General features: G+C 41.6%; 1 long non-coding RNA gene across 1 annotated transcript; it reads left to right on the forward strand.

The window, feature by feature from the left end:
• Positions 1-9389: 9389 nt before the first annotated feature.
• LOC122239601 lies at positions 9390-46755 on the forward strand. Its single transcript, XR_006218836.1, has 3 exons — positions 9390-9742; positions 42415-42494; positions 46076-46755. It is a non-coding gene; the product is annotated as an uncharacterized LOC122239601 (long non-coding RNA).
• Positions 46756-62978: the final 16223 nt, after the last annotated feature.

The raw sequence follows: 62978 nt of genomic DNA on the forward strand, positions 1-62978 counted from the left end.
AGTCTACATGAGTGACTGTTAATGAAAATTAACATTTATAAAGACAAAAATTAGAGGGAAAAGAGCAAGTTTAAAAGCAGGAGGCCCAGTTTTGTCAGCAAGTTTTGGGTGCCTATGGCATGGACATCTACATGGAGATATGCAATAGAGAGGTCAGGAGACATCTAGTCTACAGATAGAGGTTTACGTGGTAGCTTGTAAATGGGTTCTTGAAACCACAGATGGTAGTGAGATTTCCTGGGAGAAGAATGAAGAGCAGAGGATATGGAAGGCTTCCCGGAGGAACGCTGATGTTTAAGGGGTGGGTGGAAGAAGAGGGTATTAACAAAGAAGACCCAGAAGAAATGGGAGAGAATATCAATGACTTCATATCCTACAGGGAGATCAAGAAGGTTGAAGTTCAAAATGAATTCTTTAGAACTGACATTAGAAAGCCATCAGGACCTTCCTTAGGGATATTTGAATGAAGTGGCCAGAAACTAGTTTGCAATGAAAGAGACAGGAGGCAGTAGAGAAGCTGCTAACAGAAGGGTTCCAAAAAAGCTGGGGATTAAGGGTTGATAATAGATGTTAAGGATGTGATAGTCAGCGGGAGATAGGTGCAAAAGTTTATATAAATAAATTAATAAATAATTAAATGTTTTACACGTTAATATACACTTCAGTATACACTTAAATATAGAAGGGTCATTTAATTTTCAAGCATTATTTCAGGTAAGCGTTGTACGTATTGATTGTGGAGGGTGGAATACGAAATGAGGAATATGTGCTCCCTACCACCAGTTTCCTAGAGGTAAGGAAAAATTGGAAAAAGAAGCCATTTGAAAAATGTTAATCTCAATTCCTTTAAGCTGCTCTTTTTCCATAGGTAGGGTTCTCTTCCTGAAAATGCCCACAACGAACATGCCCAAGTAATTCTAGTCCCACGGCAACTATGGTTGTAGATGGTGCCATCCCTGTCTCTCAAATGTAGAAAGTAAGCCATGGTGGCCATGGCCTGTCCAAGAACTCATAGAAGTTAGTGATATAACTGAAACTCAAAATTCCTTTGTATTATTACTCATATAGTCATGGAGCGAAATTTAAAAGATTTTCTTTTTTTTTAAATGTATATTTATTTTTGAAAGAGCATGAACTGGGGTGGGGCAGAGAGAGGGGGACAGAGGATCTGAAGCGGGCTCTGTGCTGACAGCAGAGAGCCTGATGCGGGGTTTGAACCCATGAACTGCAAGATCATGACCTGAGCCGAGGTTGGATGCTCAGCCGATGGAGCCACCTAGGCGCTCCAAGAATTTCTAATATGTAAGCATCATGCTGATTAACTTAATCCCTATTTAGGTAAAATATAGAGTTTCCAATTTACTATGAAACTTCTCTTAAGATTTGCAAACCGAAGTTTAATACTTTCTGTCACCATCAGTTTTGAATTTTAGGATATTTTCTTCCATGATTTAGGGTTAGAGGGAAAAAATCTATAGGATGACAAAATGGAGTATAGAATTAAATAATGGTACACATTATTAAATAATTTATGTGTGCCTGCCAGTGTGCGACTGGCTTTAAATGTAATATTCACAACAGACTAGCAAAATAGGTGGTATTCTCTTCTATTTTACAGATAGGAAACTTAAAGCACAAATGTAAGTAATTTTTTTTCTTTCTTCTTTTTTTGTTTATTTATTTTTGAGAGAGACAGACCATGAGCGGGGGAGGGGCAGAGAGAGAGGGAGACACAGAAGCTGAAGCAGGTTCCAGGGTCTGAGCTGTCACCACAGAGCCTGATGCGGGGCTCCAACCCATGAATCGTGAGATCATGACCTGAGCCAAAGTTGGACGCTTAACCGAGTCACCCAGGCACCCCAGTAATTTCTTTATGATACCACAGCCATTCCATGGGAGAGCCTGTATTCAAACCCAAGTCTTGTTGAATCCAAAGCAATAGCCTTTAGGAAAGGAGGATTCTAACAAACTGTAATAAATTATAATTTTTTAACACTGAATTCAGTAAGTCATGGTGGCTGTGATCCAATAATCTGTCATCAGTCCAGTTTATCAGGAATACTTGTGTCTGATCCTGGAGACAAAGCAATATTTTGGAGGGACCGAGGCTTATTTGAATGTATGAAGAAGGTGCTTCTGTCCAATGAGTGAGAGAGTTGACAATTAAAAAAAATTTTTTTTAATGTTTTTATTTTATTTTTGAGAGAGAGAGAGAGAGAGAGACAGCATGTGAGTGGGGGAGGGGTAGAGAGAGAGGGAGACAGAATCTGAAGCAGGCTCCGAGCTGTCAGCACAGAGCCTGATGTGGGGCTTGAACTCACAGACTGCGAGATCATGACCTGAGCCGAAGGGACGCCCAACCAACTGCACCACCCAGGCACCCTGAGAATTGGCAATTTTAAATAACTCCTAAACATTCTTCCTTACTAGATGCTAGAACCTGAGGGCATGGCTGATAAGAAAGGCATTGGGAATGGGGTGGGGCACAGATGGTGAGGAGGAAGAGGCCTTCCTCTCTCCTATCCTATGTTAGAAGAGGTGACATCAGGTTAATTTGAACTGTATCTCTCTATGTCCTTAACTAGGGGATGGTTTTCAAGTTACTTTTTTTCAACAGCATCAGGACACGTGACTTCTGAACCCCTTATAGTTGCCTGGATCTTGCTTTTTCTTGGGGAGGAGGAGCCAAATATATTCTGTTTCTGTTGTGCATTTGGCCAGGAATTACGGGCTTGTACAGACATGCCTTTGATGTATTTGTGTTTAATTATTTTAATTTGTCTCTGTCAATCTGGACCTTGTATTAGGTAAATTCATGAATTTATTCGCAAAGAACCCAACATTTGAGGTATATAAATATTTAAAGAATACACGGAAAAACAAGGTGAAGCACAGACTTACTTTCAAAGGTTTGTGTCGGGTAGCAGGGAAATACACATTTTAATGAAATCATCTTTGTAGCAGTGACAAGTTAACTGTTCATTTTTAAGAGGTGGAAGAAAAACCCCTGGATGTTTTCAGTAACTTTCAGAAAATCCATGTAGCATGTGTAAGTTTGATCCACTGTTAATTGGATTATATGATAGGACTGCAACATCAAAAGTGTATAAAAGCTTATAGAAAGACAGTTTGTTTAAAAGATTATGATGTGGTAGTACAGGAAAGCTAGCTTTATAGTATCAGTGGTTTATCCCCCCCACCCCGCCCTCGTACAGAATTAAAATTTGAAGGGGGAGAGGAAGGCAAGGCTGTGTTAAAGCCAGGAGGTTGAATCATCTAAGGAAATGAGTCAGTGGCTATGAACCATAACTTTCCTTTTTCTGAGGCTTTGACTTTGAGGGCTTAACGTTGAATTATTTTAAAAAATCTCCTTGCTTGCTATCAGTAAATTGAAAACAATTTTTTTTTTTTTTTTTTTTTTTTTTAGGAATTTAAAGATAATTAGTATTTGGGATTCATGTTTTTCTTTCAACAAATATTTAGCAGAAACACAGGGATATTAAAACCAGTAGTTATGTTTTAAAAAGCAGTAGTTACATACTTCAGACTAAGTAAATATGTAGTGATTTGGTAATAAGGGATTACGTCAGTATCTTTGTATATATATTTGGCTCTAGGTAACCAATAGTGATTCTTTTTTTTTTTTTTAAGGGTTATTTATTTATTTTGAGAGAGACAGAGACAGCGCAAGTTGTGGGTAGAGAAAGAGGGAGAGAGAGAGAATCCCAAGCAGGCTCCACACTGTCAGCACAGAGTCCGACATGGGGCTCAAACAAACTGTGAGATTATGACCTGAGCCGAAACCAGAGCCAGTTGCTTAACTGACTGAACCACCTGGCTGTCCCCCAGTAGTGATTACAATCAGCTTTTAAAACAAGATTTTTGAGGTTAATAACTGGTAACTCATTTATGGATTTAAGAGGAAAAACCTGGGGTGCTGGTAGCTATTGACAATCATATTTCTATTCAATACACTTGAGTTTTTTCCTAAGCCATGAACTGTTTCTTAGGAACACTGAGCCCGTGGGAACCTTGAGCCCGTAGAAACCTTGAGCCCGTAACTGAAATGAACACATTGCATTATGGCTTATTTTTTTAAGCTTTAAAGATCTGAGCTGTAATCATCAGGTTTGAGAGTAAAGACAGGTAGGTATCTCAGAGTGAACACTAGTGCTATTAAATGAAAAGTTTCAGCTTTTTGTGGTTGCTTATCTTTATGAGTTAAACTTTTTATATGATTGGATTGCATTTCTTATTCTTTTCAATTCATGACTAATACTTAAGATAGTGAATGCATTTCACATAAGAATCTAGTATTTAGAAAACTACTTGAGGAAACTTCTTTTAATATTTTATTTTAATCAATCAATCAGTTAATTAACTTTTGAGAGAGGGAGGTACAAGTGAGCGAGGGGCAGAGAGAGAGAGGGAGAGAGAGAGAATACCATACAGGCTCCACGCTGTCATTGTGGAGCCAGAAGCAGGGCTCGAACCCACCCGATGCAGGGGTCAAACTAAATGAACAGTGACCCGAGTGGAAGTAGGATGCTTAACCAACTGAGCCACCCAGGCACCCTACTTGAGGAATCTTAAGTCCTATTTTTGTCATCTACATAAACGTGAAATATAGAACAAAACATTAAATTTTTATTCCTTTTTTCCCGCAATTAATGTAATAATATGCTAGAGGAGTCTTGGAGAAAATATTTAAATAAATGTTAATAGGTACTCTTCTTTTATTATTTGTTGGATATGTCATTGAATGGAGATTTTAGACTAGCATGACAAAACTAAATTACATCCTGGGCCTAATCTTCCTAATTAGTAAGGTTGGCAGGGCTATTTTTTCTGTATACTTAGACATGTTCATTTTTCTCCATTCATAACTTTGGTGATATCTAGACTTTTCTTTTCTTTTTCTTTCTGCAGATCCCATCCTAATAAAACCTAAATCTGTTGCCTACTGGTACGCCTAATAATTTTTGCCTTGCTGAGCCTCAAATCAGTGAGTTAGGAAACTGTGTGACTTTTGGATTCTGAATTACAATATTAGTAACACTAGAGGACTTAGGATCTGGAAACATCCTGTGTATGATGTTGTGAATGCCATTCATAGCACGGAGGGAAGACTGACGGTAGAGGAGATCCCTCTTTCCTCAAAGTGTCATATAAGACATTTTCTATCTTTTCACAGGTATTTTAGTTCCCTGCCTGACAGTGTTGATTTGGGGAAAGAGCACAGGGCTTTGAGTAAGATAGACTTAGGTTTGCATCCTAGCCCTGCTACTCAATAGCTAAGTGACATTGGAAAGTTTATCTCTTCATCTATCTTTTCTAAAAATGGGAATGGTAATGTTCACCCTGTAGGGTTTTATCACTAAAAGTTGTAACTTAGGAGAAAGTCTCTAGCATAATACCTGGCATGGTAAGCACTCAATAGAAGTTAGTTCTAGTCTCCTTTTCCTGCTCTAGTTTAATAATTTAAAAAATTTAAAGTGGAAGTAAAATCCAAAATTTATGCTAGTATCATTGAAATATTTAAAGATGAAATTATATGACTTGGATTTGCATTCAATTAATCCGGGAGTAGGATTACACATGAAAATCTATACAATTGTTTGAGTTGAGTGAATATGTACATGGGCATTCATTGTATGTTTGAAAGTATCCATAATAAAAAGGTTTTTTTTAATGTTTATTTTGAGAGAGAGAGTGCAAGCAGGGGAGGGGCAGAGAGAGCAGGAGGCAGAATCCAGAGCAGGCTCCAGACTCTGAGCTCTCAGCAAAGCCTCACGCAGGCCTTGAACTCATGAACCGTGAGATCATGCCCTGAGCTGAAGTCAGATGCTTAACCGACTGAGCCACTCAGGAGTCCCCATAATAAAAAGTTTTAAAACTTATACTGTGTGTAAAAAAATATTTAGTGAACAAAGACTTTCTCAAGGTGATGAGGAACGATCTATTTGTTGGTTGTATCTTTTACAAAAATGTTTATTTTTTTGAGAAAGAGGGAGAGAGAAAGATGCAGAGAGAGAGGGAGAGAAAGTATCCCAAGCAGGCTCCACAATGTCAGTGCAGAGCCTGACGCTGGGCTTGATCTCATGAACCTTGAGATCATGACCTGAAAGCCTCAAGAGTTGTACACTTAACGGACTAAGTCACCCAGGCGCCCCTAATTGCGCCTTTTTAAAGATGATGATTGAGAACAGGCATTATTGATTTATGAATGGTGGTAGTTTTTCCCCCTCAACTACACAAAATGAATAGTTCTTTGACTAAGAAGAAAAAATGTCAAGTGGGAAGCCTGAAAAAAATCCTGAAGAAGTCAGTTTAAATGCTTTTGTCTAATTATCTGAGTCACTCCTCAGGGTGGAGGTGCTGTGGCATGGCTCACAGCCAACATAATTTTCAGCTGAAAAAAGAGAGCAGTTAGGCCAAGAAACACAGTAACCAAAATGACTACTATGATACGGGAACCAGCTTTATGTACTGACATTTTCTTTGTTATCTTAGGATAATAATGAAGAGCTACTGGCGTTTCTTCTTCTGAACCATATTAATTTTCGAAGAATGACTGTATACTGAGTTACAAACATTCGAATAAATTCCAGAGAGCAAACAAATGTGGACTACTTACTCATAGGGATATGACTGTTCTATACAGCATTGAAATATAGAAGGAACAAAAGGCTTTCTTGTGTTTAATGATTGATTAAAGGCACATTGCTTACTGCAGAAATCTAAAGGTCTACTTTTTTAAAAATGCCTGCAAATCTTGTTGGAAGAATTCTAGAGACCAATGTATTTGATAACCATTTCTGGAAAATAGAATTGCCATTGACATATCTAAACAATTGGATTCATAATATAGTATATAATTAATGAACTTAATATTTCAATCAGACTTGATGTTCTTGATCATTAATTACTTATTTTTAAAGAAGAAAATTAGAAGTGTCAATTTAGAGAGAACAGGAACTTTCACTTTCCTGACCTCCATTTATAGAGTAATCGTTTCTTTAAAAAAAATTTTTTTTAACGTTTATTCATTTTTGAGAGACAGAGTACAAGTGGGGGAGGGGCAGAGAGAGAGGGAGACACAGAATCTGAAGCAGGCTCCAGGTTTTGAGCTGTCAGCACAGAGCCCAATGCGGGGCTCGAACCCACAGACCATGAGATCATGACCTGAGCTGAAGTCAGCCGCTCAAATGACTGAGCCACCCAGGCACCCCAAGACTAATTGTTTATTTCTTAAAGCTTTCCCCAAGGGTGTTGGTATCCATACCATAACCCGGTGTAGTAAATTAATATTTATATAACTTTTCATTAAAGTCTCAATTCAGAAATTGTAATCATTCAACAATGACACTCACCTGCAGAGTATTACTATGAAAGAGGTATGGGCACCCAAAGTGCCTGTAGGCACCCAAGAGGTTGATTTAATTTTTAATAGGGTTGAGAAGTAGTAAGGGAAGAAGGAAGAGAGGGAAGGAAGAGACCTGGAAGGGAACTAACATTTATTGAAAATTTACTACTGTGGATAGAAAATCCTTTTAGTACGTTATTTATCTTATAAGAACTGCTTGACATTACTTGAAATTAAGAGCAGTTGTTCCAAAGTCAGATGGCCTAGTTCCCCATTCAGATACATAATAGCATATACTACTATGAGACCTTGGCAAAGATTGCATAGGACATAATTATTCTTTTTTTATCTGAAATTTAAATTTAACTGAGTGTCCTTTATTTTATCTGACAACCTTATCACAGGGGATTACATTAGTGAAATCTTAGACATTATCTAGAACAGTGCTGGTGCATGTAAGTGCTCAATAAATGTTAGTCTTTATTTTTGGAATCATCCCATCCTACAAATGATGGAAAACTCAAGTTAAATAATTTTCATTTTTTTCCATAAGTCAAAATAGTTTACCTGGATTCTAATTCTCTGTGGCCACTTTAGAAAACTAGTTTAACAGTTCCTAAAAATGGTAAACATAGAGCTACCCAGTGACCTGGCAACTAATCCAGCCCATGCTCTGGGATCAGATTAAACACTGTTAATATCGAGAGGTGGGGAACACTGGGGGCCATCTTTAAGGATGTCTATCTATCATGGCATGGAATGGATGTCTACCAAATCAGGACAGAAGATACTTCAGTACCCTACTCTGAGGGGTTGCTGATCTTTCTTTTTAGAGGGAAAGCAAAAGGTTAAAATATAAAAATACGAGAATTTAGAAGTCCCTTTTCAGTCCCTTAGGAGAACTAAATGCTTATAGAATAATTTAAACATATTGCAGTTAAAGAACTGAAACTCTCTCTTTAACACAAATTAAGGGTTTAGTAGTTGGCTCTCCTAGATTCTGTGACCTTCAGAGAGAGTAGCTGCTGCAAAAAAACCCATAATGGGCGGAATATATGTGTGTCTACGTATCTTAGCTGGCTTTTTGTTAGATATATGTTTGAACTATCAAGCGAAGGCTAATTTTTGTGCATAGAAGACTCGCATACATTTATTGGCTACTAGAGTATGTTACTGTGTGAAAAATACATAATGTGAGCAGGCCGTGTTTATCAATTTGTAATATCTTCTGCAACAACAAATAAAAAACAAACAAGACAGGCAACGGTAGCCTAAACAAGGAGGGGCTTATTTTCTCACACAGTTTAAGTCCAGCAGTAGGCAGTCCTGGCCTGGCAGAGCCCAGAGAAATAATCGAGGACCCAGGAATCTGTGTTTCACCACTTGTAATCCTTAGTGTGCCAACGTGTTGATTGATGATACCACAATGGCTACTGCAGCTCAAGATATCTGTGCCCATTTTTAAGGCAGGAAGAAAAAGAGAGCAGCACAATTGTCCAGAATTGGGTCACATGGCCTCTCCTGGTTTGAAAGGATGCTCAGAAAAAAGGCACTGACTCTCTCCAGCCTCTCAAGTGGAAGAGGACAAGGATGAAAAGGGTTGAGAATGGGTTTTGAGTTAGCTTTAATAAAGGGAATCATGGTAAAAAAGTTGACAAATACTGCTTTAAATGCTCAACAGGAATTGGATAAGTTTACAGGGGGAAATTAAAAATTAGGGGTACAATAAGAACCAAGAATTGATTGAACACTGTGGGTTAGTTCACAGGACACGGAGCAGCCCAGCCCTATTAGGTGGAGAATAATGTTGAGAAGTGATAGAATTGGGTATGAGGCTGAGATTGGCTGTAATAGTTAATAGGACATCCCTGAATGGTTTTGAGCAGGGGAATAATGTGTGAAGAAGGGGGTGAGAAATATTTGCTAAGATGAATTATAAGAAGGTGAACTGGAAGGTGAGGAAGCTAAGACAGTGCTATAATAACGCAGTTGTGAAATGCCAACTATTAAGACTGAATCACATGTGATTCTAATATTCAACTAATTTTGACCTACAACATCATTAGATTCATTTCATGTTGGAGGGGATGGTAGGATGTCCATATGGAGAAGTCTGGTAAGTAAATGAAGACAGAGGACACAGACTTTCTGAGACTAAAGTATTGAAGAAAATGTGAGTATCTAGATAAAAGTAGGTACTTTCCATTCTATAGTTCCTGGGTGATTTCATTTCCTTTCAACGCTGAAGCTGTCACTTGCTAACGGCTTTAACCCCCATATTTATTTCTAAGCTCCACACTCTTATATTCAACTGCTCACAGGACATCTGCCTTCAGATATTCCAATGGACCCTTCCAACTCATCATGTCAAAATAGGTATCATTTGTCTTCCTTCCCTTTGTTTCATCTCTTTCATATACGGCTCTTATTTTTTGTCTCATTTAATGATATCAACATCCGACTTGCTGACTATGCTAAAAACTTTGAACTTGTCTTAGATTGTTCCTTCTTTTTACTCCCTCCATCCCTTTGCCCATAGACCTGATCATTTCTGCTTCTTGAATCCATTCTTACTTTCCATCTCCCACTGCCATTCTCTTAGTTCAGGCTCCCAAGACTTCTCTTCTGGATTATGAAAACGCCTTTTACTTGCTTAGGTCTTCTCTTAGGGGATCGTCCAAACTGCTACCCAAGGGATCGTTTAATATACAAATACCACCTTGTCTCTTTTTTGCTTAACCCCTTTTAATGGCTTTCAATACACAATGAATAAGGTCTGAATTTATTACCAGGGCCTAGAAGAATCCTCCACAATGCTCACTTTATCTCCAACTTCACTTCCTTACACCCACCCAAGCCCCTCTAAGTTCCTCCATACCAGACTTTTTGTCCTTTTCCATAAGTGCTGTGCTGTGTCGTAATTCCATGCCTTTCCGCTTATTATTCCCTTAGGCTGAAATCGTCATGTCCATCTTTGAACATTTTGGCCATCTTTTACTAATATCTCCTCCTTTGAGACTTCATAGATATCAGTCACACCCTTCTTTTTTCTCCCATTGTAATTTGCACTAACTGCTCATCATATTATATTATTCTTGCTCAAGTGTTTTCCTCTGGCTCATGGACAATGTGGTCTTGGAGTGTCCTGGTATCTTGTACAGTTCCTGGCTCATCGTTGGTGCTCCATCCATATTGGTTCAGTGCACTGACAGAATGTGGATAAGTTGTCCCCAGGAGAAAGACTAGGTCAGGGGAGCAAAGCTGATCCAAAGGGATGCTCGTAATTAGAGGATGGAGAAAAAAACCCAATGGATCAATCAGTGAGATTAGGCAAGAATCATTCACTTAGCATGTTGTAGGACACTGTACTGACTATAAGGAAATATGCTGGTGTGTTAAGCTAATGAGATATTTATTTTGGTTTAGCTTTGTCTCTGGTAACATCCAGTCGTCTAAAGCCAGACCTTTCTCTGTTACTTTGATTTGTAGTTTCTAAACAGCTCTTACAAGTACTGTCATATTTTCGTAAAGGTACTCAATTTGTAGGTTTTTGTAACTGAAATACAGATTTTAAATTGGTGAGGAGAAGTACAGAGGGAAAATGTCTGAATCTAAAATCCCAGAGGTAAGTTCCTTCCTAGACACTTACCAAGTTGACAATGTTCCTTTGTCACATTTGGAAATTATACTTTCTAGGAATGTTATTGCTTGCGCTCACTATTGGTCTCCTGACTATACTCAGCTCCCACAGAGTGAAAGTGAATACGAAACATGATGTTCAATCCCTTCTCACGCTCACCAACCACAGAAGTGATATTATCATATAAAATCTAATTAGAGGCAAAACTAACAACAATTACGCTCTAAATATTAATTTCCAATTGTTTATAACCTAGTGCTTAAACTCCACTGTATATATTTTGTGGTCTATTGATTGTCCCAAATATACATACTATTGCCTACACAGAGTTTTTACATTAGTCTTCCCATTCCACTTGTTATTTAGGGGATCACTATGTTCATCTATTCTGTTCAATGTTTCATTTTTTACTTCCTATTGGCCTTGACTCCTAGGACTCTCTAAACTATTCTTCTTGGGTTTGTGCCATATTATGTTTGATTCTTTCTTTTTTTTCCCCCCAAAGTTTATTTATTTATTTAGTTTGAAAGAGAGAGAGCGTGCACACAGCTGGGGAGGGGTGGGGGGGGGCGTGGAGAAAGAATGCCAAGCAGTGCAGAGCCCGATGTGGGGCTTGAACTCACAAACCATGATCATGATCCGAGCTGAAACCAAGAGTTGGATTCCTAACCAGTTGAGCCAGGCTCCCCTGTTTGATTATTTCTTAATCCAAGTCATAGCCTCACCAAACTCCTTCTCTTTCAATAGCCTATCTTATCACCAACATTGGCTCTTGATCAAGCTCAACCTGCTCATAAGAGATCCTGGCTTATTTAGCTTATTCAAAGTCACCCACTTGAATTTTTTTCTTAATTTTCTTCATTCTTTTAAAGTTTTCCTCTTGGAATTTTACCTTCTGTAGTCTTTCATTAAGGTTTTAAAATTATGAAAGTGAGCCATGTTCTGTATGAAAAATCTGGAAAATGCAAACACAACTGGGAGGGAAGAGGAGAATAGTTTGTAATTCCTCGACCCAACTACTAGCATAGATATGGCTATTCTCTTTCAATTTTCTCTTAGCATGAAAATGTATTTCCCCATGTCATAAACTCTTCAAAGCAATTTGTGATTGTACTAGATGTTCCACTTTCAAGATTACGATGTCATTATTTTCTGTTAGAATATTAACTTAAGAGAAAAAGACCACTGACAATACCAAATTGCTTTCAAAGAGTATTAAACCAATGTATGCCCCGCAGTAGTATGGGAGTGCCAACCTCTCTGCATTTTTTTCCAGTACTGAATATTATTATGCTAATTTGATAGGCATATTTTTCTCTTTAAAGATGATCAAAAGCCCTAAAAAACAACACCAAAGAATTCATAAAGTTCATAGAGTCAGAACTTAGGAGTCAAAGGAAGCTATAGAAGCCGTCTAGTCCAGTGCTGAGGGGTATTGGGTTTGGAGCCAGAGGCAAGCACTACACAGGATTCAAGATTTTCGGCATCTCTTATAATCTCGAAACAAAATCAGCCTTAGCAATTTTTTTTTTTTTTTTTTAAAGATTGAGAAAAGTTACAGTTATGTCAGCTCCTAGAAGACCTGGTACATCAATAATATTGGTGTCAACACACATTTCACCAGCTAGCTGTCCTCTTTCCAGTTATAGGTCCAGTGTATGGACATCTTTGTCCCAGAAAAGGCCAAGTTAAGCCAGGACCATTCCAGTTTGTTTCCCCTCCAAAGTTTTGTTTCAGTTTGGCACATACTGACCACCAAGGTCAGTAAACAGAGAAAGGTCAGTCAGTTGGGATAGTCGAGGTATCCACTGACTGGGTCTGGAAGGCTATGGAGGGTGGAAAAGAGAAACCAGATGAAAATGGTATGAGTAAGGCAGACTCTTTCCTAAATCAAATTAAAACTCCTGTCATGTCTACTTCCAAGAAGAAGAAAAGTAGCTGGTGAAAATCATATGCTAGGTGGACTAGTCAAAGAAGGCACCCTTGAGTGATGGAGAGGTAATGCATAATAAAGAAATGCTTTAAGTTGCAGATATTGCATTGTCTGATTTTAAATTAAAAAAAAAAAACTCACCAACCACAGGTATTTTATTTTTCATAAATAGGCCTTTGTGTTGCTCACTGTAGACTATGCTTTGGATATAGTATCCCAGAAGGAATTTTTTTTCCCTCTCTCTCTCTCTCTTTTGCCCTCCTCTATTGAGTGCCAAAGCAGGCCAGATCCCGCTTATCTAGAGTTTATAATCTAATGAGGAAGACGGTGAATAAGGAAATGAACAAATGGATATTTTGGAAGAGTGAAATGCTTCCACTGAATGGTCACGGGAGTCTTTCAGAGGAGGTACTATTTGAACTGAGACCCAAACATGGACAAGGGACCAGCCTCGGGAAGATCTGGGAACAAAGTGTTTAATGAGAACATGGCAAGAATAAAGATCCTGAGTGGGGAGAAGAGTCAGCATGTCCCCAATATGCAGCTTTGGGTTTGGGTGAGAGATCATTTGTGTTATATTCAGGAAGTATCCATCTATTGATGACGTGAGAGGTTTTTTTTTTTGTTTTTTTTTTTAAATGTTTATTTACTTTGAGAGAGAAAGAGAGCATGAGCAGGGGAGGGGCAGAGAGAAAGGGAGAGAGAATCTCAAGCAGGCTCCCCACAGAGCCTGATGCGGGGCTAGATCCCATGTAACCATGAGATCATGACCTAACCTGAAATGAAGAGTCGGACGTTTAACCAACTGAGGCACCCAGGCACCTCTTAGTGAGAGTTTTTAATCAAAAGGTGATATTGTATTTTTATCAAATCCTTTAATAGCATCTACAGAGATGACTAAATATATGATTTTTCTTTCTAGATCTATTATGGTGAATTACTTTAATAGATTTTCCAACATTAAAGTAAACCACTGTTCCTAGAAGGAAAACTACTTGGTGTATTACTGTTTTAACGTGCTATTGGATTCTGTTTGCTGACAATCAATATAGGCTTTTTGGCATTAATAATCATTAGTGCTATTGGTCTGTAGTTTTATTTTTTGGTGCTGTCTTTACATATTGGTGTCAGCGTTGTAGTCATTGATATTGTTACAAAGTAACACTATTAATAACATTATTATAATTATTAAGTATATTTAATTATAACTATTATAAGTTAACATATGCCTTATGACTCAGTCGGCTAAGCATCTGACTTCCAGTCAGGTTATGATCTCGAGGTTTGTGAGTCTGAGCCTCACATCAGGCTCTGGGCTGACAGCTCAGAGCCTGGAGCCTGCATCGGATTCTGTGTCTCCCTCTCTCTGCCCTTTCCCCACTCACGCACACTCTCTCTTTCTTAAAAACAAATAAAAATTTTAAAAAATTTAATATTTATTTATTTTTGAGAGAGAGAGACAGCGTGTGTGAGTGGGGAAGGGGCAGAGAGAGAGGGAGATGCAGAATCTGAAGTAGGCTTCAGGCTCTGAGCTGTCAGCACAGAGCCCAATACATTAAAAAAATTTTATAAGTTAACATACAAAGCAATACCGTTAATAATATTACAAAGTAAGAATTTATTTTGTAGATTATTAATAATTTCCTTTATTTTCTACACAAAAGAGCAGTTTATTATCTTTTAAATATATTTTTTAATGTTTATTTTTTGAGAGAGACACGAGTTGGGGAGGGGCAGAGAGAGAGGGAGACACAACATCCAAAGCAGGCTCCAGGCTCTGCGCACTGTTAGCACAGAGCCCTACACAGGGCCCGAACCCACAAACTGTGAGATCATGACCTGAGCTGAAGTTGGCTGCTTAACCAACTGAGCCACCCAGGCTCCCCTACGCAAAGGAACAGTTTAAATAACATCGCAAATATCTTGAACAATTTAACATTGTAGTTCTCAACCTCAGCTGCATATTAGAATCACCTGGGGAGCTTAAAATCTACTACTACCTCCCAGAGATGCCAATTTAATTGGTTGGGGGCACAGTCTGGACTCCTAGATGTTTCCAAAGATTCTGAGGTGATTGCAATGTACGGCCAAAGTTGAGAGCCATTGGTTTAGCTGAAGTCTCCGAGTGAAATCATCTGGGTCATGTTCTTTTGGTGTGGGAGAGCTATGGGACCACTTTTTCTCTTTCTTCTCTATAGTTGATCTGCTTAGATTTTGTCTCTTTTGGGGAAGTTTCATTAAATTACACTTCCTTAGATAAATATTTGTATTATTAAGATTTTTCAAATTTCTTTGAAAGATTGATAAAAGTCAACTTTCATGAATGTTTTAATTTTTTCTGTCTGACTAGTTTTCCTTATGTTTCATTTATTACCTGTATTCAGGATTTCTCTTTTTTTCTCCTTGATTTGTTAGATAAGATTTTATTTGCCTTTTTGTTTTTCTCTGTTTTTTAATTAATTAGTCTCTACCTTTATCTTTATTGCTTTATTTTATTTTCCTTAGAAAAGAAACAAACAAGAATAAATAAACCTAACCATTTGAGTTATTAGAACTTAAAGTTTTTTTCTTTCCTGTTTATGTGGACATAAGTATTATCTAAGGCTATGAGATTCTCTGGAACTATTGTTTTAGTTTTACCCCTAAAATCTTGTAGTGCTTCATTGCTGCTATAGTTTAGATATTCTCATCTTTGATCCAAGAGTTTTCTATTAAGGGTAGTTGACTTTGACTGGCTGGCTCAGTCAAAAGCACATGTGACTCTTGATCTTGGGGTCGTTAGTTTGAACCCCACGTTGGGTGTAGAGATTACTTAAAATAAATAAACTTAAAAAAATTACTTTCAATGTTTATTTATTTTTGAGAGGGAGAGAGACAGAGTATGAGCGGGGGAGGGGCAGAGAGACAGGGAGACACAGAATCCGAAGCAGGCTCCAGGCTCTGAGCTGTCAGCACAGACCTTGATGCAGGGCTTGAACTCGCGAATTGTGAGATTATGACCCGAGCTGAAGTCGGACGCTTAACTGACTGAGTCACCAAGGCGCCTCATAAACAAAGTTTAAAAAGAATATTCGATACTATTCTTTTCTGTTCTTTTCTTTCTTTTTTTTTTTGGAAGTGAGTTTTATTCTCTTATCAATAGAAATACTTCTAAATACACCCAAATTCTGTTAGCTGCTGATGCTGTGGAAAAATAAATAAATAAATAAATTCTGTTGCATCAGACACCATTATAAATCTTGCAAGAAATATCAGGATGAATATGGTGTTCTATCATTCCAAACTTTCAGATCTCTCAAAATTATTGAAGAACAGTAGGAATGAAACATCCTACATCTGATAACACAGAAACTTATCAAGAGAATACAAGTTCTGGGGCTCCTGGCAGGCTCAGTTAGTAAAGCATGCGACTCTTGATCTCCGGGCCATGAGTTTGAGCCCCACATCGGGTGTAAAGATTACTTTTACTTTTTTTTTTTTTTTTAAGTTTATTGTCATTGATTTTGAGAAAGAGATAGAGACAGCAGGGGAAGGGCAGAGAGAGAGGGAGGCAGAATCCCAAGCAGGTTCCGTGTTGTCAGCATAGAGCCTGATTTGGGGCTCAAACTCATGAACCCTGAGATCATGACCTGAAGTCAAGAATCGGACACTTAACCTACTGAGCCACCAAGGTGTCCCCAGAGATTACTTTTAAAACAACAACAAAAAAAGAGAATACAAGTTCTTCAAGGCTTTCCATTTTTAAGTGTCCCTTGTGTCAAGAATTGAATTTTACCAGAAAGCATTTATTGGATCACCATAACAGCAATCACCTATTTCAATGTTTATTTATTTTTGAGAGAGAGAGAGACAGAGAGAAAGGGAGACACAGAATCCAAAGCAGGCTCCAGGCTCTGAGTTGCCAGCACAGATCCCAATACAGGGCTCAAACTCACAAACTGTGAGATCATGACCTGAGCTGAAGTTGGCTGCTTAACCAACTGAGCCACCCTGGCAGCCCAGCAATCACCTATTTCAGATAGTTCCTGTGACATGTCCTATTTGTGTGTCTCTCCCTTGGGCACATCCTAGCCAGATTATTGGAACTTTTTTCTAGTTACTTAAATCAAAGATACTAGTTTGATTACAGAGAATTTGTGAATCTTCAAGCAGATAAGGAAACCCAACATTAAACTGCTGTTGAAGAATCTCTTCAAGTAAACATCTGAAGGCTGTAGACATCTCTGCATCTTTGTACCTTTCACTTCAAGAAGTGAAACCTTTCAAGAAGAAATCCTTCCGTGTCCTAGTCCACGTGGAGTTGCTGGAAAGTGAGAGATCGGAGCACAAAGCCACAAAGCTGGAGAGCACCGACATGCATTCGCCCTCCATGCTTCCACAGGAGCAGCCAGGATAGGTGATACTATTCTTTTTTTTTTTTTAAGTCTATTTTGAGAGACAGAGAAAAAGCGTGAGTGGGGGAGGGGCAGAGAGAAAGGGAGAGAGAAAATCCCAAGCAGGCTCCACACTGTCAGCACAGGACAACATGGGGCTTGAACCCATGAACTGTGACATTGTGACCTGAGCTGAAGTTTGAGACTTGACCGACAGCCACCCAGGTGCCCCTAGTTGGTACTATTCTTAATCTTCCATTTCTTTAGATGATGTCTATTAATTCTCTACTAGCAAAAATGATGAGATTAATTTATTTTCTCTTTATCTCCCTTCCCTTTCTTTTATCACCTAATTTTAACTATAGTATCTATTACCTATATCCTATTATTATAAAAAAAGATTGTGTTGTATTTTTTGGTAACTGTTAATTATGCTTATATACTCAATTGATTTCTCGGTGTAAAGAAAACTTTTAGCTCCAGGTATTAAAAAAATAGAGAAATCAGTACTCTTTAACTACTTCCTACCTTTTCCCCATTCCCCTCTCAACTTTCTTATTCAGTTTCCACTTTGTCAGAGTTCACAGCATTAGAACTCGGTTCTGTAACTGCAATTCTCCATTTTGTTTTAGTTCAAGTACAACTATTAAATAGATTCACTGCTCACGGGCAGCTCTTTGCTGTAGGTTTTCCCTTTATGTTTTGGTTGACTGAAATTTGTCCTTTGAGAGTATCTTCAGATGGACCTCATGGGAACAATATTCCCTGAGTGTTTGCATGTTCAAAATTGTTGATAGCCTTTAGAAGTGAATGACAGTTTGGAGTACGTATTTTCTTTCTGGGAAATACTGCTATCCTAACAGTGAATGTCATCATGGGGAAATCTGAGGCTAATCTGATTTTTCACCTTTATAAGTGACTTGATTCTTCCCTCCCCCCCCCTCCTTCCACCTTGGCTAATCAAAGCATCTCTATTTTAAAGTAACCTTTTAGGGGCTCCTGGGTGACTCAGTCGGTTAAGTGTCTGATTACTGATTTCCGCTCAGGTCATGATCTCATGGTTCGTGAGTTCAAGCCCTTCTTTGGGCTCTGTGTTGACAGTGCAGAACCTGATTGGAATTCTCTGTTTCCTTCTCTCTCTGCCTCTCTCTCTAATAAGTAAATAAACATTAAAAAAAAAAAAAGACAAATTAAAAAAAAATGACCTTTTATCTTCAAAGTCCAGTAAATCTTCTACAACCATTCCAAGTCAAGATTTTTGTGGGGTAGGGTGTGCCATTTCAGTCTGTAAATTCAAGTTGCCTTTTATTCCAGGAAAGTTTTTTGTTTTTTTATGTACATGTTTATTCATTTTTTGAGAGAGAGAGAGCATGAGTGGGGGGAGGGACACAGAGAGAGAGGGACAGAGCTTCTGAAGTGGGCTCTATGTTTATAGCAGTGAGCCTGATTCGGGGCTTGAACTCATGAACCGTGAGACCATGACCTGAGCTGAAATCAAGAGTCAGACATTTAACCAACTGAGCCACCCAGGCTCCCCCAAATTTTTCTTTTTGGCCCAGGATTTTGCACGTGAGACATTTTAGCCTTTTCTTCTCCTCAGCCAATGAACAGAAGCAGCTACAGAGCTTTTCAAGGTAGTCTCTTTTTCTCCTCATGAACATATGACTTCCTGTGAATATGGCTTATTTGTGGGATTCCAGTGTAGTCCCACCTTCTCTGCTACTCAAAACCAGGGAAATTCATTCTAGATAGCTAGGGCTGCCAGAATAAAGTACCACAGACTAGGTGGCTTCAAACAGAAATATATTCTCTCACAGCTCTGGAGGCTAGCAGTGCAAACTCAAGGTATTGGTTTCTTTAGAGGCTCTGAGGGAGAATCTGTTCCATGCCTCCATCCTAGCTCCTGGTGTTTCTTGTCTGGTAAATGCATCACTTCAGTCTCTCATCTTCATATGGTGTTCTCCTCTCTGTATCACCCTGTCCAGATTTCTATCTTCTTATAAAAGACTCTAGTCATTTGATTAGGGCCCACCTCAATCCAGGATGACCTCATGTTACGTTGAGTCCATCTGCAAACACTATTTCCAAACAAGGTCACAGTCAGAGGGGTTAGGACTTCAACACGTCTTTCGAGGGGACACAGTTCAACTTATAATACCACCTCATCCTCATTGTTTTACCGACAATGCTTTACAAACAATTCATTTTTCACCTCAGTATATGCATCTCATGAGATGTGGAGCCTTGGGTGCCCTCCCTCAGTTCCCTTCAATGCCTTTGCTTAAACTCCATTGCTTTTGGTATCCCTTCAACCTATTTTGTGGTTAGGAGCCTCACCTCTTCTACATTTTTTATTGACGATGAGATTTTTATTCCTGTCTCTTGTTTCCTTTGTTTTTGTTTGGGCGGTTTCTAAGAGATGAAGGAAATGCCAATTTTATGTGACATCTTCAAACTGGAAAAGCCTTGGGTGTTCCCCATTCTTTAGGGGTCATTGACACATTGAATTGAACAAGAAAGGAATGTACACTATTTTTAATGCTTATTTCATCAAAATAGCCTTCTAATATCCTAGTCTCAGTCTAGCAGGCACCAGTTCTATCTACCAATTCCTCACAGGTAGGAATTCGCAAAATTTACTTATATCAAGACTTAAAAATATTTCATAAGGATCATATTGAGCTGATAACGCAATTGCAATTATTTTTTACTTTTATATAACAGTGTTAACACTTCTTTAATTATATGCTAATTAGAAAGCTAATATTTATTTATTTTTCTCAGCGTATAATGAGTCTGTGTTGTATCTTTAGAGCTATGTAGTGTTGAAAAGTCTTTTTAAGGTCTAAATGATTTTTACTCTAGTTGAGCCTTTCTAAAAATAAACATTTAAGAAACCTAAAACTATTCTGTCAACTTAAGGGATTCATTTCCAGGAATAGCCATTCACTTCTTATATATAGAATACTTTAAAAATTCTTCATCCCCAAATATTCCTGGAATCTGCTGATTTATTGAGATTTATTCTTGTAATACTTTCTACTAAGTCTACTAAATACTTGATTCCATTTAATGCTAATAACAGGCCTGACTTTTCAAGTCTCTCCAAGCTTGTCAATTTTGAATTATTGCCACTTCAGCTTCGTGTGATTCTCCTGAATGGCAGAGTCAGCTAAGTAATGGAGGCACTCAACATACAGAACTGCTCAGAATTACAGAATACAAAGCAGCTCATTTTAACCATTTGTCTGCTCAGGACTAGGAGAGGTATATAATGTAGTTACCCAAGTGATTTTTGCCACAATAGGCAGGAATTTGGGGAAGACGTCTGCTTTTTGAAAAACAACACTCCTGGCCTACCACTAACCTAATCATGTGAGAGCCAATGTAGCACAGTGTTCAAGGATGTAGCGTTGGAGCCCAGCTGCCTGGGTTCAGATCTTGGCTCTAAAAGCTGTGTGAACTTGGACAAGCTTCTTAATCTCTCTGTGCCTCAGTTTCTTCATCCGTAAAAGGAGGGTTGGTGTTGGGTTAAATGGGTTAACATAAGTAAAGCACTTTGAACGGTGCCTGGCCCACCTTGAGCACTGTATGAGCGTTAGCTATCAAGACAAGCATTAGTTACCGTCTTCATTTACTCCCTGGACCTACAGCCAAACCAGGAGAGTAGCAGCCAATGACTAGCTACACCGAGAAGTGTTAGCCTAGTGATTAGGAGGTGCTCAGAAACCACTGATGAAACAAGTCACTGACTGGAGAAGTTTTGGGTGAAGGAAGGACACCAAGCTCGAACCCTTATCTCAATATCTGCCAGACAGGAAGTTGCTTTCAAGAAATAAAGCACCTCAGAGTGCCTGGGTGGCTCAGTCAGTTAAGTGTCGGACTTCAGCTCAGGTCATGATCTCATGGTTTGTGGGCTCGAGCCCCGTGTCGGGCTCTGTGCTTGATACCTCAAAGCCTGGAGCCTGGTTCGGAGTCTGTCTCTCCCTCTCTCTGTCCCTCCCATCTCACACCCTGTCTCTTTCTCAAAAATAATTAAACATTAAAAAAAATTAAAAGAAAGAAAGAAAGCACCTCAAATCTCCAAGAAGACTGTCTGGCCCATGGGTGCTCTGTAGCTCTCAGTGGCATCTGAAGAGTTAATGGCCCTATTTCGGAGTGGGAATATTTAAGCCCCTCATTCCAGCCACAAGGAAGGAAGGGTAAGGTACTGAACACCAAGGAATGAATAGTTCCTAATGGTAAACAGATAGAAATTGTTGGCCCAGAAAATAAGCAACCAGATAAGATGAAAGAGATTAAGTAATAAAATTAAGTTACTCTATCTGCTCTGTTTTGTGAATATTTTAAGTCAGTAAAACCTTTCCCTTTTTATTTCAAGAACTTATGAATTTTTAATAGGTAAAGTTCTGGGCAAGGTGTTTGGCTTCCACTCGCATCTGTGTGGAAAAGGCTGCAGTACGGTGCTCATGACCGTCCATCTCCTCTGTATCCCCAACCCTCTATATCCCCAACAGACCTCAACTCATGGCTCCTCATGTGATATTTCAGTTTTCTTGTGGGATGACAAAGACCTGTAAATCTATGTTGGTGCAGGGGCGCCTGCACGGGTTAAGCATTGGACTACGGGTCAGGTCATGATCTCATGGTTTGTGAGTTCCAGTCCTGAATCAGGTTCTGCACTGACGGTGTGGAACCTGCTTGGGATTCTCTGTCTCTCCCTCTCTCTCTGCCCCTCCCCCCCAATCTCTCTCTCAATATAAATAAATAAACTTAAAAAAAAAAAAGCTATGTTGGTGCAAATAATAGGAGGCCTAGGGATAAGATAGAAAATAAAAGCCCTGTTTAATAGGTCAGGTGGTGCTATGAGAAGCCATGAGAGCTTCCAAACCAGGCTTTAGGATTTACAGGCTGCTGATTTCAGGAAAGTTATTTAATGCCTCCAAATATATATATATATTTAATGTTTAATATTTAAATATATATTAAATATATAATAAATTTAATATATAATAAAATATATTAATATACATTAATTATAATGTAAGTATAAATATTGTAATTATAAATTAATTATACTATACTTAATATATATTAATATATTTATTATATATTAAATTTATTATATATTAAATATATGTGTATATATACATATATATATATTTTTAAGTAAGCTCTACAGCCAATGTGGGGCTTGAACTCACGACCCTGAGATCAAGAGTCACATTCTCTACTGACTGAGCCAGCCAAGTGCCCCTCAAGTTATTTAACCTTTCGAACCATATTTTCCCTATCTGTAAAATGGGGTTAATATTATTTTCTGAGGCTTTGGTAAAGAAGAAAGATAATCTATGTAAAATGAAAGGCACAAAGTAGGCCCTCAACTAATAGAGTGTTTCTCATTAGTAACTGAAGACAGAAGCATCTGACCTGATTATATTTAAGCCATCTTGGTATTTCCTGCCTCCAGCAGTAAGGTGAAAACTAGAAATCAGGATTTTTAAATATATACACACAGAGATCCTATTCAAGATCTCTATGCATTATAGAATAATGGAGAATCTACATTTTTGGAAAATTATTCACTATAGCACACGATTAGAACAACACGGCCACTTGCTCACAATGAAACAAGTGAGTTCTGATGTTAGCTGTGCAGTGGTATAAAGTAAGATTTAGACTCTGAGGGCGGAAACTGTCCTCTTCAGGATTCCCGGAAACAGCTGCTCTGGTTTGGGGTACACAGGAAGTACCAAAAATGCTTGTTAAGTATTTTATTAAAGTGCACCTTATACATATTCATACACACATACATTTCGAGAACTCATTTCTGTACCTTTGAGAATGAATCTTAAAAGAAAAAATGTAGTCAAGCAAAGCTTTTGCACGGACTGCTAAGGTTAGGGTTGAACACTGATTTATCCTTTCTCATAGTCTAGGACCCCTGGTGCTGTACAAAGCAAGAAAGCCAGGGTAGGCAAAAAGATGTGAAGGAAGTAAACAATGTGAACTGTGGTTCTATTAGCAGACAGACTTCAGGTTAAGTTTTTCTACCTATGTTTTAATTTAGTGAACATACTCCTTTAATGCTTTTAAACCCTGATTTTTTCCCTCCAATCAGGGACATATAGGTATGGACATGTCCTACCCTCCACCGCTCCCTCCACCCACCCAATACTCATACTCCCTCTTACAGATGCATTCTTGGCTAGGCTGAAGCTAAACCAAACATTAAATATAGAACTAAGGATTGAATGAAAATGTCCTTACTTTATTGTTTTCTTGAGATTGAAGTACTGATTGTTTTCTTGAGATTTAAGTACTGATGTGCCAGGCCTAAATAGCTTTGGTTCTTGTATACACCAGCTGAATTTACAACCCATCATTTTGTCCATGAACTTCAATTTTGATATTGGTTGAGGATTCCAGAAAATATTATCATACAACAGATTTGGGTTTTTAAAATCAAAGTTATGCGAGTATATAGTACAGAGTTAAGTAGTTCTTGCGCTGGTTATCTATTGTTACATAACAAATTACCCTAAAATCCAAGGGCTTAAAACAATGATAAACATTTATTATCTCATTATCTGTGGGCCAAGAATTTGGGACAAGCTTAGTTCTGGTCGTTCCGGGGTCTTTCAGGACCTTTTGTGAGGTTGTAGTCAAGGTGTTGGCCATGGCCGAAGACATCTGTAGGCTTGTCTGGGCCGGACGATACACTTCCAAAGTGGCTCATTGTCATGATTGGTAAGTTGGTGCTGGATATTGGCAGGAAGCCTCAGTTCTTCACCATGTGGACTTCTCCATAGGGCTGCTTGTGTGTCTTTACACATGACAACCAGCCTCCCTCAGATCCATGTGGGAGCCTCAATGTCTTTTATGATCTAACCTCGGAAGTCACATTTCATACAAGGTCCTATTGGTTACACAAGGCAGGCCTATTCACTGTGGAAGGGGACGACACCAGACCAGACTTCTCAGGGTCACCTTGGAGGCTGGCTACTAGAGTTCTGCAAAGTTTGATATACACGCATCCAAATCTCTCTGTCACACCTGTGGAGTAGAGGTGGGGTTGGTGGAGCGGGTATGTCGGGGTAGATTTCTTTTTCTCCCGAGATAGAAATTTTTAATTTTTAGCTGATTCTTTTGGTATGCTTACTTTTGATATAGATTTTCTCTCTCTTGCACTTTCATTTTTCACCGCCTGCTCCACTCCGTGTACCTATTTCTAAGATGGTCTCCCTGCTCTTTTCATTCCTATTCTAGTCTACTTGGATTTGCAGGTAAATAAAAGTATGGGGTGCTGAGGAAGGGCCTGAGATGCCCTTCTCTGAGTAAAATATTTACATTTCAGAGAATGATTTCTCTGGAATGATATTCAAAACAAAACAGTTACAAATTGGACTTGTGCTTAAAATAAGGATGTGCGACTCATTCATCATAGAAAGAAATAGAATTCATCATCTATGTAATAAAGACATTTGGCTGTCAAGAACTAATGTGACACATGATGAAGTTAGCTTTATTAGAGGTGATTCCTGGCCTCACCGCCATGGCCTACGGAAGAGCCAAGATGAACTTACATATTTGTAAAGATAGCTGGATGATTGCATATTTGTTAAAAGTACACGTGCTTAATCTATGTAAGCTTTTTAGTAGGTTTATATCTGCCGACTCCACAGGGCTTTGTGCTGTCTCCGGTGCCCCCACCTCATGGTGATGGGTCCACAGAAGGAGAGCTCCTTACGCTGAGGGCTGTCTGTGCCTCAGCCAATGAAGAGCCATGGCAAGGGCAGACTCTGGGCACATCTAGAGTGCCTGTGTCTTCCTTTGTTTTCCAGGCTCCTTCTAACTCTACCAGTCATCGGTCACCATCTCCTGCGGTCAGCTTCCCCCTCACAGTCTCTTCTAAGTTTTTATTCCTTTAGAATTGCTGTGGGCCAGGAAGCAAAATAACCAATGGTATTTCATTGAAGTCTAAAAATGGGTATTAATACTATTAATAAAATGAAACATTTAATGCTGCTCAGTCAGTGTTAGATGAAGGCAGCCACTGGGATCCGGGCTGGAGGCTGGAGGGAGTCCAGTGCTGGGTAAGTCAGAGTGGAAGAGGTGTGCGTTAACCCAGAGGAAACACTGACCTGCTGGTTCTGAGTCACCTGTGCAGAGCAACTGCAAAGGAAGCCTCACTGGGGCATTTCCAAGAGGGCAAATGCCTGGTCCCTAGTGTGTGGGTGGGGGTAAGGGATGGTAAGAAGGGCCTTTGCATTCAGTCTGTACAGCTGCTTCAGCATACGAGCTGTGTGACCTTGAGCAGATTATTTAACCTCTTGAAGCCTTAATACCACTTCTTTCAAATGGGTGATAAAAGTACCTGGCACGTAAGGTTGTAAGAATTAATGAAAAACTGTGTGTAAGGTACTCAGCACATTTCCTGGCATATAATAAGCTTTCAAATATTAGCATTTATTAAAAGACACATACATACACACTGTATTTTCCCATGGGAGCCCATTTTTATTTTGTTTTTAAGTTCATTTATTTTTGAGAGAGAGAGAGATAGAGCACTAGTGGGGGAGGGGCAGAGAGAGAGAAGGAGAGAGAGACACAGAATCTAAAGCAGGCTCCAGGCTCTGAGCTGTCAGCATAGAGCCCGACGCTGGGCTTGAACTCATGAGCCATGAGATCATGACCTAAGCCAAAGTCAGACACTTAACCAACTGAGCCACCCAGGCGCCCCATGGGAGCCCATTTTTTAATAGGTAGGACATTTAAAATAAGAATCCTTGTTATTTTCCCCAATAATTAAAACTTCTTGGTAAAAAAGCAGTGTTACAGCAAGAACAGGTCTTGTGGAATAGCACTTAGGATATGATTATGGGATGGAAGCTATCCACACACGCATACAATGAAGACTCTAAGTCTTTGGAAGCTATGGACGATACAGGCAAGGTCCCTTTAAGAGTTAGATTTTGACCTGAGTTTAAAGGGCTGGAGGGGGGAATACGGAGAATTTTAGGCAAAGACCACGAAAGAAAGGAAGATAGTCATCTAAATAAGTTAAGTAGCAGCTGAGAAGGGGATGAGGTTAGGTGTTCATTAGCTTCCAGGGAAAGAACCACATCCTGTGAAGCTTAAGCAAGAGGGACTTGATTAGATTAGCTCACGGAAGTGAAATCTTGCTAATCTTGCTTGGCTCCAGGCAGGGCTGGATCCAGGGCTCGAAGGGTGTGGAATGGGAGGGCCTCCACCTGGTAGACAGATTCTCTCCAAGCGGTGAGCAAGACTCACATTCTTTAAGCTGACTCAAGAGAAAGCCTTTTCTGAGAACCCACATTTCAGAGAGGTCTCTGGCTTGGTGTGGCTCACAGGTCCAACTTTCTCCCAGTCACTGTGATCCTGGAGGAACAGGGGTGCACCGGGCGGGGTGGGGGGAGAGGGTCAGCTGACTGAACCACATGGATGGGTTCACCACCACCAGGAGGAGTTTTGCTCTCAGCAGACAGGGCAAAGGATGCTGGGCAGCCAAGAGGACTACAGCCAGCCCCAGCAGGCAGTGCTCTGCCTAACCTCCCACACCATCTGCCATTGCCTCATGGGCACACCTATCTTCTGTTTAGCTTGACACGGGACCCCTGAGCCAACAGGACCCCCTGAGGTGATCATGGAGTCATGTGATCATACGAGTTCCTGGAAACCCAATCTTAGAGCAGATAGTTGCCAAGAGAACTAAGTGTAGACAGTTCCTTTTGTTCCAAGAGATTTGGAGCTATGACAGAATTCACAGAACACAAGGTCAGCAGAGTGAAGGACGGAGTAAGGGTATTTTTCAGGCAGTATTAAATGAATGCAGCCACCGGGACATTTGGGATCTGCCTGTAGGTTGGATGGAGTCTAGTGCCAGGCAGGTCGCCATGGAAGAGTTGTGACTGAACCCAGGTAACATGCTGACCTGCTAGTATTGAGTTACTTGTATGGCTTCATTTCCAGTGTCCTTCCCATGTGCCATATGTGGTCTTCCATTCAATAGAATATTTTCTTCCTCCCTCGTAGAAAAATCTCACGAACACTTTTAGAGAATTGTTTACTTACAGTAGGCATCAGCACACATCCTGTGCTGGATATGCATGCTTCAAAGACTCCTGGGTGGTGAGGCACATGGGGCTAGGGCATGTACAGGTGGGGAGAACAAGCGCAGATTACTAGAATGCTTTAGAAATCCTTTTCTGCTTCAGATAAGTGGCTAATTAAATTTGGGGTTGGCTATTGGAAAAGTGCCAATTATGGAAACGAGCATCTGTTGATCACACTTTGCTTCAGACGTTTGGCTCCTCACTAGAGCACTGTTGGAGAGAGAGCAGGGAGCCGCTGCTAGCACCATGGAGAGGAAAACATGGTAGGAGGAGTGATTCATCATATTTACTTTCAGGCGTTCGTCTTGTAACACGATTAATTCAGTAGAACTCAACTTCCAGAGAAAAACGGACCATTTATTGTTTTAGATTCAGACTTAGGGACAGCAGGTGGATCTTCCAAATTGCCTCATCTGACATTTCCTAGAAATATAAGCTAACGTTATTCCACTTTTTGGCAACTGTAACGTTATATTTGAACATTCTACCAGTCAGTTGGCAGGACTGGGAATTTCGAGCACTTAACTATCACTCTTGAGTTTGAGCTTGATTTTGATGAGTGATTTTTAAGGATGAGACAGTCCTTTTTTTAGATCTGGAAATCATCTCAGAAAATTTAAGCTATTTGCCAAAAGTCACTGAATAATAAGACACAGATTAGAGCTGGGAACTGATAAATACTGATTGGAATCCAGTTCACTTATATCTCAGAGTCACTTGTAGAAAGTGACTGTGATTTGTGATGTGTATAACTTCGTTTAGCACATGAAATCAGTGAAAATTTTTGACATCCATCTTCTGGCTTTTCCCCCTGGTACTTCTGGGGCTTGCTTACTGTGATGTCTGCTCTTACCATCAGTGAGAATGCAAAGCTGTAAATCATATTTACTCTTCTTCTAGAAGCAAACTTTCCTGCTGTGTTGGGCAGACTATACAGGCAAATCCACTTTGCCAGCAGTATGATACCACAGTCTAGGTAATGATGTCTTTTGATCTTTTCAACTGCAAATGGTAGGCCTAAGCAAATTAAATCCAAGTAAGTACAATCAGTTAATGACTTCTTAATTGTTAGACGAGTCTGATCTTTACCAGTTGTCTCTAAAACATCACTTTAATTCACTATTTTAATATATTTTTCTACTCCTTTGGGGTTTCTCTGTTCAATAATCCTTTAGGTTAATCTTCATCTTTTTTGCTTGTTTGTTTTATAAGTGTCACAGATTTCCCTCATATTACTCTGCATTTTTGTGGTTCTTTACAATAACTGTAGCCTTTCTTGCTTAAAGATTTCTGATATTTGAAGCTAACTCTTAGGTTGATAAGATACAGGCATTCTGGGGATGGCAGTGGAGGTATACGTTTGAGTTGATGAATTTGGATTTAGACATGTTTATTTAGGTGCTTCCGGTACACCCAGTCAATATGCACTTCGAAATGGGTTGGAATTCAGAAGAGTTCAGGGGCAAAAAATAGATCTTTGGAATAATCGGTTTATAAGCAACATGTGAAACCGTGAGAACAGATGTAAACATCCATTGGGGGAAAAGGCTGGTATTAAGGACAATGAGGTGAGGTGTGAATAACTGGGGAAGAGAGAGAGGCCAGTGCATTCAAGGAGACTGGGGGTAAGAAGGCAAGGAGAGAAAACTGAGAGGTTCTTCAGGATGGAGAGTGTTGACCTTGACCATGTTTCTTTGGGAGAAGAGGAACAGGGGGTACTAGTGGCAAGGGAGAAACTGAAGAGCGAGGAGAATGGGGCCTGTTGATGGCTTGACATTTCAGGACAGTGGGGACAGTATCAGAAACACCACGGTAGGGCCTGGAGGGGGGTCACATGCTCCTGTAGCTAGAAGGAGGGAGGTGAGTGAGAAGGGAAGTTAGGAAGTAGAAAGTAGAGGAATAGAGAGAGTTATCAGTCCTAGACCCCTTTCGCTTCTCAATGAGGCAGAAGGAGCATAAGCTGAGCACAAAAGGAGTGTTGGTGGAGTTCAGGAGCATCTTGAGAAATTAAAATATATGATGCATCTAGATTTTGCAAAACTCATAGATTACCTTTCCATTTTGGAATCTAAGCCATTTTTCACTTCTTTCTGAGCCCTAGAACGTCATGATCAAGAGTAAACAACGTATACCAAAGCCATGGAAGTATGAGAGCTTCCATCATGGTTTGTAAAAGCCATCCTGGGAATTTCTGACCAGCCAAAGGCTTGCCTTCCGATATACAACCTGGCGTAATACAGCAGATCTATGCAGAGCTATGCAGATTTGAGATGTAAAGATGGATGGCTGAGCAATTTATACCTCAACTAACCTGATAAATTGACTCACTCTCTGAGAATGTTATATCTTCTTTGGAGATAGAGTAAAAACTCCTTGGGGTAGGGAGGTCCTCTGAGAAATGTTAGTGTTCCTGAGGTAATAACAGGCTGGAAGGCCTTTTATTATGGATGAGTGTGACAGCTAAGAAACAGAAAGAAAGAAATGTGAGTCATACAGAAGCCTCATTCGTGACCTTTGGCCGTTGCCAATCATATTTAGGAAAATATTTTATGTTTTATATAATACTTATAAATGCTACATACATAAGCTTCACTTCTGATGGAGAGTGAGACAATTCTGTGTTTCACTTTCTCCCTCTGTGTTAGCGTTCTTGCTGCAGCACGAGGCAGAAGCTTCTTCTTTAGCAGGGTGATCAGCCGTGAGGGAAGGGACTGGGAGGAGACACAGTTTCCTGTGGCTTATTGGAGCTCTTTGAATTTTAAAATTTGCTCATTTCCCTTTGGGACTTCTTACCTTTGCCCCGGGTTTCCTGCTTCAGAGCCTAACTTGGAGTAAGCCCAGAGCAGGCTCACCCCACACATCCACAGAACTCAGCAGAAGCTTGCCTGTTCTTGTCCAGCCTTCACATAGCACCTCAGGGGTGGGTACAAAGTAGCTTTCAAAACCTCAGGTACAGCCAGCCAGAACCTGTTTATTGTTGGCCAGCGGCCAACGCTGAAGCCACTGGTGCTGTGGCTCTCAAGGTCCTGCTAATTGGCACAGTCAGTTACACACTGGTTGGGGACAGTGGAGGGAGGTACAGCTTAGGGAGCACTTTGCTCTCCCTCTGGCCAAACTAACAACACGAGACCCTTGAATATAGAGTGAACAAAGTGACAAAGTTAAGGAAAATTAAAACAAGAAGCATTGGAAAGATTTTTGCCTCTGTTTAAAATTCCCAAACTTTTCCTTTTTTAAAGAAAATTAGCTAACAAGCACTTATAGCATGCTGGTCGTTTATGGCTTATAAATGCTCTCTAAGACTTTGTGACACTCACTGTGGCACAGCTGTAGGTTTGAATGTACCCTTAGACCTCACCCAGAGTGTCCCTTTCCAGAGCATTTGGTCTCCTCTGTCCTGTCCTGGATCCTGATGAACTACTAGGAAAAAAGGAGATTGTTCTGTCAGACACAGATCCTGAGGGTTTTCCCCTGCAGCGCTGTCAGATGTAAGAGAGGACTCCCTTCCTGCCTCAACCTATAACACGGGCTCTGTCTGCTCAGAATGCCCACTTCTCAAAGCTAGAGAAGCATCAAGGAGCCATTACAGATGTGGATATGTCCCTGGCCATCGTCATGACCCGTTGGACATCTTCCTCCTGTGCACGTGAATGGGTTTGGAGACAGCCTGCGAGCATCTTCTTCCCTGTTTTTATAAAGTGTTCTCGGTTTTCTACTGAATCTTCAAACACAGCTTGTGTCTTACTATGTATCACGGATAGTGTTTTCCTGCGTCTGAGGAGCTTAAAAAATAGACCATGTTCCTATTTTTCTGAGAACTTAGTTCTGTCTATAAGTAGGGAGATAAAAATACTTTCTAAATCTATAGTCCTTAAGTTTATCTGTCCTCTTTAGCTTCACCAGGAAGCCAATAAGACCCATGTGCTTCAGGGTGGAGGTAGGAGGTGACAGGTAAAGTGAAAAGATTGCTCTGAACTTAGGTGTCTGCTGAACATTTCAGTCCCTGAGCCCAGGGGATTGCTACAGTAATCTAAAATCAACAGAAGAAGCAATCCAGGGCCAATGAGTAGGGCCAAGCGCATGGCAGGAATCAGGGTCATGAGTTACAAATTGATCTGGGAGTGAAATTATGAGCCTGCATAAAGCTTTTACGGGGCTTGATTCCAGGAAATAAAGGGAATGCATTGCCAAGGTAGTTAATTTAAGGCCGGAGCTCTCAGAACTTTAACACTCTTTTGTTTTCCCTAAGTGGTTGGGAATGTGGTGGACACTCACCCACAGTATCTCTGCTCTGGAGGGAATGCCCCCTTGCATGTAGTCGTGGGGAGGTGCAGGGTCCTACATTGTGTCAAGGGTGATCCCCTCTCCCTGGCTCCAACATCCAGGGTATGGTGCAGCACCCAGGCTCAGCCAGTCACATCCTCCTCTCTGGGATTTTGACTATCAAGGGAGTGAAGCAAAGATTCAAGGATAGTTTAGGAGCCACTTGTGGTGACAGTGTCATCCCGTGGGCAGCAGTGGACATGCACAGTGTCCTGTGGCATGACCTTGACTGTAGTCCTTGCTGCCCCTTTTCTCTTGACCTTCAGCCATTTCCTGAACCTTGTTCTCTTGAACCTCTCATTCATCCTGGGATCTATTCAATACCTTCCACTACATTCCAGCTTAAAGTTAGCCAGGGTTTGCTTCTATTGCCTGCAACCAAGAGTTAGATTGGACCATCTGATGTTCCTGTCCTCAAATCCAAAGAGATGCTCCCTCTGTTCCTAGTTCGTCTCTGTTTAGAATGGTCTGGAAGCAAGCTTGCTATACCCCTTCACATAAGAGCAGCTGTATTAAGGGATTTCTAAGATAAATCTAGGATCAAAAGTTTGGGGTATGTTCCCGGAGTAGACACAGCTCACTTAATGTAGAGAGAAATTTCATCAAGTATGGGCTCTAAATAATCAGTGTTTACAGGTGTGAATCCCAGGCCACAAATTTAGGTGGCAAGAGATACTGAGTTTTCTCATGTATTCAAATCAACTTAATTTCAACTTTACATTTTCCCAAGCAGCAAGAAGGAATTGTTGACTTAGGCACTGTTGGCTTTCTCCAGAGCCCCTTCATTCTAAGGGTCATTTGGAAGCCCTCGGTCTCATAGAGACAAGATACCATGGGGAGGCCCTCTGGGAATCAGTCATTGAACTGTATCAGTGACTGCTGAGACACCCATTGTCCTGGCCTATAGTCCCTTCAGTCGTGCTGGCTCTGTTTTCTCCCCTGTGGCACTGGAAGCGTGGGGATCTTTGGCAAGGCGGCTGCCTAGAGTTCTGTCTCTTCACGTGTACCACAAAGATAAGCCTTTGAAGATTTGGTTGCCTTCTTGGGGCAGTAGTATGGAGATGGCTCTGGTTTCTGATGCTTGAGGAACCCATAGACCTCTGTCCCTCTCTCTTATCTTATCTCCCAGAATCCTTTGGTCTGACGAACATTCCACTTTTTTCATGTTTCCCTTGCAGGAACCCCCTGCCCCAATACATTAATCAATGGGTTAAGCTTTTGAAAGCGAAAGTCAAGAAGAGAACAATCTCACAGGCATCTTGTGCTTTCTGCTCTGCAACAAGCCTCCTTTGAGACAAGGAGGTATAGAACCTGGTCTTTGCTCAAATAGAAGGGAGAGGGGTCACTACATGGTGTGGGAGGGGAATAAAAACAAATTCATAGATTAAAAACGGTCTGGTCAGGGTGCTTGGTGGCTCAGTTGGTTAAGTGTCTGACTCTTCGTTTCAGTTCAGGTCATGATCTCACGGATTGTGGGTTCGAGCCCCACGTCAGGCTTCGCACTGACAACTTGGAGCCTGCTTGGGATTCTCTTTCTCCCCCTCTCTTTCTGCCCCTCCCCCACTTGCGTGCGTGCTCTCTCTCTCCTCTGAAAAAATAAAAAAACAAAAACATTTTTTAAAAAGTCTGGTCAATAACATTTAAAATTAGTAAGGAGGAAAAATAACACAGAAGTGCTAGAATGCTATCAGCTGCCAAATAGAAGGGTTAATTGGATTTGTATTCAGTGTCACTGTCTTCTGTGATTTCTTAGAGTTTCATAAGAGATGCAATCTCATCTCTGAGCTATTCTGGCAGGAATAATGTCACTCCCTCCTTTCACATCCCAACTTTTTAGAGTCAGGAATGAGGAGTGTTTCTTGTCTGTATTCTGTAAACCAAGTCAGCAATCCCAGCTCTAATTAAAATGAGATTTCTACTCTAGCTGAAAACAAATATTTGTGTTACAAATGAAATAGCGTGTAATCCATAATCAAGTTTCTTATTGAGTCCCATGTTCCAGCTGCTTCTTTGAATAGAATCCACTTACTATAGACTTTCTAATCTTGGGTAGCAAGGTACCTTAGGTGAAGTATCTCTCCAGGCATGTAAGCCTAGTAATTCACTGATACATTTAAAATAAACATATGCTAAGAATTAATAACAGAAATACCATATGATCCAATAATTCTACTACTGGGGTGTATACCCAAAGAAAATGAAAACACTAATTTTTAAAAAATGTTTTATTTATTTTTGAGAGAGAGAGAGAAAGAGAGAGAGAGAGAGAGGGAGGGAGAGTGCACAAGCAGGGGAGGGGGAGAGAGAGGTGGGGACAGAGGATCTGAAGTGGGCTCCGTACTGAGAGCATTGAGCCCAATGTGGGGCTGGAACTCACAAATTGTGGGATCATGACCTGAGCTGAAGTTGGACTCTCAACCCACTGAGCCACCAGGGGCCCCAAAGAAAACACTAATTTGAAAGGATATTACTCCATTATGTTTATTGCAGCATTATTTACAATAGCCAAGACATGGAAGCAGCCTAAGTGCCCGATGATAGATGAATGGATAAGGAAAATGCAGATATGATAGAATATTACACAGCCATAAAAACAATGAGATCGTGCCATTTGTGACAACATGGATGGACATAGAGGGTATTATGCTAAGTGACGTAAGTCAGATTGAGAAAGACAAATACCATATGATTTCCTCATATGTGGAATCTAAAAACAAAACAAGGGGCGCCTGGGTGGCTTGGTCGGTTGAGCGTCTGACTTCGGCTCAGGTCATGACCTCACGGTCCGTGAGTTCGAGCCCCGCGTCGGGCTCTGTGCTGACAGCTCAGAGCCTGGAGCCTGTTTCAGATTCTGTGTCTCCCTCTCTGTCTGCTCCTCCCCTGTTCATGCTCTGTCTCTCTCCGTCTCAAAAATAAATAAACGTTAAAAAAGAAAAATTTGAAAACAAAACAAAATGAATAAATAACAAAAAGCAGAACAAGTGTTATACATACAGAGAACAAACTGATGGTTGCCAGGAGGAAGGTGGGTGAGAGGATGGGAAAAATGAGTGAAAGGGGGTGGAAGATACAGGCTTCCGGTTATAGAATAAGTAAGTCATAGAAACAAAAAGCACAGCATAGGGAATATAATCAATAGTATTGTAACAGCGCTGTATGGTGACAGGCCACAGCTGCACTTGTGGTAAGATAGCATAACATAGAGATAAGTTGAATCATTGTGCTGTACATTGAAAATAATGTAATGCTGTGTGTTGACTATACTAAAAAAATAAAAAAATAAAATAAGCATATACTAAATGTGTTATTTTTTTAATGTTTATTGTTTATTTTTGAGAGAGCACACACAAGCGGGGAGGGACAGAGAGAGAGGGAGACAGAGGATCTGAAGCAGGCTCTGTGCTAACAGCAGGGAGCCCGATGTGGGCTCAAACTCACAAACCGTGAGGTCATGACCTGAGCTGAAGCCGGATACTTAACTGACTGAGCCACCCAGGCGCCCCATCATATGCTAACTAAAAAAAATCATTATAGGGGCACCTTGGTGGATCAGTTGATTAGGCATCTGACTTTGGCTCAGGTCATGATCTCATGGTTCATGAGTTCAAGCCCTGCAATGGGCTTGATGCTGTCCACAGAGAGCCTGCTTCGGATCCTCTGTGTCTCCCTCTCTCTCCGCCCCTCCCCTGTTTGTGCACTCTCTCTCAAAAATAAATAAACATTAAAAACAAAAAAAGAGAAACAACGTAAACAAAAAAAATTCATTATAGATGCTGATTCCAAGAAGCAAAGAATCCACATTTTGTGAATTTGCAAGTCTTGTTCATTCTGCACAGATGAAGGCTGGATTCTGGCAAAATTGGTAAATGAATCACCAGATGAGGGAAGGTCAGATCTTCATAAACCCATAACCACTTTCTGCTTTTCATTTGTTCCATAAAACAATATGTATCAAGTGCCTGTTATGGGGCTTGACCTCCTATAGACCAGGGTGTACAATGGTGAACAAGCAGTGGGGTTCTAGCTCTGCTGGGTCATGTCCCTGGGACACCCTCAGGGACATGGAGGATGTGTCCCTGAGGGTGATGTATCAGGTACGAGTGAGGAGTCACCTCAGCTGGAGCTGACCTCTTGTCTTTGAGCTTCTAAAACTTTCACTGCTTACATAATGAAGAGACAGCAATAACAAAGGCCCATGTTGAAGAAAATCTGCTACCGGAGGGGAAATAACATTTTTATCCCATTTTGTTGGGGGCAAAAATAAAATATTTAAACTTAAAATAATATGAGTTTTAACACACCTATTTTCCAATTTTCGATATTTTCTCAACTACATTAAATGTCCTGGGAAAAAAATTAACTGGTAAAAAATACACTGAGGGGCACCCGGGAGGCTCTGTTGATTAAGCTTCTGACTTCGGCTCAGGTCATGATCTCGTGGTTTGTGAGTTCCAGCCCTGCACAGGGCTCTGTGCTGACAGCTCAGAGCCTGGAGCCTGCTTCAGATTCTGTGTCTCCATCTCTCTCTGACTCTTCCTTGCTCACACTCTGTCTCTGTCTCTCTCAAAAATAAATAAACATTAAAAAATTTTTTTTTAAATAAATAAATAAATAATACACTGAAACACGTATATGGGGATGCACAATTTTTCTTTTCCCTTGGGCTCCAGTATGGCTTGGCATAGCATTTTAGAAGACTGTTTTTACTTAAACTTCTGCTATTTTGTGCATCATGAATTTTTAAATTATTGCATTAAAATATTATTTATCTTTATTACTGAGGGGGTTTTTTTGGCATCCTCTGTGCCCCAGGTGAGTGCCTCACTCTAATCCTGGCCTTGAATGGCAGAGCTGGGATTCAAACCAAGGCAATCTGGCTGCAAGTCTGTACTCCTTTTTTCTTTTTTTTAATGTTTATTTTTAAGAGAGAAAGAGAGACACAGAACGTGAGTGGGGGAGGGACAGAGAGAGAGGGAGACACAGAATCCGAAGTAGGCTATAGGCCCCGAGCCGTCAGCACAGAGCCCGACTCGGGGCTCAAACCCACGAGCCGTGAAATCATGACCTGAGCCCAGGTTGTACACTTAACTATCTGAGCCACCCAGATGCCCTTGCAGGTCTGTACTCTTGACCATTACACTACTCGTGTCCTAGAACTGTTGATTTTTATAATTTTTATATCTACATCTATTTATCACTGTTTTTTCCCCTGAAACCAAAAAAATGCCTTGAGAGCACAGGCCAGTTTTATGTTGCCTTCTTGTATCCCCAAAGCATCTAGCATGGTGTTTATTTGGCACATAAGGGTGCTTGATAATGGTTAGCCAACCATTTTAGGCAAAGGGAATAAAAAGAGACTTTTTTAGTGTCCTGAAATTTACCATCATCACCAGCTGCTTTTACCACAATTTGTAGTTTTGCGTTAATTTTGCATTTTAATTTTACAAAAATAATTAACTGAATAACCTATCTCACATAAAGATGATGAATGAACACATATGAATAAAAACGTTATGAAAATAAAATGCTTTATTCAACCCCGTGTTCTCTTTTTGGCGAAACTCTTCACATTTTGTGGAAATCTATGGCCTCTGGGAAGAAATCCTAGAGATTTTAGTTTTGTAAGCCAACAGATCACTGTAATAAAGGGAAGGTAGAATATTCATTGACATAATTATCAGCTCTTTGGTTACAAGCTGGGAGTTTCTGAAATAAAACCCTTCTGTGATTTATGCTTCGCTACAAACTGGGAAGTCGGCTCGTCACCTCCTACACCCGGCTGTGAAATCCTCCTCACCTGTGGGTGCATCCACCTCAGTTTAGTAATGTCATGCCTGGTTGGTTATATTTTCTCTAGCACTACTTCTGGAAATGACAGGAGGGGCGTGAGAATTTTGTCTACTGCCACTGAACTACTAGAAATGTGACTGTTTTAGGGGATGGGATCAATGATGAATGCAGCAATCTTTGAGAGCTCTCTTCAGGGTGGGAGTCTTGAAGACAATATAAATGAAATGAGAGGCACCTGGGTGGCTCAGTCAGTTAAGTATCCAACTTCAGCTTAGGTCATGATCTCACAGTTCCATGAGTTCGAGCCCTGCATCGGGCTCTCTGGAGTTAGCGTGGAGTCTGCTTCAGATCCTCTGTCTTCCTCTCTCTGCCCGTCCCCCACTTGAGTTTTCTCTATCTCTCACAAATAAATAAATATTACATTTAAAAAAAATAAAGAAAATGAGTAACACTAGAGAACATTTATGGCAGGTGACTTCTGGAGGGTGTCTCCTGCCGGGCAAAGCTGTTGTCAAAACTTCCTAACCCCTTCTTGCCGATCCAGTTCTGGGCTTGATTAAAAAGTATACAAATCCCTTTGATTTGTTTGTCTGCATGTTAAAAATCCTCTGAGCAGGTTTTAGCTTCTCTTGAGTTTTATTTTGGAGTATTCTATACTTACTAGTTTATTTACTCATTTTACAAAAGAGAATAGAGCCAGACAAACTGTCACTTGCTTGAAATTTGGGAATCATATGGATGCTCCCTTATGCTCCTGGGTTCTGCGGGGAATAAAATACTGCACTCAAACTCCAAAATCATATCACTATAGGAGGCAGGATGAAGCACTGTGTAATCATCCCAAATGCAGCTATTAAAATTTGTGTAGGGTGTGTCTCACTATGAAGAAATGGGGTGTAAGGGACACTGGTTAGAATTGTTAGTTTGCTCGACATACAGCTTTGCTGAACATCACCCCATCAGATTTGTAGCCTGAAAACCCTTCTCCATTCCTGGTGCAAACGCAGCTACGTATTTGGGGGGGAAGAAGAAACACTCCTGGAGAGCGCATTATTTTCTGGTGCAATCCTTAGCTACACTGCAGGCACATCCATATTCATCACCTAGACCACTGTAGATTGTCAATGGGGTGGGAAAAAGCTTAAAGCTTAACCAAGACTCAACTTCATTGTAACTTCTATTTTAATAATCTGAGAAGAGAAAATGGTCAATTAGGTCCATCTGAATTAAACTGGAGAGAGACAGTCTCCAAATGTAGGAAGGAGGGTAATAAAAAAGTTGTGCAAAGTGAGGAGAAAAGTTGCAAAGGGTGGACAGTGGCAGGGTCCAGTGCCTAAATTCTGGTGCTGAATGTCTCCTCTCTGAGTTCTCGGGGAAAGCAGGAATGTTTTGAAAATAAGGCAGCCAGAACTCCATGGGAGGTAAGCCAAGCTCAGATAAGGACACAGCAGAAGTCAAGAAGCATCCACTCCTTCCGTATCAAGGATGGTTCTAAGTACAGTAGTAGAGTGCTTGACATTTAAAGACATAAGGGCTTAAATTTGATCACTAGTCTTAGATTTAGATATCAAAAGATTAAGAAAGTAACAAATGGGGGGCGCCTGGGTGGCTCAGTCGTTAAGCATCTGACTTCGGCTCAGGTCATGATCTCAACGGTTCGTGAGCTCAAGCCCCAACTCAGGTGAGCACGAGCCCCACATCTGGTGAGCCTGCTTCTCTCTCTCTCTCTCTCTCGCTCTCACTCTGACCTTCCTGGGATTCTTTTCTTTCTTTCTCTCTCTCTGCCCCTTGCTCACTTGTGCCCCCTTTCTCTCTCTCAAAAAAAAAAAAAAAAAAAAAAAAGGCAACAAATCTGGAGGTCTGGAAGGATGTGATTCAAGGAACATGAATTGAGAGCTCAGTTACCTGACCCCAGGGCTGGAGACACAGACTTGATTAGGCATAATGCTGCCCTTACAGAGCTACGATGTGTCCAGGATCATGTATCTTATACTCTAGCTCACTACAGGTTTCCAGGATTGAACGGTATCAGAAGAATTGCAAGTATGCTTACGGAACCACATACTAATCCGTATGGAAATTATAACTAGAAAGGTCTGCCCTCACAGGACTCCCTTTGCTTCCCCGACTTCAGTGGTATTGCCCACACTTTGCAACCCCTTTGTATCAAGCATCTTTTATGCAGTGTTTCTCCAATACCTGCCTTGACTTCTGCAGAATTCTACTCTACCACACATTTGCCTCCCCAGAGAGCTAATTATAAGCCTCTATTTTAGTGCCTACTTACAAATGAAAGTGTGTGTCAAAAGCAACACATACCTATACAGAAATTTCAAAGGGTGTAATTCCAGAACAGTGATGAAGCAATGTTCTTGGATATGTTCGCCATCCAAGTAGTGGTTCAGGGAAGTTGAAATAGGTCTGGTCAGGTCAGTGCTGGCCTAGTGGATGCCTCATTAGTGTTTATTGATAATAACCATCACAATAATGATGCAATGACCTAGTGCAAGCTTATTTGGGACATTTTCTATTTATATGAAGAGGCAGAGGAAACCCTGCAGTCATCAAGATCAGAGCTTGGGCTGCACCAGCCTTGTGGGTAAATTCACACCTTTGCAGACCAATATGGTTTTTCACCAGCCCATCTCTGTCTTGAGAAATGATGTGTTTGATGTAACCATGGCTTAGAATACAGTAAAACCTTGGATTGCAAGTAAGTTGTTCTGCGAGTGTTCCGCAAAATGAGCAAACATTTCTAATAAATTTTAACTTGATAAGTGAGCGTAGTCTTGCAATATGAGTAGTATGTGATGTTGAATATCACGTGATCACAACTGAGCGAGTGATTCTTCCCTCTCTCTCTGTCTTTCTGTCTCTCTTGTTGCAGGATTGTGGGTGATCGTCTGAGCTCAAATGCTCAGTCTCAGGCTGCAGTGTTTGGCAGTAATCAGTGATTTTCAGAATGTTGGAAGGTGCCCACAATGGGCACTAGCGTATTTTTTGTTACTTCAAAACACCTACAGATAGTCCTTTGCTTTTCCATACAAGAGTAAGCTTAGGAAAAGATTTGCTTCATTCTAGGTCATTGGATAGGTTCCTTGTTAAAGCTGAACGAAAAGAAAAAGATTCCATTGAGCCAATAGAGAGCAGTGGTTCCGTTACTGATAGTGAAAGTTGTCCTATACAATAACCCCCCTATCGCTTGTCTCCCTCACACCAGCCACGCAAGTTTTCAAAGGTAAGTGCAGGTTAATTTCTTTCTTTTCTTTATATTTTGTACATTCTTTATTATTTTGTATTATATTATAATATTATAATCATTTTTATATGAATATTTTGGGGTTGTGGAACAAATCATCTGAGCTTCCATTATTTCTTATGGGAAATTCGCTTTGATATACAAGTGCTTTAGATTATAAGCATGTTTCCAGAGTGAATTATGCTCACAAACCAAGGTTTTGGTGTATTTGAACAGTGGGTATTACAATTTAGATTTTTTTAAATGTTTATTATTTATTTTTGAGAGAGAGAGAGTACAAGCAGGGAAGGGGCAGAGGGAGAGGGCGACACAGAATCTGAAGCAGTCTCCAGGCTCTGAGCTGTCAGCACAGAGCCTGACACAGGGCACGAACTCACGAACTGTGAGATCATGACCTGAGCTAAAGTCAGATGCTTAATCGACTGAGCCAGCCAGGTACCTCCACCATTTAGATTTTTAATCATAGCCTTTCTTACTAATGTTACAATCTCCTTTAGGCCTTTCGTCTCTGAGCCAGTTCTGATCTGCTGGGATGCTATTATCACTTCCTCTTCTCCAGTTCAGGGGTGGAAGGTGGAAGGGGAGGGGGGAATAGACATGGGAACAGTGTGCATGCTTCTTTACCTACATCTTGGATTTTGAAGAGGTAAGTAACTCAGACCTTCCAAATTGTCTTCTATCATCTATTCAAGGTCCAGAGCTCTATAGAAATGCCCCTCCCCTTAATACAAAAGAAACAAAATCTCTGTTCAGAGCTTCCGGGCGCTTTCATGTTTACAGACGGAAATATTTGTGGTACTAAAAATCTCCAAGATGTCTGCCTTATTGCAGATTCCTAGTTTCTGTGGGATTATGTAAAAGCTTTGTGTTGCTAGCCACCTCCCTCCCTGCCCCCCCTACTGTCTTCCTTCCATCTTGAAGGAGTGTTGAGCATTTTATTAAATTGACAGCAGGGGAATGTTTTACCTGCTTGACTTGTTCTTCCTATTTTATTCAGGTTTCAGTCAAGTGTTTCTACACTCTGCTGGGTGTGGGAGGCCGTGAGTCACCAGGAGAGAGGATATCGTTCTCTGTGCACGTCCAGGGTGTTGCAGGATGGTTGAGGAACTTCTCGTCCGGGCTTCGGGCCACCTTGCTCCTTCCCTTGTTCTCTCTTGGATATCTGCTTGGCTACTGGTTCCCAAGGAGGACCAGTCAGTTGAGTATTCCAATATTAAATTAATTCCTCTTTCTGTGCAAGTGGCCAAGCAAGTTTTTACTGGAAACAGAGACGAGAGCCTGAGGAAAAATGGGGGCAGGGAGGGAAGAGACTGAGTTTAAAAGGCAAAGGAACCTATGGAAAATTGCTTTTCTGTCTAGTTACAAGTTTTATGACACATTTCCATTGTCCGTGATCTTTGTGCACGAGTAGACTAAGAAAATGGTTCAGTGAGAATAACCTCACGTTAATCAGCTTGTGTCAAGAAGCTTCCTCTTTCCTGTTGGCACCATCTGCTGGGTCCATTAGAGCTCGGAGAGGGACCTGACCCCTGGCTGTCTGTCTCCCATGAGTCACATTTTGCACATAACACCTCCTCCTTTCACCCTCTTTCAGACTAAGGACTTGCTCAGGATTCTAGTGGCCGCAGGCTTGGCGCGAGTGTGGGGAGTCACTGGCTGAAGAGAAGCTGTGCGGTAAGGTGGAGGTGGACACCGGGCAGCTGGGGTTCCTCTCCAGGCTGTGGACTCTCTCCTCATACTCAGTCTTTCACTCACCCTGCGTCCTGTCTCCCTCCTGCAGGTGCTTCTGGAGCTACCTAGCTTGGTTACATCCCTCCCTTTTTAAAGCCTGATGTTACTACTTTATCAAGAGTAATACCCAAAGGTGTTCAAATTAGGTATTTTGAGTAGTTGGTCCCAAATGCAACTGTATATCATGGAGAAGGGGGCAGGGAGAGAAGTTGGCTTAGAAATACACATTCTAGGGCCAGGTGGCTTTAGTGGTGCATTCTACCAAAAATTTAAAGAATAATTAACACTAATTCTTCTCAAATTCTTCCCAAAAATTGAAGAGGAGGGGACATTTCCTAGTTCATTCTATAGGCCAACATTACCCTAATACCAAAGCCATAAAAAGACACCATAAGGAAAGACAACTACAGAACAAGGTCCGTTATGAATACAGATTCAGAGTCTTCAACAAAATATTAGCAAATCAAATTCAGCAACATATTAAAAGGATTATAATCTTTTTAAAATGTAGAAGCTATATTTCCTTTTTTAAAACCAGTTACATTGCTTTTTTTTTTAAGATTTAAAAACTTTTTTTAAAAATGTGTATTTCTTTTTGAGCGAGAAGGACAGAGGACAAGTGGGAGAAAGGCAGAGAGAGAGACACAGAATCTGAAGCAGGCTCCAGGCTCTGAGCTGTCAGCACAGAGCCTGACATGGGGCCCGAACACATGAACCATGAGATCATGACCTAAGCCAAAGTCAGAAGCTCAACCAACTGAGCCACCCAGGTGTCCCATTAAACCTGTTACATTTCTATACACTAGCAATGAAAACTCTAAAGTGGAAAGTAAGACAATAATTCCATTTACCATGGTATCAAAAAGAATAAAATACTTAGGAATAAATTTCTAACCAAAGAGGCTAACGACTCATACACTGAAAATTATAAATCATTGCTGAAATAAATTAAAGAAGACATAAATAAATGAAAAGACATCCTGCACTCATGTATTGGAAGGCTTAATGTTCTTAAGATGAAAATACTACCCAAATTGCTCTACATAGTCCATGCAATCTCTATCCCAATAGCACTTTTTTTTTCAGAATAGAAAAACCCATTCTAAAATTCATATGGAATCTCAAAGGACTCTCAAAAGTCAAAAAAGTCTTGCAAAAAATAAACAGATTTGCAAGTCTGATACTTCCTGATTCCAAAGCTGACTCTGAAGCTATAGTAATCAAAGCAGCATGGTACTGGCATAAAGACAGACAATATAGACTGATGGAATAGAGGAGAGAGCTGAAAAGCAAATCCTTGCATATATGGTCAAATGATTTTTGACAAGGCGCCAAGACCATTCAGTGGGGGAAAGGACAATCTTTTCAACAAATGATGCTAGGAAAACTGGACATCCACATGCAAAAGAATGAAATTTGACCTTTACCTTATACCGTATATAAAAATTAACTCAAAATGGATCAAAGACATAAACCTAGGAGCCAAACTAAAAAACCTGAAGAAGAAAGCATAGAAAATCTTCATGACATTGGATTTGATAGTGATTTCTTACACATGACACCAAAAGTACAGGAAAGAAAAGAAAAAAAAATAACTGGGTTTCAACAAAATTAAAAACTTCAGTTCACGGAAAGACACTATTGAGAGAGTGAGAAGACCATCCACAGAATGGGAGAAAATATTTGCAAATCATATATCTGACAAGGGATAAATATCCAGAGTACATTAAAAACTCCTATATCTCAACAACCAAGACAACCTAATTAAAAAGTGGACAATGGACTTGAGTAGACATTTCTCCAAAGAAGATATACGTATAGGCAATAAGCACATGAAAAGATGCTCGACATCGTTAGTTGTTAGGGAAACACAATTCGAAACCACAACGCAGTATCGCTTCACAACCCTTAAGATGGCTATCCCCAAAACCAAAAAACCAACCAAACAACCCCCAACCTCACCCAGTGCCAGACAGAAAATAACAAGTATTAGTGAAGAGGTGGAGATACTGAAACTCTTGTGAATTGCTGGTGGGAATGTAAAATGGTACAGCTGTTGTGGTAAACACAATAGCTTGGTGTTTGGTGTTTCCTCAAAAAGCTAAATATAGAATTACCATATGATCCAGCAATTTCACCCAAAAGAATTGAAAGCAGGCACTGAAACTGATATTTGTACACAAGTGTTCATAGCAGCATCATTCATAACACCCAAAGGTAGAAACAACCCAACTGTCCACCAACAGATGAATGGATAAACAAAATGTGGTATATACATACAATGGAATATTATTTAGCCATAGAAGGAATAAAATCCAATACGTATTATAGCATGTATGAATCTTGAAAACATTACACTGAGTGAAATGAGCCAAACACAAAAGGGCAAATATTGATGATTCTATTTTTATGAGGTCCCTAGAAAGTAGCATAGAGGTTACTGGAAGCTGGGGGTAGGGAGGGAAAATGGGGAGTTATTTGTTAATGGGTACAAAGACTCTGTCTGGGGTGATGAAAAAGTTCCAGAAATGGATGGTGATGATGATGGCTCATGATTGTGAATGTACTTAATGCTACTGAATTATATGCTTAAAAATGGTTAAAATCAGAAATATTATACTATGCCACAGTAAAAAAAATAATAATAATACACATACCAGGGCCCTACTGTTAAAGAGGCTGAGAGGCTGATATAGTAAATATGAATTGGGAACCTAGAATCTGGATTTTTTTTTTTAATGCCCTCCTATATTTCACAGGCATAGCCAGGCTTAGAAATTTATGATTTAATATCTGCCTGTTCTTTCCAAGGGGACTGGTGCCAGTCTGTGAAGAAATGTTCACCAATCTATTTGAAATATGTGTGTATTATTCGTAAATCTAAGTGTATTACCTTTAAAGTGCTGTTTTGAAATCTGACATTGCCATGACCACATTGTGTTAGGGTGTCTACTCATTTCTGAAATGATGGTAACAATAGTTCAGGTTATTATTTTTTTTAATGTTTATTTATTTTTGAGAGAGACAGAGACAGAATGCAAGTGGATTAGGGGCAGATAGAGAGGGAGACACAGAATCCAAAGCAGGCTCCAGGTTCTGAGCTGTCAGCACAGAGCCCGACACAGGGCTCAAACTCATGTCCTGTGAGATCATGACCTGAGCCGAAGTCGGACGCTCAACCGACTGAGCCACCCAGGCGCCCCATAGTTCAGGTTATTTTTTAAATGCCTATACTTGGCAAAATAAAAATGAATAATCCAGGGGTACTTGGATGGCTCAGTCAGTAGAGCTTGAGACTCCTGACTTCAAGCCCCAGGTTGAGCCTGGAGCCTACTTAAAAAAAAAAAAAAAAATCCTGAGTTAGTCTTCTCAAAATTTCTGGAAATTTTTAATGGCTCATTAAATTCCAAAGTCTGGGAACCTTTGCAACCATTTTGAAAATATTGTAACGGAGACTGCTCCTGGTATTAACTTATTTGTACAATAAGAGAGTGTTGTACAAATACTTTTCCTGTTGTTCATAGGATCCTTGAATAAAAAAATGGCTGAGTTGAAATTGACGGTATTAAGATGTTCTTTCTCCTGCTGACCGTTGCAATGCTCTTCCTCAGATGAGGGAGGAGGTAGGTAGGTAGAGGTGGGGCCAGGAGAGCAGAGAACGGTGTCACTCTTCCTGGAGAACATACTGTCAGGGGAAGTTGTCCTGTCCCGGGTGGTGCCTTGAAGGTCCTCCTCGCCTTCCTGAGTTTGGGGGCTGAGGTAGGACTGGGGCTGAGGAACATTCATTTCTAGAGGATGCCTTTGCATTCCAGAGGAGGGCAGCTGGCAGCAGGGAGTGCCAGGTCTGTGGGAGCCACGCCTGCCCCGCCCTTTAGGCAGATTAGTTAGTTATTGAAAAGTGCTGGAGAGACTCCATGTGCCCTTGCTCAGGCCTGTGTGGGAGCTGACATTTCTGAGATGCTGAGTCTTTTCTAGGAGGCTGTGGGACAAGAAACAGTTCTTTCCTGTTGTGCTGCAGTCCTTTCAGGGTCTAAGGATGCAGAGACAATTCCAGAAAATTCTCATGCAGTGCATCCTATCTCAAGGGAGAAGTTCATTTTGTGGCAGGATTTGTAAGATATTTAGATAAACGGACCACATCAGATCTGTTTTGTTTTCATGTTTAAAATTTTTTGTTTACATTCAAGTCATTTGTACATAAACAAGATCATCTAACGTGTCCTGTTCTGTGACTTACTTTTTAAAATCTAGCAACGTTCCTGGGAGATCTTTCCGTGTTAGTACATTTAGGCTTCCCTGTTATCTTTTAACGGCTACATTGCTTCCAGACTATATAGCTGCATTACTATTTCTTTACCTACTGTAGAACACCTAGGTGGTTTACTGGTTTTCACCATTACAAACAATATTACAACAAACATTCCTGTACAAAAATCTGTGTGCTTATGTGTAAATGCCTCTGAAGGATGTATTCCTGGAAGTGGAATTTCTGGGCCAAAGGGCATGCACATTTCAGTTTTTGGTAATGCTCTCTGAAAATTCTGTTGTAATTTATATAGCTACCATGATACTCATCAACACTGGACGTTACCAATTTTTTAAAAAATTGCCAGCAGAAAAAGCAAGGTCATTTAAAATTGCCTTTCTCTGGTTTACCAGTTAGGTTATGCAACTTTTCACATGCCTATTGACCATTTGTTTTTGTTTTTTGGGAGTTTTTTTTTGAACTTTTTTCTTGAAGTGTAAAATTACAGAAAAGGTACACAGGTCATAAGTGCACTGCTGAATGAGTTAACAAACACAAGGTGAACTCTTCTTGTATCCCCCACCCGAGTCAAGAAATAGAATGTTATCAGACCTTTTCCCACCACCTCAAAAGTAATCACTATCCAGATAGCTAACCCCTATAGATTAGTTGTGCCTGGTTTTGGATTTCATACAAATGAAATCATATAACATGCACTCTTTCATCAGGCTTCCTTTATTCGACATTTACGTATCTGAGCCATTTATGTACTTGTCTGTAGCTGTGATATATTCATTTAGATTGCTTATTATATTCCATTATATGAATTTACCACAAGTTATTTATCAATGGCATTTGGGTTTTTTCCAACTTTCAGCCATTAGCAAATAATGACGCTATGAACATTCCTATGCATATCTTTTAGAATTCATGTGCATATATTTCTGTTGGGTATATATCTAGGAATGAAATTTTGGGGTCACAAACAATGTTCTATCAGCCTGGCCAATTATATTTGTAAGTTTCCTATTAATATGCCTTTCACATTAATTACTGCATGGTTTGTATGTTATTGATTTGTATGCATTCTATTTTATACTGGATGTTAATTCTGTGTTATTCTGTTGTAAATATTTTCTCTTAGTCTTTATTTATATTGCTTTTTATTTCACAAAGTTTAAAATTTTTATGCAGTTGAATCTATAAATCTGTTTATGGCTTTTGAGTTTTATATCTTGCTTAGAAAATCCTTCCCTATCTCAAGATTATAAATATTCTCTTCTGTGCTTCTTTCTTAAACTCATTTTAATTTTTACATAGGCTTTTTAATCAGTCTGAAATTTTAATCAGTCTGAAATCACCCTTTGTAAGTGAACAAAGTTATACTATTTGCTGCCTAGATTTTTTAATATTTATTTTTCAGAATAGGTGACAACATCAAAGAGCTAAGAAACTGTCAAAGATTTATTTCATTAATTTATTTTTTTTACTTTGGAATAGTCTCCTGTAAGTTAAGCCTGAGTTAGATTCTAAATGGAGCAAATGTTCTAAGTCGATGGTTGCCACCCACATTGCCAGGCATATAAATGGTCAATGACTGTTCATTTATTGTGTATTTATGGAATGTTAAAGGGTGGTTTTCATGGACTTAGGGTCCAATGAGGAAGAAGACCCCATTCTGGCATCCTCAAGGTAGCCTGACTGCACATTGGATTTAGATTCTTGGGTCAAGAAAACCACGGCTGCTTTTCTTTCTCCTAAGGCCCCCTCCGAGACTGAGTAGATGCTCCAAAATGGATCATGTGCTCTGAACCCCTCCCCAGTATAGACAGAGGTCCAGCCCAAACTTTACTGCGAATCTCCAGGGTCAGCTTCTGGTTATAGACATGACTTCGCCAGCCAAGTTGCCCACTTGATGAAAACTATTTTCTTGGCTGGCTGGGTGATTGGTATAGGGTCACGTAACAGGAGATCCTCTTCCTTTGTGTGAAATGAGAACCAGCTTCTAGAGCCTGTTAACTAGCAGTGTTCGGTGCTCAGCATGGAAACGTTTGGTGGTAGGCTGTATTTCCAGATGCTCAGTGTGCTTGTACCTCCTTTTTCTTTCTTCCTTAAATATTTTTGGGAAGTCCAGTTACTTGTGACTTAGCTAACATGTTACAGGACTGGAGCTTGAGCTAGGGTATAGAGAAGCAACATCCTCCTTAGCCTGACAAGGACCTTGGTTTTAGGCTGGCGAACTGAATGTGCAGCTATGAACTGTCTGAGCTCGTTTGCTTGGAAATGGCTCTGCTGGGCACGCTCCAGAAATGTAATCAAAAGTGGCCTGAAATCCCAAGGTCTTTTTGCTTGCATTCTGAGTTTTCCAATTTAAGGATTTGGCTGGTGCCTGTCCTAAAGGAATTTTCTACTGTTTGTAACACATGATGTTTGCGTGTGTGTATGTGTATGTGCATGTGCACGCGGGCTTGTCCGCACAGGCATGTTTTACAGCGAAACTGTTCATACCTACAGGCAGGCAGTGATTAAAGAACACAGTGTGTGGCAGATTTGCTTTGATTTCAAGCATCACGTAGCTGGATTTGCAGTTTAGTGTCTTTGGAGAAATGCGATGGAGAATCTCACATAAGTGCACAACCGATCCACTAGGTACAGGACCTTGCCTCAGAAATATCTGAGGATAATTTACTTAGGAGACTTCGCTGTGCCATTTTTGGAGGAACAGGTGTATTTGGCCACACGTTGGGGGAAGTGAAGACCTGAGCTTTGAGGAAGTCAAGTTTCAGGCCATCGGAGGCTGTTATTTATATCAGAGTGATGTGTATTGAAAGCCAAAGACTTTCATTCTGCCACTGTCACGGAACTAGTTTAGAGAAGAGGAAGGGTGTGCATTTTGCCTTGTTAAGGTATCTACTGTGCTAAGAGCTTCTGGCATGGTTCAGATTTCTGGTAACTTGTACCCAGGCTCTATTGTGCTCTATTGTGGACAGAAGGAGCCTACACGGTCTTCCTTCAGCCTACTTTGTGGATAAAGTGGCCCATTTCTGACTGGCTGATAGATGTGTGGACTTGATTCTTGACCCTTTTCCCAAGATGTGAGCAGCCTGGTGTGTGTGTTTAGGGGAGGGGAGAGACCTTGCAACTCTAAGCTCAAGATGAAGGCATTGGACTCTAAGAACCAACAAAAACAATACATTCCCTAATGTATTGTGTTTGCTATTAAAATAAATGAAGTCTCACAGAACTAGCTTCTATTTTTATGTATTCTGAGTTCTAAAGATCTCCCCCACACCCCAACACACCACAGAGCTCTAACCACAGACAGGAGGGGGGGTTCCTGGGTGGCTCAGTTGGTTAAGCGTCCAACTTCTGCTCAGGTCATGATCTTGCGGTTCACAAGTTCGAGCCCCGTGTCGGGCTCTGTGCTGACAGCTTGGAGCCTGCTTCAGATTCTGTGTCTCCCTCTCTCTCTGCCCCTCCCCCGCTCACACTGTATCTCCCTCTCTCTAAAATAAAAATAAACATTTAAAAAATTTTAAGAAAAGAAACCAGAGACAGGGAAGCCCCATTGAAGCCCCATCGGGGTCATTAACAGTTAATCTTTCTTAGGGAACCACAGAGGATATTTCTTCACAGAAACATCAGGTGTCTGTAGGAGGGGAACTTAGTCCCACTTCTACCAGGGGTAAGTGGAAGTTGAAAAGAAAAAAATGTGTGGATTTTTGCTGTCAATAAGACCAGGAGATAGATGTCCAAAAAGCAGAACACCCAGAGTGACAGCAATAAGGAAGTGCTAGGTGGCATGAAACAATGGCACAGTTTGCATAAGGGTTGAGATTTTTCTGGGCTTGCCTAATCCCAGTCCTTTGGAGTTTGCCTTTTACGAGGGTAAACATGGTTTAATAGTGAGCAAATATTAGTTCACATAATTAAAACCTGTTGAGTGGAACAGGAAACATTCAAGGGAAATCTGCAGGTACCTTCAAGCAAGGGTGCCACTAGAAACATCGTGGTTTGTCAGTTCCCTCTCCCCCAAGGGGAGTGTCCCTGGAACGAAGCCACCAACGACACGGGAGGAAACAGACGGCTTGTAAAAAAATAGGAGCAGTGTGGAAATGTTCTAAACTTATTAATAATCTGCTCGCCCTGGGGAGAGTGTAAAAGGCATCTGGGGTATTTGCATTTTTGTTTATTGAAGGGAGAAAGGCACTTCACAACTCGCTCTCTCCCTCTCCCTCTCTCTCCCTCCCTCTCCTCTCTCCACTTCATTCGGGACATGAATTTTCCAAGTCAACTGCCATCCTAGGGGTTGAATCTGTTTTCAGCCTCACTCTGGGTTTCACCACACATATTAAAGAAAGATGATTCCAGGATGATTTAAAAAGAAAAGCCAGCCTGCCTTCTGTGATCCAATTTTGCATAGTGGATGCGTTTTCTTCCGGAAGGGAGCCACGTGATCTCTCTCCTCACCATCCCGCATTCTTTCCATTCCCAGGCCTGGTCACATCAGGACAGAAACCCTCATCCTCAGGCTCTCCCTGATGAATGGGAGGCGTGCCTCGCTCCGGCTCTGCCTTAAGTTTCTTCCAAACAAGAGTGGAGACAAATGGGTGTGTAACTCAACATAATCCGTGGCAAAATATGATCCCAACCATGAGAGAAAAAAAAAAATAAAGTGCTGATGGAAAATTAATCTTATTAGGGAGATTTATTTGTGGTGACATTTGAAATGAGCCCGAAAAACTAGTAGGATTTTGACAGATGGAAAAGAGTGTTACTAGCATTATGATGGTATTCATGTCCAATAATAGCTAAATGAATCTGTATGTGTTTAGGACATCTGGAGCTTCCGCGAGGCCTGGCCTCCGCCTGATGTTCTGCTGGCAGGAACACCCCAGCTATCCTTTGGAGGACCACCATCCCCCCACCCTCAACCTAAGTGGATTGAATGGGACTGACCCCGCCCCCTGGCTCCAGGTGTAGACATGTGACCCAGACTAGCCAATAAGAGAAGGAACTACATTGGTTTACTACATTGGTTGGTTCAGGGGCGGGTGTGTGACCCAAGTTGGACCAGTTCTGGAGCTTTTTCTGGAACCATTGCCCAAGAGGAATCGTCTTTCTGCTGGCGTTGTTAAAACTGGTAGGTAGGAGTTTCGGGGCTGCAAGGGGCCTGTTTTGTAACGGCAGAGGAGAACCTGAGAGATGGGGAGATTCCTGAACACCTGGGTCCAGTCATGCCTGAAACTCTGCCGTCGGTGGTTTTAGTCAGTCAAGCCAATACATTCACTTTGTAATAAGCCATTTTGTGCTTTTCCCTCGCAAATGAAAAAAGCCCTAACCGACACAGACGGTTTAAATAATCTGCTTAAACAGACCAACAAAACCTTAAGGGTAGGAGGTTTGCAGATTCACAAGGCAAGTTCCTGGCAAAGAGAAATCTTTTCTGGTGCTCACGTTACTTTCTTTTTTTTTTTAATTTGTAAATATGTTTATTTTTGAGAGAGAGAGAGAGTGAGCACGGGAGGGGCAGAGAGAGAGGGAGACACAGAATCCAAAGCAGGCTCCAGGCTCTGAGCTGTCAGCACAGAGCCTGATGATGGGTTCGAATTTGTGAACAGCGAGATCAGGACCTGAGCCGAAGTCAGATGCTCAACCGACTGAGCCACCCAGGCACACCTGTTGCTCACATTTTTCAGGTCATCTTCCTAGTTTCCGGTAATGAAGACATTGGAAACTTTGTTCTTAAACCCCCTGGTCTGAGGCTTCTCCCCAGTCTAGCTGACTCCTGTGTGCTGAATATTTTTCCATGAATCAGAAGTGAAATATGCAGCACTGTTACCACAAAGGAATGAAAACAGTTCATTTGCCTTTTGTATTTCTCCAAGCTTTGTGTTTTCTGGGTCACACGTTGTAAGTGAAGAATCATAACGATAATGCTGTTTGGATTCATGAATAGTTGAATAGACTATTGAGAAAAGACTCGTTCATCATCAGAAGTAAATTCACTGTGGAAGAATCACAGACAGTGGGGGAACTGCCTTGAGCCAACTCAGTTTCTGCTCCTTCAGGGAAAACCGTTGGCTGTTTGAGTCGAGTGCCACATCTGCCAATCCAAGAAAGATAATTATTTTTATTGAATGCTTATTATGTCCTTGGTACTAAGAATCCTATTTTGCCTACATTCTCTCTTAATTTCATCAACTCTGCGAGGCGGGTCCTAATCCTGCTTTTCGAGGTAGGGGAATGGAATGAGGCGGCCAATACCAGTTGTTACCCAACATCTATTCTTGCCTTGGTTTCTACAGAGACAACTCCAAGCAGCAGTTACTGCCTCTTGTTCAAAGTTCAGGCTCTCTGGGCAATTTCTGCAGACATTTGTCATTTGGCAAACTTTTTTTTTTTTTTTTTTTTTTTTTTTGCATTTCTGCCCTGCAGCTGTGGATAGCCATGTGCTATGGTTCTAGCCAGTGAGTTTTGAATAGAAGTCTCATGAGGATTTCTGTAAAAGTGTTGCTTTCCTGATTTGGGCATTGCCCCTTCCTTCTTGTTCCTTCTGTCTCCCTGCCTGGAATGTGGGTAGGAGGCTGGCGGTGAAGTAGCCATGTTGTGATCTCGAGGCAACCATGGGGAGGACAGCCATAGTTTGAGGGTAGCAGAGCAAGAAGATAGAAGGAAACTAGAATATTCTGGCATGGTGAAACTAACGTTTCTGTCCTGGAAGGCCTACTTTCACACTTGTTGTAGGAAAAAAACCAAACCATTATTTGGTTCTCTCAGTGAGGTTGGGTTTCTGTTACAGACAACTGAATGCACTCCCTAACTGACACAGGGAAACTGAGCTAAAAGGAATTTAAGGGACTTACTTGCATTTCCATATAAAGTATGTCTCAAAGCCGAATAAGACATAGAAGCTACCCTTAAAGAGTTGGAGTCTAGGGTGAAAGGCAGATGCATAAAGAGACAACTGCAATGTAATGTCTTTAATGCAATGATAGCGATTTGCCTAGGGTATCATGGGTACCTAGGAAAAAAGAAAATGAGACAAAAATGGAACAACAGTTCGTCTGGCAGAGGACAGGGTTGGGAAAAGAGATTACAGCTTGAATAAAGGCTTGGAAGTGAGACACAGTGTAGTATGTGCAGAGAGCCACAGGCTGATCTGAGTTGTTGGAGCATAACGTATCGGGCAGGCAGGGGTGAGCAATGCAGTGGGAGACGAGTTTCATTTAGCTCGTGTGGTAAAATAAGCCAGTTCCAAAACTTAGTGGCTGAAAACTAGCACGTTTTATCCTTACCCATAATTCTACAATCTGAGCTGAGTTCAGCTGCATGGTTGCTTGTCTGTTCATGGAATATCTGTTGGGGTTGGAACATCCAAGAAAGCTTCTTTCTTTTCTTTTCTTTTTTAATGTTTTTTAATGTTTACTCATTTTTGAGAGACCGAGAGAGACAGAGGGTGAGTGGGGGAGGGGCAGAGAGAGAGGGAGACACAGAATCCGAAGCAGGCTCCAGGCTCTGAGCTGTCAGCATAGAGCCAGATGAGGGACTCTGACCCACAAACTGGGAGATCATGACCTGAGCTGAAGTCAGATGCTTAAGTGACTGAGCCCCCAGGCACCCCCCAAGAAAACTTCTTAAGTCCTATGTTTGGTGCCTCAGCTGGGACACACGGAATAGCTGGAGTTGGCTAGGCATTTCTCTTCCCCACCCCACCCCCCACCCCTACCTCTCTGTCTCTTTCTCTCTGCCTCCCTCCCTCCCTCCCTCCTTCCTTCTCTCTTCTTTTCCTTCCATTTGGGTAGCTAGGACTTCTCAGAGTAGTTGGACCTCTTCCATGGCTGATGGCTTCCAATTAAGAAGAAGAGGACACTGCCAGTGCATTTAAGGTCTAGGCTCAGAAGTACCAGAACATCACTTCTACTGTACTTTGTTGATCCAAGCAAGTCACAAGGCCAGTCCTGAGTCAGGGAGAGGAAATAGCTGCTACTTTTTGATGGGAGGAACAGCATGCACATAGAGGGAGAGATGAATTAACAGTGCTAATCTTTAGGGACTATCTACCACAGACGTAAGAAGGAGGCAGGTGAAAGACAACCTTGTCTGCTTCTCAGGTAGGTGAATATGAACACCAGACCTGGGGGGTTTGCCCTGCTGCATGTTTGGGATCTGAAAGGAGAATGCCTCCCAGGCTAACCTGATGGATCAGAGTAAAACAAACCAAGTCATGTGATTAGGCAGAGAAAGGGCTGGAGTTTGGCATCTCTGAACCCTCTTCGGTTTCCATGTGGTGTGGGTGGGACTCAGAGGTTCCCGTATGTCATGGGAGATAGTGGAGAGTCAGAGAGCTTACTCTGTAGTCTGCAATAGTGGAGGGCAAGGTGCGCCCACAGCAAAGGCTGGAGGGGAGACTCGAAGAGAACCCTTGGAGTCAGAATGGTAGGGAAAGCTGAGCAGGATGACTGAGCCCTGGCTAAGCAGAGAGACCAGAGGAGGAGTTCCCAGCCACCCTGTAGTAGAAATCAGTGAGGATCTGGAGGACACGTTATGGTTTTGAACACCTTGTCTCTTACCCTCTCTACCTCCAGTCCTAAGGTCACAGAAGACAGCACCCCTCCTACCCAGTGAGTTACCCAGACACCATGTCGGAGAACAACAAGGGGAAGAAGAGACCACCTGAGAACCTGAGAATGTGCCTGTGAAGGGACTCCTTATGTATTTAGTAAAAAAAGATTTTTTTTAAGTTTATTTATTTTGAGAGAGATAGAGCAAGCAGAGGAGGGGCAGAGAAAGAGGGAACAAGAGAATCCCAAGCGGGCTCAGCACTGTCAACGTGGAGCCCAATGCAGGGCTGGAACTCATGAACCATGAGATCATGATGTGAGGCAAAACCAAGAGTTGGAAGTTTAACTGACTGAGCCCCCCAAACGCCCTCCAGGACTCCTTACTTAAATGAGCTCTTCATAGCATTTCCTGGACTCTGCAGAAACCACAATTTACCTGGCAAGAGAGGCTCACAAGGAAGAATAAGTTCTAAGGAAATAAAGAAACCATGTTAAGTGAAGTTACAAAGAAACAATAGGAATAATGACAAATGCAGGACAGCAGTTACTTCTGTGGGAGAGGAGGGGGATGTGGGAGTCCATAGGAAGCTTTGACTGTTCTGGTAAATTAGAGGATGGGTATATGTGTGTTGCTATACTCTTTCTTCCCTTTTGTGGGCTTTAAATAGTTCATAATGTAACTTTGTTAAAAGCTAGACTTCTGAATAGAATCCTGAGCCCCTGACACCAGGTTTAGGTCTTGAGCATGTTATATGGGAATGGGGATATGGAGGTTTGAAATAAGAGTCAGGTTTGCTTGTTAGGAGAATCACCCTGGCTGGATTTGAGAAAGGCAAGAGTAGAGAAAGGGAGGAGGCTGTCATACTAATCCCGTGACAGGTGACGGTAGCCCGAGCTCCCAGGTGGTGGTCGGGGTAGCTTGGGAGTTTAGTTGCCAGGACTTGGTAATTGGCAAAATGGGGATGGGGAATGGGCAAGGTTACCCATTTGAGTGGGTGGGTGGCTGTGGACCCCCCCCCCCCGCCCCCCGACTATTGACTGAGATGAGAGAATCCAAGTGAGGGGTGTATTTAGTTGGAACTGCAAAGGGTTCATTTAGGACAGGTTGGGTTTGGAGGACCTGTGGGATGTCCTAGGGTGGGTGCATGCGTCTGGACCCCATAGTAGAGATGTGAGAAGCTCTAGCATCGATGCAAATTGGAGCTGTGTAGAAGTAGGGGAGATGCCCTGAGGGAAAGTGAGTAGGAGAGCAGAAAGGAGGACCCAGGACAGACTGGAGGCAGCAAGCCCTCAGTCACAGAAAGGGAAGCTCTAGCTGTCCCCAGCTCTACACCCACCCACTTGCCAACCCTTCTGGTAAGCAGAAAGAAACCCCACCCACACCCACTACCACCCCTGCTGGGAGTTCCCCCTCTGGCCTCCCCCTCCGGTGGCCCATCCCTCCCTGCCCCTGCCTAGTCCATTGTTATTTGCCCTCCAGGTATGCCTGCTTGCCTGGGACCTTGCTTTCCTTCCTCCCCTTTAAAAGGGGCCTGGGTGGCTCAGTCAGTTACAGTTTGTAGGTTTGAGCCCTGCATTGGGTTCTGACAGCTCAAAGCCTGGAGCCTGCTTTGGATTCTGTGTCTGTCTCTGGCTCTCTCTCTCTCTCTCTGAAAAATAAACATTTTAAAAAGTTTAAAAAAAAAGTTTTTTTTTTTTAAAATATTTATTTATTTTTGAGAGACAGAGAGAGACAGAGCACGAGTGGGGGAGTGGCAGAGAGAGAATGAGACACAGAATCCGAAGCAGGCTCCAGGCTCTGAGCTTGTCAGCACAGAGCCCGACATGGGGCTCAAACTCACAAACCTTGAGATCATGACCTGAGTTGAAGTCGCACATTTAACCGACTGAGCCACCCACCTCCCAATTTTTTTTTTTTTAAAGGGGCAGAGAGGAAGGCTTCCCTCCACAACCAGACAAGGTCCTTAAAGGCCCAGCAACCCTGTAGAGCCTGGTGAGACCTCAGATGTGGGAGCCTCCTCTGAAGTCTGGACCTCGGCCTCCCAGATCAGAGGGCAGCTTCCTCCTGGAGAATCTGTTCTGTGGAGAATGACCGAAAGTGAGAGGACGTGGGCCTGCTGAGTGCGGCTTGGAGACGCTTGGGTGCCTTCGCTTCTGTCAGCTTCCATGGCCACCGGGGGTGTGTACCCGCCTCTGTGTGCCAGGCCTTTCCTAGTTGACCGACCCCTCAGCCCCCTCATCTCCAGCCTTTCGGTATTCCTGTTGTGCTGCCACAGTGCCTTCAAACTGAATTTCTAAACGCTGGTCTCTGTGGAAAACTCCCCGGCCTGAGTAGCTGACACTTGATGGTATTTTTCTCCTCTCGATCCCTTCCTCTTTCAAAAAAGGGATAGAACATTTCCTTCATGATGGGTGGGTTGGCAATAGCAGAACACGTGGAAGCTGGTCAGAGCAGTTTGGGTTGAAGGCAAGCCTGGAGGAAGTGGCTATAAGAGGGCCTACAGCCTGGCCGGCCCCTTCCCTCCAGCTTCCCATCTCCCTTTACTTTTTGTTATAATAAATGCAAGACAGACTCAGTCTTTGTCCCTGTTGACAACCTGGGCATCCCCTCTTCCACCCAGACCTTGGAAATCTCTTTGCTTTTTAAAAGTTGGATTCTGACATGAAGTTTACATTCTGGGTTGGACAGGGAACTGCTCTAAGCTCTAGAGAAAAAGTGTTTCTGCCCTAAATTGGATTAAGAGAATTTGGGGAGCGCCTGGGTGGCTCAGTCAGTTAAGCATCCAACTTCGGCTCAGGTCATGATCTCACAGTTCCTGACTTCGAGCCCCACATCGGGCTCCGTGCTGACAGCTCGGAGCCTGGAGCCTGCTTGGGATTCTGTGTCTCCTTCTCTCTCTCCCCCTCCCCCGCTTGCACTCTATCTCTCAAAAATAAATACAAGTTGAAAAAAATTTAAAAAAGAGAGAGAATTTGGGAAAATCAAAAACAAGAAAGTTGCACTTCAGAAATACCAAGGCATTTGTCTAAAAAAAAGTAGATTTCAGTGTATTTGTAGTGACGTTAGAGGGTTTGGTTTCCCAAGACCAACCCTAGAGTCAAAAGTACTACAGCTACAGCATAATTGAGAAAGTTGTTTTCATATGGAAAACATGTTAACGAATCATTCCAAACCCTTGTGGCATCTACTCAGAGAGTTTAGAATGGCTTTTAATTTTTTTTTAACATTTATTTATTTTTGAGACAGAGAGAGACAGAGCCTGATGCGGGGCTTGAACCCACAGACAGTGAGATCGTGACCTGAGCCGAAGTCGGACGCTTAACCGACTGAGCCACCCAGGCGGCCCTGGAATGGCTTTTAGAGGGATTTACTTGCTAGCACGTTGGAACTCACCTGTGTAAACTGTAACCTTCTGGTATAAAATATATGCCAAGAAGAATAGGCATGTGCAGATAAGCACTCTCCATTCTCAGGACCTTCATTTTTACCCCACTGCCGGGTTTTTATGGAACGGTGCAGGAGATCGCAAAAGGTCCTTTGGTTCATTCCTCTGCCTCCACACTGTGACTATAAGCCATCTCAGATAGCAGGGCAACTGCTCTCTTTCAAGGACTACACTGGAAATCTGCCCACTGCTTTGGCTTTTGGTTTCCTTATCTTAAGCACCTGATTAGTTTCTTTTTTTAAGATTTCACTTTTTTACTTTATTTGTAGTTTATTTGTTTTTGAGAGACAGAGAGAGAACGAGCAGGGGATGGGCAGAGAGGGAGAGGGAGAGAGAACCCCAAGCAGGCTCCGCAATGTCATTGATGCAGATCCCACAAGCCGTGAGATCATGACCCGAGCCGGAATCAAGAGTGGGTCGCTTCATCAACTGAGCCACCCAGGTGCCCCCAAGGGTCTCATGATTTTTGATGTGCCTTCTAGCTCTCAGGACCTTCCTTCACTGCCACCATGCTTACTCTGGGCTTGCCCTTCTGGGATTGTACCCCTGCCCCAGCCTTTCTATCTGTCCTTATTCTGGGCCAGGTGTTAACAAACAGCTGATTGGATCGATAACCTGGGGAAAGGGTGTGCTAGTGAGGTCAGGAAGTTCAGTGGGGTACTTTTCCCAGGTAATATATTTGCATTTGCACCCACGGTGGGGTGGGGAGTGTTAATTTAAAGACATTTCCAGGCAGGAACTAACTGGGCTCTTGTGCACATGTACATGCTGTGGGAGGAAGAGAGGAGAGGAAGAGAAGGAGGAAGAGGAAAGGCAGGAGGAGGAGGAGGAGGAGGAGGAGGAAGTTAGTGGCTGCCATTTATCAATGTAGCAAAAAGAACATAGAGAACACCCTTTGTCACTCCTGTCCAGAGATGACTACTGCTAATATCTTGGTATATATCCTCCCAAGCACCTAATGTCATAAATATGAATGAACATCCTTATCTCTAACAGTCAAATTGAGACACTTTTATAACACTCAAAAGTTGCACTCATGGTTTCTATGTGTACCTTTTAATAACACTCTCCTTGTTCCAGTAATCCCACTTCCAGGAATTCATCCTACAGAAAAGTCTAGAATAGTAAGACTAACATTAGCTATCATGTATTGAGTTTTAATTGTGTACCAGGAGTTTTACACACGTTGTTCATTTAAGTCTCGCCCCAAGCCTGCAAAGCAGATAACATCATACCTTACCTGTGGCTGGAGAAGTGAAAGGTTTTGTCCAGGGCTGTCTGCTAGCCAGGGGTCTGGAGCTGGGGCTCAGTGTCGGGGAGGGTACCCCAGGAAAAGGTCTCACCCACCTGGGTACTCTCAGAGACGAGCGTACCCCCTTGTCCCAGAGTCTCCTGTCCTCCCCGGATGTCCCAGGGGCCCTGGGTGGGAGGAATGCGATCCAATGTCCCGCCTTCATCTTCACCGGCGGGCGGCAGCAGGTAATGATGCCTGCTGGACTCCCTCCCTGCCTAGTTCCAGCTCCTCTTTGAGCTCCTCTTCCATGCAAGCCTTCCTTTGCTTTCTCCGACCAGTTCTGTCCTCCTTTCTCTGTCCTACCTCAGTAGAGCCCAGAAGATATTCTATCGCCTTCCAGCTCATTACAGTGTTTCTCAAAATACGTTCCTAAGATCCCAATCAGAATTCTCTGGGGAGCTGTTAAAAGTGCCGACCAATTAAATCGGAGTCTCTGGTGGTGGGGCCCAGGAACCGGCATCTCGCAAGCGTGCGGTGGTCCTGGTGGTGCCCTCAAGTAGGAGAGAAACTGCCCTGGCACTTACGCCTCTTCAGAGCAGGGACTCGGTCGCGTCGCCCTGGTGCTCCCCGTGGCTTTAGCACAGTGGTGAACAGCGGATGTAAGCGGTGAATTCGATGCAGAGGTGTATTTCTTGGGAAGAAAATGAGAGTGAAGGAGGTGGAAAAGGGGGAAGAAGGGTGCGGGATCATCGCAGAGGGTGTAATTTGAGAGCTTCTGCAGGAGAGTCAATGAGATGGGAAATCTCAGGGCTGATTTGGGAAGCCCACTCTTGGGGTCCCTTGAGGACTCTCAACAGATATTCAGTCAACATCTTCCCTCCCCCCCTTTTTTTCCCCTCACAGATGCATGCTTTAGTCCCAGGAATTTTTTTTTGAAACCTAAACTTTCAATGCCAGCATGAGTAATTGTATATAAAGTGGGTCACAAGGAAGTGATAACTAATGCACAGACTATTTTCACTGCTGAATCAGATATCTCTATGCTGTATTATGAAATATGCAGGAAGGAAAATAAGCAGATGATAGGAGGGGAAGGAATCCTAAAATAATGTTTTCACAAACAGTTCTGGCCCCACGTATGCCTGGAGGATGAGGGTAGGGGAGCTCTGATGATACACACTGTTGAGAGTTGAAGGATTGGAATAAAATTGCAGAACTGGAAATTGTTCCAAATGACGTAGGACCTCCTGAGGCACATGACCACTCAACCCCACAGCTCGAAAGGCTTTGGCAATGTCACAGGGCATCTTGGTCTGCTTCACAGCAGAGGTGGGCAGGGCGTAGAGAAAGCAAAGGCAAACAAAACCAAAACCCACACAATTTTAATGTCTGCTCTGTTTGCTCTTCCTAAAACAAACAAAATCCACCTTTTTTGATTTAATTTGTTTCATAGATTTTTCGTTCTTCCACAGCATAAAAATGACCATTTTAATGGCCGCATTTAAACGTACAACTCAGTGGCATTAAGTACGTTCACAGTGTTGTGCAACCGGCCCCACTATTTCCAGAACTTTTTCATCATCCCAAACCGAAACTGTGTACCCAGTCGATAGGAACTTCCCATTCCGCCCTCCCCCCAGTCCATGGCAACCGGCATTCTACTTTCTGTCTCTATGAATTTGCCTATTCTACATACTTATATAAATGCAATAACAACAATATTTTTTTTAGACAAAAATAATGCAACGTTTGTCTTATTTCAAGTAGCACACTGTTTTCAAGGTTCATGCATGTTGTGGCATGCATCAGGATTTCGTTCCTCTTTACGGCTGCATAATATTCTATTGTGTGTACATTCTGTTTATTCCTTCATATGCTGCTGGACACCTGGGTTGTTCCCACCTTCAGCTATTGTTAATAATGTTGCAACGGGGGTGCAAGTTTCTGGTTCAGTCCTTAGCTTCAATTCTTTCAGTATATGCCTAGGAGTGGAATTGCCGACTCATATGGTAATTCTATGTCTAACTTCTGAGGATCCATAGTGGCTGCACCATTTTGCAGTCCTGCCATGCCAGTTCCTCTCCATCCTCACCAGCACACGATATTTTCCTTAAAAAAAAAAAAAAAAAAAAAAAAAAAAAAAGACAAAAACAAGAACAAAATCAAGGGCACCTGAGTGGCTCAGGAGGTTAAGTATCCAACTCTTGATATCCGCTCAGGTCAAGATCTCATCATTCATGAGATCAAGTCCTGTGTTGGGGCTCTGTGCTGACAGGGCAGAACCTGCTTGGGATTCTCTCTCTCCTTCTCTCTCTGTCCCTCCCCTGCCTGCAGGAGCCACACCTCTTTCTCTCTCTCAATGTAAAAATAAATATTTAAAGGGTGCCTGGGTGGCTTAGTTGGTTAAGGGTCCAACTTTAGCTGAGGTCATAATCTCACGGTTAGTGGGTTCATGCCCTGCACTGGGCTTTTTGCTGACAACTCAGAGCCTGGAGCCTGCTTCAGATTCTGGGTCTCCCTCTCTCTGTGCGCCTCCCCCACTCTCTCTCTCTCAACAATAAATAAACATTAAAAAAAATAAAAATAAATAAATATTTTTTAAAAATTAAAAACAAACAAAAACAGATCCTGGTGTGCCTGGGGTGGCTCAGTTGGTTAAGCGCTGGACTTCGGCTCAGGTCATGATCTCACGTTTCATGAGTTTGAGCCCTGCATCGAGGTTTCTACTGTCAGTGCAGAGGCCACTTCAGATCCTCTGTCTCCATCTCTCTCTGCTTCTCTCTCTCAAAAATAAATAAACATTAAAAAAAAAAAAAAAAAGTAGGCTGGAACGCCTGGGTGGCTCAGTCAGTTGAACGACCAACTTCCGCTCAGGTCATGATCCTGTAGTTTGTGGGATTGAGCCCCGAGTTGGGCTCTGTGCTGACAGCTCAGAGC

Source organism: Panthera tigris, chromosome B3 (genome assembly GCF_018350195.1).
Source record: "Panthera tigris isolate Pti1 chromosome B3, P.tigris_Pti1_mat1.1, whole genome shotgun sequence".
Classification (NCBI taxonomy): Eukaryota; Metazoa; Chordata; class Mammalia; order Carnivora; family Felidae; genus Panthera; species Panthera tigris.